General features: G+C 39.0%; 2 protein-coding genes across 3 annotated transcripts; one reads left to right on the forward strand and one right to left on the reverse strand.

Moving 5' to 3' along the window:
* Positions 1 to 4877: 4877 nt before the first annotated feature.
* LOC113062762 (transmembrane protein 244) lies at positions 4878 to 10396 on the reverse strand. The gene is made up of 6 exons (XM_026232722.1): positions 10208 to 10396; positions 9939 to 10024; positions 8791 to 8867; positions 8444 to 8569; positions 5397 to 5441; positions 4878 to 5279 (listed from the first exon to the last, which is right to left on the reverse strand). The coding sequence occupies exons 1-6, from the start codon at positions 10301 to 10303 to the stop codon at positions 5182 to 5184; spliced, it is 528 nt and encodes a 175-aa protein (XP_026088507.1). The 5' UTR covers positions 10304 to 10396; the 3' UTR covers positions 4878 to 5181.
* Positions 10397 to 11852: 1456 nt separating this feature from the next.
* On the forward strand, positions 11853 to 53953 carry LOC113063452 (L3MBTL histone methyl-lysine binding protein 3). Of its 2 annotated transcripts, none has more exons than XM_026233857.1 (22): positions 11853 to 12131; positions 14191 to 14331; positions 14482 to 14593; positions 15266 to 15401; positions 18307 to 18436; positions 18905 to 18989; positions 19072 to 19166; positions 20943 to 21047; positions 21152 to 21287; positions 21441 to 21532; positions 21751 to 21902; positions 23447 to 23523; positions 25183 to 25268; positions 25347 to 25457; positions 31039 to 31153; positions 32569 to 32671; positions 34237 to 34380; positions 35981 to 36064; positions 37039 to 37130; positions 49583 to 49737; positions 49856 to 49918; positions 52728 to 53953. In XM_026233857.1, exons 3-22 carry the CDS (start codon positions 14527 to 14529, stop codon positions 52869 to 52871), a joined length of 2172 nt encoding a protein of 723 aa, XP_026089642.1. In that variant the 5' UTR covers positions 11853 to 12131; positions 14191 to 14331; positions 14482 to 14526; the 3' UTR covers positions 52872 to 53953. The 2 variants fall into 2 exon arrangements, with proteins under 2 accessions (XP_026089642.1, XP_026089643.1); XM_026233858.1 differs by having other exon boundaries at positions 14234 to 14331.
* Positions 53954 to 72089: the final 18136 nt, after the last annotated feature.

Below are 72089 nucleotides of genomic sequence, written 5' to 3' on the forward strand. Positions count from 1 at the left end.
CAACATTGCACAATAAATCAACAACACAAACTGATAAAAGAGAACCAAAGTTCAATATCACAAATAAAACCAACTATTAAAAGCCTCTACAGCATGATCTGCTGCATTGCATTCTGGGTGCTTTCAGAGTTCATCTGCAGTGTAGAAACACAGTATGATGTCTATCAGATGCACACTTCAGACTCTCAGCAGAAGCAGTGGCTCATGTGGGTTTATGTCACATACACTGCATATCTGGACATAATACTTTCCACAGAACAGCTCTCCTCAACAATAGAGAAATCCTTCATGTCCGAAGCATGGTGGCTCAAGGGTTTGACATCATGAACTCAAACACAGAGCAATGTTTGATAAAGACACCGTGTCAATCTATCAGTCACAATCAACTGAGGAAGGAAAAGAGTTTTCAGACAGAACTGAAGACAGATGTGAGCTGTGATACTGCCATCTAGTGCTCAGACTCACTTGTGCATGTGCTCTTCCTCTGTGTTTGACCATCTGACTTCACACAGAGAACAAACACATCATGAGTTTCAGCCAGCTTCACCTTCTCCTGTGCTTTATTCAGCAACACTTCCAGCAGTCATGAGACACAACAGCATCAGGTTTACAGAGTAACATGTCCGTTTTATAATAATAGTGCATCTCTGAAGGCTTGAGTCTTTATCGTTCTTAATATGCTGAAGTATTCTTGTGTCAGCACACATCTTGAGAAGTCCCAGCCTCGTTTACATTCCTGTCAAAAACGAAATATGATAAAACCCTGACTGATGTCTGTAGGGACTCTACAAAAATAGATCAAGGATTATGATTTATTGAACATTTGCTTTAACAGAGGTTTGCAATTTTTGTGACGTTAACAAACATTTTGACATGTTTAAATACATAAATACATGTGCAAATAACTCTAATCCTGATTCGTTTGATTTTATTATTTTCAAGTAATAACCCTTTTTTATATGGGTTGGATTAGGGGAACTTTTTTACAATTTTGGCTTGTTTATCATATTTCTATATGAAGCCAATTTAATATTACAAATATTATATCATTATGACATTTCTAAGATGTTCTCTTATTAAATCAAGAGAAATGTTTCAGATATTGTACTTGAAGTGGAAATGTCAGGAATATTAGTGCTCCTTGTGGAAGATGGTTTAATAATGTGTGGTTTTCTAATTGAGCTCGTGCTCAAATCTGGGACATTAAGTTTTGGGTTAATGTTTTAATTTAATACATTCTTTTACTTGGATGTTATAAGTTGAGCAAATACAGCTATATCTTCATTTCTGGCTGCAAAGAAACAAAATGTGATTATTTTAAAGGGGGCTGATTTAAACCCACTGTAAATATTTTGCACACACACACAAAAACATGTATGGCATTTAACTTTCTTAATACACATTTGATCAGTTGAATGACAGTATATTTGACTGTCCCACTTCTGAAACATCCTTACAGTGTTTTAATCATTTTAGAAAATATCCCGAGTCTGAGATATAATGCAGCTCTATCAGAGAGATTCAGCTTGAAGTGTCGAAGTGAAGGTGAGCGCTCTCTTGAGGAAGGGGAAAAGGTGAAAAGATAAAAAATGGCCCTAAAGGTGTCTCTAAGGAGGGTAAAGGGTTCTTCCAAAGATGAAATTATTTATCCATCCACTTGTTGTAAACCTGTATGAATTGATTTTTTCTGCTCAATGCAAAAGAAGATGTTGGTAACCAACACAACTGATGGTAGCCATTGACTTCCATTGTATTTTTTTCTACATTCTTCAAAATATCTTTCTTTTGTGTTCAGCTGAAGAAAGAAACTCATACAGGTTTGGATCAAGAGGATCATTTTTTTGGGTGAACTGTCTGTCTCTTTAATGAATGCAGTCAACAGTACTACTTAATGAAAAATGGTGAAAATGTAAGCTGATGATTTCCTGGTCTTCCTGTCATGTTGGTGAAACGCTCATAATGATATCATTTCCTGTGTGTCACAGTTCTGTGGAACACTCCATTTCTCTTAAAAGAGGGAACACTGTGTTGTGACTCTAGCACAGTCAGTCTGTCACACAGCTAGACAACACTTCTGGAAACTACACTAAGATAGTCCATTTATTTATTTTATGTCAATCAGATGATTTTATAATTATTGCCTTTCTTGTGAAAACCCCCAGTGTTTCCCTGACGCAGACACTAACAGCTCCACAGCATCACACGAGTGAAGGCTCATCTGCCAGAAACAACACGTCTCATACAAGTCTCCGTTTAAACGCACAAGGTAGGCGGATGAGAATGAAAAACAGGACAGCGCTTCTCATTTCTCAGGGTGAAATGGATACAGCCATCTGAAGAATAGACTGAAATGTTATCTGTTCATAGCAGAGGTGTCACTGGCTGCTTCTGCTCAACACATGCTACGCTCATGCTGAATAAGGCATTAATATGCGCTTTCTAAGTACTAATAAGCAGCCAACATACTAGCAACATGCATGTTAATAAGCAACTAATTAATAGTGAGAACAGTTTTTTTCACAAAGTTTCCTTTATCTACAAAAAACACCATGTTGTAATGATCACACATCACATTTCCATTAGCATCATCCAATAAATGAAGGTCTGAGTTGTAGTTGCAGCTTCAGGGAGATAAGAAGTTATTTTTTAAAACTGTACGACCACTACTGTGAAGAAAAATAAGGATTTAGTCACATTTAATAGATCATTTAAGTGTCTGGACTTGGGATGCACGATACTATCGGCACAACATCGGTATCTGCCGATAAAAGCTTAACATGACCATCATCGGTATCGGCCGATATGAATATTTCTGCCGATGAGCCAAACCAATATTCTCCAAGTGAAATAACTGACCTGTTTTTCAGATGTGAATGTCTGTCTACATTTGTAAAATAATACATTTATGGTAGAATCAGTACAGAAGAGATACATGGATTTCTCTTCAGTAAAAGTAAAGTTTAAATATATCAGTATATATTTGTATATATATCGATATCGGTATCGGCATCGGCCAAAATTATTTTGAAAATATCGGCATATCGAATATCGGCCAAAATCCAATATCGTGCATCCCTAGTCTGGACACTTGAGTCACATTTAATTTAGTCTGAACGCCTTTGCAGCATCTAACAGAAGTCTGAAACAAGTGTCATTGAGAGGAAAGAAAGATGCACAAACACCCTTCACACGCTTGCCAAAGACAACAGATGAAGACAGTCGGTCAGGTTTGGTCAGTTACTGGATGATGTTGCTAGTTAATGCGGTTCTCTACACCGGTGTTTTCTACACATGATGCATCACCAGCTCATTCACACACAGAGAGACGTCAGACAGAATGAAGAAAGTGAACAGCATCTGACACACTTCGTCTAATACAGTAAGGTTTTTAAGCATGACTCGAATCTGTAGGAACAGGACCATGATCTCATGGAGAAGAGAAGAGCCGAACACTTACCAGAGCTGCAGGTAACACACCAGTTTGGTGACCATGACCCGGGTCAGAGGGGCGTCTGAGCCCCTCACTGCAGAACACGCTCCTCTCCTCCCCTGCATCATCTCCATTAATCATTCAGGACATTTTGACACCAGGAGAGAATCCCCAGACACAGGACACCTGGCGCAGGACTGCAGGGCTTATGCACTTATTGACATGTTGGTGTCCAATCTGTCATTTCAATGTATTAAGCATATCAGAAACCCTGTGTCTGAAAGAGCTGACCATGTGTTGAATCCGTTTATACATGCACACACACATCAGATCACAGAATAAAGCAGAACATGGACTGATCTATCGTGATACAACTGAGGAACTGATAAAAGCTGATGCACTTAATCCAAAGCGATTATAGGACAGCAGCTGTTCAGGATTAGAGCAAACTCCAACTGCACCACATCTATAGTTCCTCCTCTAAAACATGTCCAGCTAACATCACACCACACACTCTAGAGAGAGTTTCATTGCCTGTCCATCTTTCGTATCGTGACAGGTTCAGCTTCTCTCTGTTAATTATCCTCAGCAGTGAGTCTCTTTACTCAGTTCAAACCAGTGTTATACTGCACAATTATAATATATCATTATTCTCTCATATTCTTGTCTCATGAAAATCATTCTGAAATATGTCTCAGGCATTGTTTCTGAGATTTCCTCATACAGACTCACCTAAAGAAAACAGGTCCAATGAAATATCAAAAACATCTGATAATGCTTGTAACGAATGTCTGCAGACTTAATTTAATTAAGCTATCGCACGAATGTTCGTTTGTAGGTTTGGATAAACTTGTATTTGCTATAAATTATGGCAAATTATTCGTTTGATTGATGCTTGAGACTGAGGAACACAGTCAACACAATGATTCGGCAAAATAGTAGAAGAAGAATTTTTGGTAAGACATTAGAATAGTGTTCGGTCGTTAATGGTTCATAATTAATCTGAATAATGCATCATCTTTAATTAATTCCAGAGTGAAGGTCATGGTAAAGCACTAGTAGTGACTCAAGTATTACCAAATTCTTCAAAATGATGTCACTTCCTGTTTTCCAGTTTCATGGGACATAAGACATTTTAATATTCTCTCACTGTACAGATTATATTAGGCCTTTATGATTGCTAGTCAGCTGATCTTGGTAAATTACTAACCAATTGTAGTCCATTCCAGATCACGTGATTTAAGTCATGTATTCTGAGTACTTTTTAGATTATAAATTTAGCTTACTTTTTACCCGACTTCTTAACTCAACATACCATTCATAACCAATAATGCAATTCATAATTATTTGTTTCATACATAGTGTTTTTCACTATTCAGAAGCATGCATCGGCAAACATGTCAAACCAGAAATCAAACACTACTGATTTTGACCTATGATAGGAGGATCTTTTAATATTCGGCCAAATCATGGCCAAAATCATGAAGTGGAGCAGTGAAGCAAATGTAAACTTGCATGTAATCACAGACAATCATTATTGCATTCGAGTGAAAATCCACTGGACTATTGTGAGATTTCACCATATGATGTCACAAAAGGCCACCAAAATAAACTGATTTACTGGAATTACTTCATCAGCACGAGCAGACAAAATACTGTTTAGGAATAACAAAACCTTTACACACTACTTATGGTGTAAAAAAGAAATAAAAAACAGAGAACATTCATCCATGTAGATGTTCCACAGCGTGTCAGAAGTTCTGCAGATCTTCAGGATGCACAAAATTACTTCTGAAGAGTGTGTAAGCCAGGAGCTGTCCGCCAAAGATCATCATCACCAACCCTGAGCCTGCAGGAGAGCAGAGAGACAGACCCCAGCGCTTCAGCACACACACGAATGACAGAAGCTAAAATCACATCTGTTTCGCCGCCAAAACTGAAAGCTTTTCCAAAAGAGAGAACTTACCGAGAGCAATCCACCAATGCTCTGTCGAGGGAATATCAGCCATAACTGAAACCAAAATCACAGCGGAGACAGGTTCAAGAGCAGCTTTCACATAGACACTTTTACAAAGCCTTTCCCACAAACACATGCATATCCTCAGAGCAAAGTACATGCAATGAAAATATCAAGGACTGTCAATAGATAGAGTTTAGTAGTTAAATTAATTAAATATAATAAATATTCAAATTAAATGCAACGAATCACATCTATCAATCATCTATCGATCATTCAAAGACATTTGCCTTCATTATTATGCCATGCAAATAAAGCTTTGAATAGACAAAAAATCTCTGTAGAAGCCAATGTACTTTTTGTCATGACCATCACACGTCACGTCATGTGATAATTGTTAGTTTATGCACACGTCCTTCAGCTGATATCACTGTTCTTTAAACATTATTACTTAGTAAGCTTTATGTCATTTTCCAGAACTGCAACACAAGTTTACTGTACATAATTCTGTGCATTCACTAATCTACAAGTGCTGGCCTTATAATTAGAAAATCATCAAAAAGTTGATTTATTTCACTAATTCTATTCAAAAAGTGAAACCTGTATATTATATTCATTCATTACACACAGACTGATATATTTCAAATGTTTATTTCTTTTAATTTTGATGATTATAACTGACAACTAAGGAAAATCCCAAATTCTGTATCTCAGAAAATTTGAATATTGTGAAAAGGTTGAATATTGAAGACACCTGGTGCCACACTCTAATCAGCTAATTAACCTGCAAAGCCTTTAAATGGTCTCTCAGTCTAGTTCTGTAGGCTACACAATCATGGGGAAGACTGCTGACCTGACAGTTGTCCGAAAGACGACCTTTGACACCTTGCACAAGGAGGGCAAGACACAAAAGGTCATTGCAAAAGAGGCTGGCTGTTCACAGAGCTCTGTGTCCAAGCACATTAACAGAGAGGAGAAGGGAAGGAAACGATGTGGTCGAAGAAAGTGTACAAGCAATAGGTATATCCGCCCCCTGGAGAGGATTGTGAAACAAAACCATTCAAAAATGTGGGGGAGATTCACAAAGAGTGGACTGCAGCTGGAGTCAGTGCTTCAAGAATCACTACACACAGACGTATGCAAGACATGGGTTTCAGCTTCACATTCCTTGTGTCAAGCCACTCTTGAACAACAGACAGCGTCAGAAGCGTCTCGCTTCAAAAAGGACTGGACTGATGCTGAGTGCTCCACAGTTATATTCTGTGATGAAAGTAAATTTAACATTTCCTTCAGAAATCAGGGTCCCAGAGTCTGGAGGAAGAGAGGAGAGGCACACAATCCACGTTGCTTGAGGTCCAGTGTAAGGTTTCAGTCAGTGATGGTTTGGGCTGCCATGTCATCTGCTGGTGTTGGTCCACTGTGTTTTCTGAGGTCAAAGGTCACAGTCGTATACCAGGAAGTTTTAGAGCGCTTCATGCTTCCTGCTGCTGACCAACTTTATGGAGATGCAGATTTAATTCTCCAACAGGACTCTGCACCTGCACACAGTGCCAAAGCTTCCAGTACCTGGTTTAAGGACCATGGTGTCCCTGTTCTTAATTGGCCAGCAAACTCACCTGACCTTAACCCCATAGAAAATCTATGGGGTATTGTGAAGAGGAAGATGTGATATATCAGACCCAAGAATGCAGAAGAGCTGAAGGCCACTATCAGATACACCTGGTCTCTCATAACACCTGAGCAGTGCCACAGACTGATCCACTCCATGCCACGCCGCATTGATGCAGTCATTCAGACAAAAGAGACACAACTAAGTATTGAGTGCTATACATGCTCAAACTTTTAATTTGGCCAAGATTTCTAAAAATCCTTTCTTCGTATTGGTCTGTTATAAACATCAAAATGAAAAGAAATAAACATTTGAAATATATCAGTCTCTGTGTAATAAATGAATATAATATACAAGTTTCACTTTTTGAAAGGAATTAATGAAATAAACACAGAAGTATACTGGTCAACTCGATTCGCAACAGGAGCAGAAAGTGAAACAACCCAGCTGAGATTGTGCAGTAGTCTGAGGCTGTCAGTGTTGAGTGGGTGAAGATGTTTTTCTGCTAATGGATGTTATTCAATAGAATCTGTGGCTCTCAAACCTCTGATGTATTTATAAGACTGCAGCATGACAGTACTGCGCTGACAGAGACACATCACGTTTATCTAGAATACTCCTCTCATATGATCAGGAAATGTTCACATTGTTAAGGTCAAACGAAACAAAATAGAAAATGGTGACTTTTTCTTATTTTTGAGTTGAATTAGTTCTTGGAGAGGAACACACCTGAGTCTTCGATCTCTGTTTGGTGCAAGCACATCAGCTTCTGTTCAATGAGTATCGTGACCAAGTAAAGCCAGTAAACTGGATAACTTGGATGATACACACATAAAGGACACCAGAAAGCAGTGTGAAGGCCATTCCATGTGAATTACCAGAAGTCCATCCATTCAGAAGAGGATAAACACTTCACGGCTCATAATAACTCACATCATTATAATCAACTGTATTATGAGTAAGGCTTCCATTGCAAGGACATTTCTGTACACTAGTAAACAAATAAATAAAGCATATGCCAAGATTTATTTAATAAATATTCATTTCATACTAACTATACTTCAAATTTTTGACATATCACTGAAGAATCACTAATATAAAGTATAAATATAACGTATTTCTTTATTGCACAATGCACATTTTTTATATTATGTCTAAAATGTGTTTTGTCACTCTTAATATTGATTGTATGATTTCTGTATTAAAGTGTACCTGAAGCGTACTTGCACTGGTTCCACTTTAAACAAATCAAACAAACTTCAGTATATATTTAGTTGGACTTTATCACTACTTTTCTTTTCACTAATTATTTTTGTGTGTCTTTTAAAAACTCCGGGATGAGAGATGGAAATTTGATTTGCCCCCACAATGTTCCTATCAGGCATCAAACTGATTTGACCAAATATGTCGGATGTCAGGTGTGTAGCGTGTGTGTAGATGTTCTCACCTGCTACGGTCAGAGCGACGTGCAGCAGTGTGACAGTGATGGCGTAGTCCCACACACACTCCTCCACGATCCACGCGAATATCAGACCGCCCAGAACATAGGTCACCTCTGTGGAGATCACACTCACTGCAAAACACACGTATGACAGCCAACACACAACACAACACAACATGATCAATACTGCACAGGATTAGTAGCAGCAAAATGTCTCCGATCATTGCACAGTGATCATAATGATACATAATCCAGAGGTTGTATGACTATAAGTGAAACTCTTGAGCTAGTATTGAGTTGAATGCAGCTTTACACAACACAGAGTATCTACTTTACATTTGAAGCTAGCCTACCTAAATATTTGGGGCTTTGCCATGATGGTTGAGTGGTGTAGTCAAAGGGTGCTAACAAGCTGTCCACCTCCTCCACCCTGAAAACAGCAAACAAACAACAACAAAACAAACACCTAAACAGCCTGGGATTATGAAATCAAGAATGGGATGATGCTATCATGTTAATAAAAGGTTTTATGACTGCAATAAAGTTTACTGAAAAAAAAATAACACAATCTCACTGCAATTCCTAACTATTTTGTCTTGCTGAATTTGCGGCTAATTTGTGATTTTTTAAAAATATTTTTTTTATAAGATCAGGCTGAAAAAACACATGGCAAATGAGAGTTAAATGCAATGCGCAACACAAACTGATCCTGCTTTACTACAGTCAATATTGTGCTTATTTGTAGATCGCTAAATTTAGGATCCAGATTTTTCATTACAGTAACCCAACCAGGATTATTCTAGATAAATAAAACTAAAAATTAAAACCACTAAAACAACATTTTCATTATTTTAAATAAAATAAACACTACTTTCCAAAGCAACATTTCAATTTCAATACAATTTAATTTAATTTAATTTAATTTAATGTACTACAATTACCAAAACTGAAATAAAAATGAATAAAAAACTAAAGAAATAAATACTAAACATGACAAAAGTACAAAAAATAACTAAATCTTGAACTAAAATTAAAGCTGTTTAACAAACAAAGTTTTGATTCAGTATATATAAATACACACACACACACACACACACACACAATTAAGTATAAATGAGAAAGAGTTATATATATATATATATATATTTAACAGCCTCTCAGTTATGCTAACTAACACTGAATCCAACAAAGTACCAAAATTGTTACTCAAAATGTCTAACCCTTAAAAACCTGCATAGGCCCAACAATATTCTAATTAAAAACATGATGAACTGTTCTTGACTTGAACAGGAGAACTGACCATTTTTGTGAATGCACATCAAGAACAGCAGCAGTGATTTGAATGTAACAGTCCACGAGACTAATATTGTTGAGAAATACTGACATAGACTGTTTTTCTGTATTACAGGAAGTCATTAGACACATCACCACATAAGAGGCAGACACACACACAGAGAGAAAGACCGACAGAAGTTGTGCCGCTCAACGTGGACAATCTGACCTGAGGATGCCGATGCAGAGACTGACCACGATATAGTAGAGCGAGTAGAAGCACAGCATACACATCAACAGGTTCTGAAGAACAGCCTGACGACGAACACACCACACACACACACACACACACATCAGTCTTCACATTCTCAATCAAACATGATCAATCAGGCCTGAGTTATTCCTGCACATGGTCTCTGTTATTCAGTCACTCCTTTCCATTAGAAGCCTGCACTGCTGTAAATGAAGTATGCTTCAGACTAGACTATCAGACTTTACCCAGGTGTCGTGGAGCTTGCTGTGGATGGGCAGGGGTTGTCCATGGCGTCTGATCAGCGTGGTCCCACAGCACCGGCAGCAGTAGTCCAACAACATGAATGGCCAGCGCTCTCGCAGCTAGCATAAGACTGAATCAGTGCATCTGTCATGGCCGCTCTTAATAAGATTAGCAATGCTTCTGTAAAGCTGGGCAGGATAAAGCCCACCTCCAGGCCCGGGCTACACTAACTAATTACCCACACACACTAAAAATACTCCTGGTTAAGTAAGGCTGTGCTAGATTGGTTTCTGTTTTCAGCAATGCTAAAATTTTAGTAGATTTCAGATTAACACTGTGCACTCGGTTCCAGCTTCTCTCTGATTTAACACTGATTCAGATCATCATTTCATTAGATGAGAGTTGTGTTCCCATTGACATGATCCCTACACAGTGTTCACTGCTGAGCACAGGATATCTGTTCTACTTCACAACATACGTTCACCGAGTGTGCTACGCCACGGCCTGCAGAGACTTCACACAGATGAAACTTAATAGACAAGTGTGAAGTGTGACATAATATACGATGAAATTCACGTCTCACACACTTTAATGCCCTTCACATCATCATGGTGGAATCTCCTGTGATGTTCACTTCACAGGACACTTACGGTTCAATAGAGTAAGCATCTGAAGTGAGAAGAGACGCACACAAATGTGCAGAGGGGACTGGAACCACAGATCTAGAGATAATTAAAGATTAGCTGACCAGCTCCGAATCTCAGAGATAACAGTGATGTATGATCAATACACCCTACAAGCACATTTAATAGAAGAATTTCATATGTAAAGGTATACACCTGAATCAAGAACTTGAATTTGCAGAAACGTATATTGTGTGTGACAAAATCTCTTTATGTTAGCATGACGCTGAGTCCTTGCAAGTGGCCAGATTTAAACTAAAACCAAAACCACTTTCTGAGGCGTGCAGCTCTACACTGCACTGATTACACGACCAGTGATGACGGTCAATTCAGTTTCAGTTCATCTCTGGTCTAAACAGACTACCTGATAAACAACTATCTGTCAGTGTGGTTACATAAAGTGCAAATTACTACATAGTTAAGGCCTGAATAACACTTCTAGTAAGAGTGCAGTAATAAATAACACTTGTGTCACAAATTGCACAATAAATAAATCCAGGCTCTGCTTGGTTGGCCAACCAAAAAACAAAAACAAAAAACCTAATTTAGAGTTTTATCCAGAGATCTGAGATGAATTCTACTCTGTGCTCAGGGACAGAAAATAAGTGTTATGTGCATTCATTTACACAAGCCAAGTGCACTGAACAGTTAAACAGACTTTCAGGAGATGAAACCTTAACTCCGTGTAGTAGGCTAGAGTTCAGTATGTTTCAGTGGAATAATATCTAGTGCTGTTCTAAACAGCTTAGTTAAGTGTGCTATTTTGTAGCCTACATCTGTAAAGCGGTGTATGATGGTGTTGCGTCGAGCTGAATCTGTGTGTAGTTCAGGGTTATTGTGTGTGTGGCTCTGTACAGAACAGTTCAGACCGGAGCAGTGCTGATCAATAGCCTCACAGCGTTTGTTCGCGTCACATTTCTCCAATAACACTCGAGAGTTTGCTCGTTTGTATTTACTGAGACGTTTCTGTACATTGTGAAAGCATGGGCTCCACGCATTAATTTATTTTTAGCAGCAAAACAGCAATGGCGATGTTTCGCGGCGTCCGAGCACGTCCCCGCGCGTTAAAAGCGCCGCGCGCGCGTGTCGCGGGGGGTCGGCGGCGCGGTGAGCGCGCGCGACGTCGTCGAGAGATCCGTCGGAATTGTTTCAGCGCAAAACTTTCGATATTGTGATGATGGGCTGCGCGCATGCGCACTGGAGTCATCCTGGCCAATTTCTCAGCACTCGTGGGAGAATTTGGGTAAGAAACAGACAAATTAAAACACTCGCACGCTACAATAAACTGCTTGTGCAGCATTTTATACTCTTTAATAATCCTTTACGCGCCGTCTTAGACTTTCGCGGGAGGTTTAATGCGTAGCAATAATAATGAAAGTTAGATATAAAGTAGAAAACGCCTGGACGTGTCATCAATAATATGAGCAGCAGGAAGAGAGTAAGAAATAAAGAATAACGCGAATGAATGACTCTCAGAATAGACGCAGTCGATAGGAAGGATCAAAGTGTGCATGTGCGGCTGATGGCAGGAATAAATCACGTTTATCTGTGTGTGTGTGTGTGTGTGTGTGTGTTTAGAAGAAGGCTCATGAAGGCTGGGAGCGACAGGAACTGCTCTTGCGAAACAAAACATGTCTGGATCACCTCTGCGATCGGCTCAATCAGTCACTTAATGTCATTGATCAGCAATAATGTCGCGATCCGCCAGGCCCCTGTCTTTCAATTATATAGTGAATTTAATTCCTGCTCCGCCATTTTGAGAAACTGCCTTTAAAACACATTAAAGAAAAGTGTTTTAATATCTGATCCTGTGCCGTGTGGAGCATGTCATCGCAGCTCATCTTCGTCGATGTTTAGAGGGAAATATTACTGCACTGTGTCCGTCGAGCTCAACCATTTCACCGCTTTCAGAGGAAACTAGTTAATACAATAGAGCTGCAAGCGAGAAATACACAGAAATAAACGCGTTTCACAGAAAAACACACGGTGGAAAATTAACATGCATTTTATTTTATCATCATCACCATTCGTCGTCTTCAAATTTGATTTAAATCATTACTTAAATTATTATTGCTTATATATTGTACTTTACACAGAAAAGTAAAGCATTTGCACGGAAATATTAAATATATGTTGAGAAAATTAACTTTGTTTAATTATATAACGTAACAAATATCTATAAATACCAACTGCAGCAGTGAAATATGTTTCACGTCCAGATATTCGACTCTGCATTTAATGCGAAACCGTGTTAAAATGTGTCAAAACACGCAACGCGCACACAGTATCCTGTAATATGTGACAATATTGCGAGAATTTCGGTTTGATTCATTGTTGAACAGAAGCTTGAAAGTTTCCAGCGCCGCGATGAAGGACGAGCAACAGCGCTCTCTGCTGGCGGCTCCGGGACTCACGCGTGCGCGAGGCCTCATGCCACACACACTATACACACACACTAACACAATACACACAGACACAAAACACACACACTTACACACTCACACAATACACACACACACTAACACAATACACACACACTAACACAATACACACAGACACAAAACACACACACTTACACACTCACACAATACACACACACACACACACTAGCACAATACACACACAAACACACACAAAACTAACACAATGCACACAGACACAAAACACACACACACTAACACAATCACACAACACACACACACACACACACAAACAATACACACACACTAACAAAACACACACACTAACACAATTCACACAGACACAAAACACACACTCACACAATACACACACACTAGCACAATACACACACACTAACAAAACACACACAATACACACACACACTAACACAATACACACTCACACAAAACACACACTCACACAATACACACACACTCACACAAAACACTCACACAATACACACACACTCACACAAAACACACACACACTAACACATACACAAAAAAAAACTAAAACATGCACTAACACACATATACACAAGATACACACAAACACAACACACACACATTAGCACATGCATGCATACACACACACACACACACACAAAACTCAAACAATACACATAAAAAAACAAACAAACAGATGCACATGCATGCATACACACGCTCACACACTCACACACACACACACACACACACATATACTGTATGTCTGGGCCGTATTTTCCCCAAAAACTAAAGAGAAACACATTTTATGTCAATTTAGTGATCTCAATAAGGCTTATTTTTTTCTGGATTGCACATACTGAAGTTCCCCTACCCCTAACCCCAAACGCTGTCTAGTGAGTGAAGCCTGTGTGCTTGGCTACTCCACGCTGTTCCTCAGATGTGATGGAGTCGTCGGGCCCGAGCACAGAGTTTGATGTGTACGGGGCGATGGACTGGAAGGACTGAGTGGGAACACTGCCCGGCAGCCAGCTCAAGGTCAGCACATACATCTTTATTATATAACCTCAGACTGTGTACGGTGTGCTGCGTTACATCTTTATGATCTTCAGTAATGGGCTGACGCTCGTCTTGTAGGAGTGTGTAGGTTAGTTGTGTACATTCAGTGTGTGTGTGTGTGTGTTTTAGTTCCGGGTGAATGAGTTCGGGGTCCTGGAGGTCATAACGGACGAGATGGAGGAGGAGAGGGGCAAGAGAGCTCACGCCATCACCACATGGAGCGTCCCCACCGCACACCAGGGTAACACACCACCATCACTGTCCTCCTGTGTTACACATCTGAACATCCTGCTCGTAACATGCCAAAGATGACTGCATTTAGTCTCAAGGGGGCTGGAATGAATCCTGGGATTGCTGTTTTCTCTTAATCACACAGTAACATAATTTACCAGAAGAGACTGTGCATCGAGAAGGAGTCAAATGAACAGAGAAAAGCGATTACAGCTGATCATGTTAGTGCGAGTGAACAGATAAATGTCTTAAAGTATTTTCTCAGTGTATATATTAAAATCAAATGTAGATGTAAACTACACTTAAAGTACACATATTACACTTCCATGCACTACAATAAATATTGATATCGTACGTACTACTAGTATGTTATTTTTTATATAATTATTATTACATCAAGGTAATTGGAAAATATCCTTGAAGTTTTCCTAATTTTGTTTTTTACATAATGAACTAACAGTCTTCTTTGCTGTAGAAGTAGTGTCATTGATTGAGAGTGGAGCAGATGTAGGTGAGATTATGGTCATAGTCACTGTGATAAGTGTCCTGGGAAGAAGGTTTGGTGCTGAATGGCATTTAAAACACACAGATCCTCCGCAGACTTACATTGTGATTGGTCAGTAATGTTATCAGGTCAAGGGTCAGTCAGTCAAGAGTTCTGGTCTGTGTTGATTTTCCTCAGCTCAATCTAAGGAGGAGACGTCGTGGGCCCAGCGCGGCCTGGTGTGTGTGCGCTGTAACAGGAAGGGCTCGGCGGTGGACTTCCTGTCTGACGGGCTTCACTGCAGCGAGCGCTGTCTGCAGCAGGAGCAGCAAGAGTAAGTCACTGTCACAATGTGCTGGAGCTGTTGGAAGTTTCAATCAAATATCGGTGTTATTTTCCCTGGTATTGACTGACTCCTCTCTTCTCCCGTGATGAGAGAGATCAGCCTGAGGTTCATTCAGTTCACTTTCTGTGAGAAAGGGCCTTTACAGATGCCAAAAATTTGTTATTCAAAAACAATAAAGCAAGTCCAGCCTAGGTGACAAAATGTAACTCAAAAGTAACACAATTAGTTACTTTTATGGAGTATCACAATATTGTGATGCTTTACTTTTAAAAGCATCTTTCCCAGCACTGAAGTGATCTGATTATCACCTGCTGCGCCCAAAAACAGCTCAAAGACTGTCATGCTAATTTCATGACACCTATTGTTAGCGTTCCAGCCCAGTTTCTCTGTCTGAACATTTAACTGTTCATTTCAGTTTAAAGTTAAGCATAAACTTAATGAAGTGCAATTTAAAAAACACTGAAGTCCATTATATTTCACTAATTCCACTACTCTTGCTCTAAACACTGTCAGGTTGTTTTTATTCTGCTGATATCTGACAGAACAGATGCTAGTGTTTTTAGCGTTTCATGTGCACCCTCCCTCTCACAGTGTGATGGTCTCAGTCCGGGGTTTCTGAGGGGCTTTAAAATGTTGTAAAATATCAAAATTTTTCAAACAAAGGTTTTGAAATGGTCTTAAATCAGAACAAAAAGCCTTAAATTCATAAACAATAAATGCATTGCATGCATTGCTAAAAATGTATGTGTTTTTCATATTTTTGATAGTTTTCCAATGCAGATATCTAAACATCCTTGAATCAAGACACATATTTCAGATGCTAAATAAAAGAAATTAAAAAAAGTTTTGTTTACTGAGAAGTTGAACAAAATGAAGTGAGTTTGTTTAAAACAGAAACAAATATTTGTCATCATGGAATGAAAACTTGTTTTTCCTTTGAATTAAGTTGATTTATTGAGCCCATTTTTAGATTGTATATTTCTTCATTTAAATCAGACTCGCTTCATTCTGATAAATTTGAGCAGAAGTTATTTCTATATTCTGGTGTTTAGGAGCAGAGTGATTCCAGCGATTCAAAAAGTAATGGAGATCTCTTGTAAATTGTATTTTTTTAAGTTTAAAGTGTGGCTAAAACAATGTTCTGTAGACATTTACTTGTTCATTCCACCTAATATTTATTCCTTTGTTTTAGAAATGTCTTTTAAAATGTCTTAAATGTACCTTTCTAAAATTTGCACAAAAACCCTCTTTTTGCTTGCACACACACACACACACACACACACACACACACCCAGTTTATTCTCTGCATCACTATAAGCATAACTTACTGGAATTGATGGAGTTCTGGTAATATGCATATGGCGAAACATTGGCGACTCTGAAAATCTCCCTCGCTCTCGTCTCTGACACACTGAATGCACATCTGACAGCTACAGCTCACTAAACCTGTACTGGGATCAGTGGAGTATAGTGACGTGTGTGTGTGTGTGTGTGTGAGGTTTAGATGTGAGTGTGCAGTTCTCATGTGTGTGTTTGTGACCTCTCACACTGGTTTGGAAGAGCTTTACAATGTAGTGTGTGTTTAGAATGGAATCCACACTGCATACAGAGAGATATAATAATGATATAAGAATGATTCTGCATGTTAAACAATATGATTATAGTCACATCGTTTGAGTACAGAGATTTAGTTAACATTTCAGAAATGAAACAGTTGTTTAGTGTTTAAGTCTGCTTTTGTGGTAAATCGTCCAGACTGACCGTTTTCTCTGAGAAGTGAGTCGAGAAGGGGCTTCCGGAGCATGTGTTCACAGAAAAGGAAGGTCAGCTTGAGGTCAGTGTAATGTTGTACACACAAGGTCTCCAGCGCAGTCGCTGAACGCCTAGAAATGACATTGAACTGTCTCAAAAGATCAAATAATGGCTTTCACCTCTTTTTATTTCTTTTTGTCTTTTTGTCTTGTCTACACATACAGGAGTGTAATTCCCTTAGCCATGGTAAAATCACTGTAACACACAGCCTTGTGTGGCCTGTTGCTCTTGTAAAACAGCAATGTGACATGAGACGCGTTCAGGTATTCATGCATGCATTAAATTGGTCAAATGTCTATTGTATGCATACTGCAAACTTGACATGAGTTTCTGTTGCTGCCGTCTCACTGATTGGTTAAACGCAGTAGTGTTGATATGAAGCGTTCATGTTGAGGTATTTTCCAGTACTGTGTACTGAAGCTCAGCGTGGAGCAGCTGGGAGCTTTAGGAGATATGGATGTATTTGTTGGTCTGTTCCTAAACATGGGCCAGACAATCATTCATCAGGGTGTGATTTGCACAAATGTATGTAACACATTGTTATGCCATGAATATAGACATTATAAATACTCAAATAAGATGAAGTGTGGGAGAAGAATAGTGTTGCTCACTACTGATGAGCTCTTCGTGATGAGATCCAGGATTTTGCTCTTTTGCATCAGCCATGTGTTGAATTATTGTTGTGAATCATGTCGCGCTACAGATTTATTACGAACGGGTTGAAAATGCTGCACAAATGAGTGATGTTTTCTAGCGGAAGTGTGTCATGCATTTACATTATACAGAAAACGTTTCAGGAAATGAAACATTATAATTAGATGTGTTTTTACTGACACAATAATGACTAAACCTTGCTATCAGTCACATGAGGCAGGACAGCTGCTGGCAAACAATCAGAACAGTTCTGTACTGTTAAGAAACAGGCCACAGGAAGTTGTGAAAGGGTCTTCCTGTCTCACACAGACTTGTGCCATGCTGAGAGAGAGAGAGAAAGACAACTCAACTGTGGGAGATGAACACAATAAACAAGACATATTCTTGATCTCGTGTTATATAATTCTATTGTGTTGTTGTGGTGCAGAGAGCTGAAGAGAGAAGGCTCCAGAACAAACGGAGAGACGCTGGGGAGGAAGAGATCCCGTCTGACCGAGAGACTCACTGAAGACATGGACAGCTCGATGGAGATCGCCGAGGAGGACGATGAAGACTACGTCAGTACCTGTACTCTTCATCTCTGTGTTCAGACTCCTGCGGATGGTTGTATGTGGCAGTGACGTGTGGGTAGGAAAGAAACAGGTCTCTGTGGCCAGATATATTTAACAGTCCCTGAAACCAAACGGCATTAGTTTCTGGTCGAAGCCTCGAAAGAGTGAGAACATCTTAACCTGTGCACATTTAAACCGTGTTACCTGTGGCACCTGTGCACAATGCTGGGCAGTGCTCATAGAGTAAACAGGGCTTTTTTAAAAGTTTCAGAAGAATTTAAAAAAGCTTTCTTCAGCATGTTTAATATTAGCCGTGTTAAAAACAATATCGAGACAGCATGAAACAACACATGAAAGAGATTTCAGGATGATACAGTGATCTCAATGTTTCTGTTCTGGAAGCTACTGCAGATTTCACATTAGATTCCTGTTTTGATGTGTGTGTGTGTGTGTGTGTGTGTGTGTGTGTGACAGGAAGAGAAAGAAAGCAGGCGACCGGCACGTGGGGCGACGAGAGGCCGCAGGAAACGCAAGGGAGACGCAGCGCTGCTCAGATACAGTGAGACACGCGCACACACACACACACACACACACACACACACACATGGCTGTGACACCTGTGACTGTTTCCCATGATGCAGCGGTTCCGTACGGAGGCAAGAAGAAGGCGTGGTGTTGGGCCTCGTACCTGGAGCAGGAGAGAGCCGTCGCTGCACCCAGTAAACTCTTCAAAGAGGTGAGACCACACACACACACACATGCACACACACGTTTGTTTTTGTGTAAAGTGTGTTCATCCCATAGGTGTAATGGTTTTTATTCTGTAGAAACTGTATATTCTATCTCCCTTCACCAACCCTACACCTAACCCTAACCCTCACAGGAAACTTTGTGCATTTTTACTTTCTCAAAAAAACTCATTCTGTATGATTTATAAGTGTTTTGAAAAATGGGGACATGGGTTATGTGCTCATAAGTCACCCTCTCCTTGTAATACCTGTGTCATACCCATGTCATTATACAGAGTTGTGTCCTGATATGACACACACACACACACACACACACGGTTATGAAAGAAAAACACCTGTGTTTCCACTTGGATGCATGCATCATTATCTAGTGATGCACCAGTACAGTATTTTGCTGATATGGATTATATTTTTTAGGGCTGTCAAGTGATTTAATTGAATTAATTACACAATGCAACAATGAATTAATCACATAAATATTTAGCTGAGAAACTTTGCCCAGAAGATCATTTAAAATCCCGTTGTGTAACACAAGAAGTAGACAATACAAAATACAGTCCTAGTTTTTGAAATACATATTTTATTTCATTTAACACAATTTTTACCTATAAAGTTTTAGGCTAAAATGGCAATGATTATATATATATTTTTTCATAAGCTGGGTATTTGGAAATATTTACAGTCCTTTTTTTGCAGCTCCAGCACAGTTTGGTTACCAACAGTTTAAGAAATATAGTCTTTAATGTTTTATAAAAGAAAGAAAGTCAGATAAGTTTGAAATGACATAGGCATGTGTGAATTATGCTAGAATAAATTTTTTTTGAGTGAACTTATCCCATAAATCAGTATCAGATTTGAACAGGTGATATTTCTCTCGTTGCATCCATGATATTACTGAACTATATCATACAGTATTAATGCATTTTGTTCCCTTCAATGCATTCCTTACATTTTCTGTATTTGATCTTTAATAGTTTAAAATTTACTTTCATAAAACTGCAGAAACTCTGTAATAAATGTGCAAAATAATCAGTTTTTTTGTCATTGTGGGGTATGAATATGAAGTGTATCATTTTAGCATAAGCTTGTGACATAAAATGTAAAAAAATGGAGGAGTCTGAATATTTTCTGAATGCACTGAAAGAATTAACAGCCACCTGTATTACTGTGTATAACTGTGTGTGTGTGTGCGTGTGTGTGCGCTTGTGTGTGTGTGTGTGTGTGTGTGTCTGTGTCTGTGTTTCTCTGTGTGTGTGTGTGTGTCTGTGTCTCTGTGTGTGTGTGTGTGTGTGTGTGTGTGTGTCTCTGTGTGTGTGTGTGTGTGTCTCTGTGTGTGTGTGTGTCTCTGTGTGTGTGTGTCTGTGTCTCTCTCTGTGTGTGTGTGTGTGTGTGTGTGTCTGTGTCTCTCTGTGTGCGTGTGTGTGCGTGTGTTTCTGTGTGTGTGTGTGTCTGTCTGTGTCTCCTGTGTGTGTGTGTCTGTGTCTCTCTCTCTGTGTGTGTGTGTGTGTTTCTGTGTCTCCTGTGTGTGTGTGTGTCTGTGTCTCTCTCTCTGTGTGTGTGTGTCTGTGTCTCTCTCTCTGTGTGTGTGTGTGTGTGTCTCTCTCTGTGTGTGTGTGTGTGTGTGTGTGTCTGTGTCTCTCTGTGTGTGTGTGTGTCTGTGTCTCTCTGTGTGTGTGTGTGTGTGTGTGTGTGTGTGTCTGTGTCTCTCTGTATGTGTGTGTGTGTGTGTCTCTCTCTGTGTGTGTGTGTGTGTGTGTGTGCAGTATCAGTCACTTCCGCAGTGTAAGAATGGTTTTAGGGTTGGGATGAGACTGGAGGGTATCGACCCCGATCACCCGTCCATGTACTGTGTCCTCGCCGTCGCTGAGGTAACAACCAGAGCTGAACTACTTTCTAAATACTCTGTGTGTGGTCTGTAGTAAATGTTGTCACCTCACTTTCCACCTCGTGGATGTACTGTGCGTATCTGCAGGTGCTAGGACATCGAATCAGACTGCATTTTGATAAGTATTCGGACTGCTATGACTTCTGGGTAAATTCCAGCTCTCCTGACATTCACCCAGTGGGATGGTGTGAGAAAACCGGACACAAGTTGCATCCACCGAAAGGCAAGAGACACCCACAATTCAGTTCCAAACGTTCAATGGCCATCGTGTAGTTGAGATGAAACTGTTCTGTTCGGTTTTATATGACTACAGCGCAGCAGTGTGTACTCGTGTTCCTCACATGGCTTGTGTGTGTTTTTGTGTGTGTTTCTGTAGGGATGAAAGATGAAGAGTTTAGCTGGTCCTCTTACATCAAACTAAATAAAATCCAGACGGCACCCAAAGCCCTGTTTCAGAACCAGAACATGGTGAGAGCGTCTCCCCCAGATGGCACTGTTTCTCTTCACCTGATGAAGCATCCACAGCACATCTAACCTACATTAAACAGGACACAGATACTAGTGAAACGGAGCATTTATTAAAGCCTGACTTGATTTTAGCGTCAGGATTTCACTGCATCTTGAAATGCTAGGAAATCATTGGTTAATACATATTAATTTAGGTTATTAAACCGAATGTTTTTCAGACGGTGACGCCGTCGGGGTTCAGGGTGGGTATGAAGCTGGAGGCCATCGATAAGAAGAATCCCTCGTTCATCTGTGTGGCCACGATCACAGACATGGTGGACAGCAGATTCCTGGTGCACTTTGACAGCTGGGACGAGACTTATGACTACTGGTACATTCACATCTTTCAGTTCATGTCTTTATGCTTCCTTCCTGCTGGGCCTTTCCCCGAAAGAGAGACAATAGTTATCATAACAAAGACTTTATGTAGATTTTTATCAGTATAAAAACTTGAGATGGTAATTGCTTATGCATTTACATGAGCACATAGATGTTGTTGAAGTATTTCCTCTAAACCGGTGTGTGTTGTTACAGCAAAGAAATTCTGCTAGTTTCACTCAGTTTTAGCAATTCTCCTAATTTCTCCACGATCACTCGTAGTTTAAAGATATTAATAACGCAAGACATTGTTCATGTTTTGTGCCAAACCTAACGCTTTCCAAAATATTAAAAACCCAAATTATGAATCAAATCTATTTGTTTTAAATTATTTTTTTTGTATTTATTTGATTTATTAATTACTTTTTTGACTAAATAAAATCATATATTTTTTGTATTTGAATCAAACTCAAACTCAAAGCATCATCATTTGGGTAGAGTGAATTATTTTAACTCTGTGTATCTCCTGCTCATGAAACATTGGCTGAAATGCTGATCAGATGAAACTGAACATCTTAAATCTATAGAATGACTAAAATGAGTTCCTTCTTAATTATAACAGTCATAATAAGTCATGAAGACACGAATGGGGCACGTTCTCATTCTTATGAGTGACCCAGTTATCATTCTGTGTGTGTGTGTGTGTGTGTGTGTGTGTGTGTGTCGAGCAGGCAGAATGCTTTTAACTGCTCATCAATTACTCAGGAGGAGGAGGATAGTACCACAGTGAACAGCACACACACACACACTCTCACACACACACACACACACTCCGATCACATGAACTCATCTGACAGCTCTGTGCATTGAGCCACAGCAGCTCCTGAACATCTCTCTCACACAAACATGTGTTTCACTTGATTCAAACAAATCATTTCAGTAGTTCAGGATCATTGGTTGCTGTGTGAGTTCATAATTCAGCAGACACTGCATCAGATCTGGGGCTGGTCAGCTTTACTCCAGCTCTGCTCAAATGACCGGTACATCACTCATTCTCAACTAGTTCTGCTTCAGGACTGAGTAGAGACCCAGCACAGCTCCACAAATGTTTATCCTACGTAAACTATCAAAACCTCCTTAAAATCCGGTATTGAAATATATTAACATTACCTGCCAAACATTTTTGAGCATCTGGTTGAATTTTGATGCTTTCATGCTCTTGTGAGACAATAAACCACAGGAAAAGAAGTAATTATGATGCGTACAGTTAATGTAGACAGTCAAACAACAAAAGATACATTCCACGTCCCTTTTGAAGGTGGATGAGTTTTTTAGACTTCTCTTCTCTCTGTGACTGTCAGATGTGTGCACCATTTTTTGGGTTGTCACCAACCAGCGCAGATGGATTGAAAAACTGTGTTAATTTGTGCATTTTATTGCATTTTAATGCATGCATTGTCTGTCCCAAACAAGATAAGACATAATTATGTATAAAAAAAATATATATATATTTTTTTCAAAATGTGTTTGCATTTGTATATTTCTTCTTTTCCACAGGTGTGATGCAACGAGTCCTTACATCCATCCTGTCGGCTGGTGTCAGGAGAACGGCAGGACCCTCACCACCCCTCCAGGTGATGCAACACGCCAACACAAATATCACTAATCAGTTAAAAAAAAAAAAAAAAAACTGCTTTTTAAAACACTATTACAAAATAGCCTGCTTTAGAAGAAGCCTATTCCTCTTCTGGAAAGAGCTTATGGAAGGCAGAAGGAAACGTCAGGTCTGTATTTTTGTAGCTCATTAATTGCGGATCTCTGATTATATGCAGTAAGATGTTAGGTCTTTGAGCTGCTTTAGATCGTAGCATGTGAAAACCATTCCCAGGGTCCCTACGCTTCTTGAAAGTACTTGAATTTCAGACATATGGATTCAAGCCCTGGAAAGTACTTGAAGACAAACATAGTTCCTTGAAAGTGCTTGAATTAAATTTGAAAGAAATTTTGGATATGGCGCTTTTTCAAAAGATTGTTCTATATGTGCTATCAAAGACAGAACGAAACGGCACTAATGATTGGGGTGGAGATGGGGAAGCACAAAAAAAAAAGAAACCTTGGCGTGTGTGTTGATGTGAAGCGTAGAGGCCTTGAGCGGGACAGTTTCCTTATGCCCCTTACTCTGTGTAAAGGAACACATCTTACAGTGCATGCATAATAATTAGCCACATTGATATTCTAATATTTTTTTTTTTTTTGCAAGCACATTTTACCAATTCCAAACCATATCAATCTTAATAACTACTATTAATTTTTGTATTTAATCATTTATGGGTGATATATAATTGTCCATGAAGGCTGGAAGTGAAAAGCTCCTTATATACAGATGTGCAGAATTATCAGGCAGGTTTTCATTTACAGATGAAATTATTAAATCCCTGTGAGAGATATTCAAAACTAATGCAGTACAGAAATCACAAAGTTAAGGCATGACCGTTGGTCAACGAAATCCTCATTAGCTCTGCAGGATCAGAAAAAACAAGCAGAGAAGAAAATATACACGTTCACTGCAAAAGAATTAAGAATTAAGTGCAGAACCATCGGGAATCATTTAGTCTCCAGCGCCAGTATTTTCCAGAATAACAGGGCGTCAGGTTCTCAGAGACTTTGCTTGGGTAAAAAACAGTGTTGTGCAATACTGGACATTACGACTAATTTTTTATAGACAGATAAAGTTGAGAGTGACTCTTGAAGGAGCAGCACCACATCCTTCAGGACAGGAGATGCACTAAACCTGAACTCCCAAAAACTACTGTGACATGGAGCAAAAACTGGAAAAAAACTACAACAGCTTAGTGAAAAGCGTTTACAGTTTAAAAGCAAATAGAACGTTTTTTTCCCTCTTTATTATATATATATATAGTGGCATGCAAAAGTTTGACAACCCCTTGCAGAATCTGTGAAAATGTGATAATTTTGACAAAATAAGAGAGATTGTACAAAATGCATGTTATTTTTTATTTAGTACAGTCTTGAGTAATATATTTTACATAAAATATGTTTACATTTATTCCACAGGACAAAACAATAGCTGAAATTATTAAAATAACCCCACTCAAAAAGACAGTCGTGGATCATTTCATGTTTCATTCTCTCAGAAAAGGTCCATTGGTTTTTATTTCTTTATGTTTAGCAGTGTTTAATGGTGTCTCTATCATCTTAGTTCAGCAGCATTTTCCAAACGATCTCATAATACAGCATAAAACCCCTCAAACCTCACTGTCTGTGTGCTGTAGGATACTCTGATGTGAAGAACTTCTCCTGGGAGAAATACTTGGCAGAGACCAGCTCATTACCAGCTCCTGCTCGAGCCTTCAAAGTGGTGAGTGCATGTGCCTCTGGCCGAACATCTCCAGGTCCACGAGACCCCCCAGGTGCCTGAACAAGCCTCTCTCTGCAGAAACCTCCTCACAGTTTCCAGCTCAGTATGAAGTTGGAGGTGGTCGACAAGAGGAATCCTGCTCTGATCCGAGTGGCCACAGTGGTGGATACAGATGACCATCGACTGCGGGTGAGAAACTTTATTTTGCACACATAATCCTGCCTCAGCATGAACTCCCATGCTAGTCCAGACCAGGACTTTAATAGAACAGTTTATTGAACCTGAAGATAGAATATTAAGAAAAAAAAACAGTTTTCTGTTGTTTTAGGCCTACAGTAACTAGTGGTTATTTCTCTGTGGCATTCAGTTTGATTAATACAACCTTGATTTATTGCAGTTTTGAGGTTCTGATGATACTTTTTGCACCTCTGGTAACAGGCTAGTTAGTAAAAATCCAATTTTATGCTAATATACATTTCCTTAAGTAGTGACTAGTTTATGTTCCTTTATTAGACTATGCAAACATTAAAGGGTTACTCCACCCCGATGTCGTTCCAAACCCGGGAGTCTGGGAGTCTTTTTACTGTCCCATAGACTGCCAAGTTACACTGTCAGTGCAAGTCCAGAAAAGTATGAAAGACGTCATCAGAGTAATCCATCTGCCATCAGTGGTTCAACAGTAACGTTATGAGGCCACAACAATCATTTAAACGAAGAAAACAAAAATAACAACTTTATTCAACAATTGGTCTCTGTTTCTCTTCACATGATCGTAGCAGTGTTTGGAGATTATGAGCTAATAGCAGGCAGCGTACGCTCTTGGTGAGCGCTGGATTAGCACTACTGGATTTAACACATCTTGAACTTGTTTTGTTTCACTGGATCTGAATGTGTTGGTTCCACACTCTTGCTACAACATGTTGGCTGTGCAAATGGATTTTTAAATGACAATCACATTTTTTTATTATTATATTTTTTATTGTAGATTGTAAATTAAAGGAAGAAAGAAACGAATACAGACATAATTGAAATGCAGGACATTGCTTACGTTTTGCAGGACGCAGAACAAAGCTCCAGATTTTGGGACCGTCCCACATTTGCACATCAGGCTTTTATGGCTCATATTTTATATGATATGGTGAAAATATGGAGCTAATTTTAAAAGATATTTTGATTTTATTCATCATTGCTTCACATGCATTAAACATTTTTACAGAATATGTCCTACATAAGGCCAGAATATGATCTGCTTCTTGCTCAAGTATCCATGAAACACACTTTGGCAGCATTTCATTACTGATTTCTTATGCTGTGACACAGCATTATCATTCTTAAATGTCAGTGGATATCCAGTGAAGCAGTGCTGATTCAACTGATGGTGATCCCATGACAGAATCAGATTGACTCATCTTCGTGTGGGCTGAAGGAAAGCTCTGCTCCATGATCTGTCAGTGCTCCAGCTGATAAAGGTCTACTCTCCATGCACATGGATGCGTGTAATGTGTGGAGCTTGTACCAAAGCCATTCTAATGCAGATTCTTGTGGTTGTAAGGTTTCTGTCAACAGTCAGAAAACTGCTGAAAGTTTCAGTTCAGTATATGCACTTAGCTCACGTATCACATGTTTGATGTTGATTGTATTATATAAGCCTTATTGAATTATATATTTGAAACTGCAGTGTTTTCCAAAATGGAAAGAAAGAGCAAGACTCAGTTTATATTCGAGATTGACAAGGCCAAGCATTTACAGCTGTGCACACTAAATGAGCAGACATTCATTTTTAATGAGAGTTGGTGGTTTTAGGCACCATCAACGATTGTTGGCAATGCAACAGAGTTTTGTCATGACCAATGTGCCAACACCAGAGGATATGTAGACAATAATCATCAGTTAGAACGACCTACTATCAACCAACAGGCCTCATTCCCAAATGTAGCTTGAAGTAAAGTGAAATGGCGATTTTAATCAGGGTATCCTTGAGTGCAATGTGCAGATGTATTCTCATTCATGCCGTCTGGGGTCTCAAATGTATCGTAATCATTTGGATGTAATTACTCATGTTGGATCCAAGAGGGCAGCAGTATGCACACACATCATTAACACGGAGCGAGAGAAATAACAGATGTCACTGTCTGTCTCACACTCACGTGGAGAGCTGTCAGATCTCCCTCTTCTCACGCTCACGCTGTCTGTCTGCTCGGCCGTCACTCCTTCAGTCTCTCTCTTAAACACCCAATCAATGCTCTGTTTACACGTGTCCGTCTTGTTCATGTGTTAGAGCCGTATAGTGCATGACCTCCACCTCCAGTGCTGCTCTCTCTCATCACCTCTGTTCGCTGACATTCACCTGAGCTCAATGCCATGCACTAGATGGATTTGTTGGATTCCCACAGCGTTTTCAAATCCCCCATCAATATTTCCTGAAGTAGCTGTAATTGACTTGGAGGAAGAAGACCTTTGCTTCCAGGTCTTTGATGGTTCTCTGCAACACACTCGACTATCCCACAGAACAGAGACAAAAGGGTTTGATTTATTTTTGTATTCTTCTGCCTGTTCGACTATGCCTGTGGAGTAGTTTATTTGATAGTATTTAAAAAAAAAACAAAGAACTTAAATCCATGGCTTTATAAAAAGTTGCAAAAAAAACAAAAAAACACTTAAATTGCATAGAACGAAGCCCCACAACAAGTGTTCCCTATCTATTGGTCAGTACGAGTTAGGATGACATTAGAGGTTTTCATTGGGAGCATTAATCAGTAGACTCGGCGGACGAGTCTGATGTCAGGCTCAGTACTTGTGCTAGCATCCCCGAATCTCCGGTCTGCCCCTGTACTGGTCTTGGTGTCCCATTCCCTGCGGGTAATCCCATATCTGTAGGGTAGAGTTTCCCTCATGGTAAACCTATGTCTTCCCCTGGGCAGATTCCACTCGGTCCATCTCTGTTGATAGTAGCTTCATCCCTACTCCCAGGTAGGACCTACCTCAGAGAACTACTCCATATGTAGACCCTTCTGGGGTCAGTCCATATCAGCATCTCCATGTCACCTCATTTCCAGAAGGATGTGGTCTTTATAGCGGCCTTCTCCTTGGGACCTAGGCTCCCTTCCCCAATATTTCCATCTAGCCTAGCTGAAAAAAAAAACCTTTCGGACTACATTTATATGCCCTTTTAACTGTTTTGAAACTGTGCCTAAATGTGGAAGTCCTTCAAACATTTATTATCCTGTTGCGCCCTCTATAGGACAGGTGACTAGTCGACGTCAAGCTCAAAGTGAGCATCATGGCGAAGCATTGAAGTCGACTAGTCGATTAGTCTGTGCAACCCCTACTTGACAAAAAGTAAACTTTTAAACTACAAGTTATAGATTCACATGCCAAATCCTTTGTGCAATACCGTTGTGGAAATAGTGAAGAACAGAAAAAGGATCAGTATCATTACATGAATTAAGCTAAAATTACACTGATTGTGAACGAAGCTAAAGGAAAACGAGATGATAGAGATGAGAGAGATGAGAGAGATGATAAATGGATTTAGTCATGGATGGACGCATGCAAACTGGAAAGAGATTAAAAGAGAGAGAGACTGATGATAAGACTGCAAATGAAACATTTCTTTATCTCAAACCATCATGCAGTGAATCACAAAAGCCAGTCTGGTCTGGATGGGCAGCACAAAGCCAGTCCACTCAGCCTCCACAGAATGACTGTCAGCTGTGCTGTGAACTACACTAAAACACGGCTCGCCTTTTTAGTCTGTCCCTGTTTCTGCCGTCCAGCTGATTTCCCAGGAACCCGTTTTATCTCAGTCCTGGAGACAGGCTGTCATTTGAGGGCCGTTGCTCTTTTCTTCTCATTGTGGTGACTTTTCAAAGAGTTCAGGAAGTCTAAAACACAATATGACTGAAACACCATGCCAGCCGTCAGATCGCTGCCAACGCTTCTTTTAAGATTCCAGTTTGAACGTTAACGTCTCTAGAGATGTGCGTTGCAATATGAAGATAATCTTCTCAAGGGACTTTTGAAATGCTAGTAACCATGCTGTTCCTATTAATTAATACATTATTTAGAGAATTAAATAAAGTACATTTGCTACAAAATATTATTTTTAGCTAAAATTGCTTTTTGTGTGTGTGTGTGTGTGTGTGTGTGTTATTATGCCTCGGGACACTTAACAGACACACACATTATAAATTGGACTTGGAAGGACCAATATTTCAGGAGAAATGCAAAGAAAGGTATTCTGTAAGGTCATCTTACAAAAACTGATCATTTAATCACAACCCATGGCTGTGGTAAAAGTGGAATATTAAACGACACTATGATTGTGTGTTTACACTGCTGCCGTCGAGAGAGTCAAAGTGGCCAGAAGTCATTCATTTTAAATGTGAGCTGGCGTCGAGAAGCGTTGAGCATGACTTGGGTGTTGAGAGAATCAAGGAGAGTTGAAATCAGGTTAACTTTATGGTAATGAGCTATGATGCGGTTCGGCAGCAACGAATCAGAACGTAGAAGTCCAAAGTCCAAAACGCAGATTTGTAAACTTTGGTTCCGACCACATTAGTTCCCAAGCAAAATAGAAGAGAGTTTGATTATTGCTGTGGCGGGTTTCCCATTACGATGTGTCCCTGTTTGCATACAGGGACATAAATAAGTCATCAAGTCACCTTTATTTATATAGCGCTTTAAACAAAATACATTGCGTCAAAGCACTGAACAACATTCATTAGAAAAACAGTGTGTCAATAATGCAGAATGATAGTTAAAGGCAGTTCATCATTGAATTCAGTGATGTCATCTCTGTTCAGTTAAATAGTGTCTGTGCATTTATTTGCAATCAAGTCAATGATATCGCTGTAGATGAAGTGACCCCAACTAAGCAAGCCAGAGGTGACAGCGGCAAGGAACCGAAACTCCATCGGTGACAGAATGGAGAAAAAAACCTTGGGAGAAACCAGGCTCAGTTGGGGGCCAGTTCTCCTCTGACCAGACGAAACCAGTAGTTCAATTCCAGACTGCAGCAAAGTCAGATTGTGCAGAAGAATCATCTGTTTCTTGTGGTCTTGTCCTGGTGGTTGTCTGAGACAAGGTCTTTACAGGAGATCTGTATCTGGGGCTCTAGTTGTCCTGGTCTCCGCTGTCTTTCAGGGCAGTAGAGGTCCTTTCTAGGTGCTGATCCACCATCTGGTCTGAATACGTACTGGATCCGGGTGACTGCAGTGACCCTCTGATCTGGATACAGACTGGATCTGGTGGCCACGGTGACCTCGGAACAAGAGAGAAACAGACAAATATTAGCGTAGATGCCATTCTTCTAATGATGTAGCAAGTACATCGGGTGTTATGGGAAGTGTTTCCGGTTCCGGTTTACCTAATTAATGCAGCCTAAAAATCCTTTAAAGGATTTGGTAATAGACGCATATTAGTGTAAGTATTAGTGTAAGCATATTAGTGTAAACTTGTAGGAAATTCCTACAAATACAGATACAGTAAGATAAGCCACTTAAATGACTGTGTTCATGCCTTTTCATCAATAATGTTACACTGTGGGACTGTGTTTAGTAAATCCTGCCAGTAGGTTTATTATAACTCCAAAAGAGGGTTTGAGCTGGTGCAAATCTGGAGATTTGCTAAATTCAGTGAGGTTTATGTTTAAAACAAGAATGAATATAGATATATTTGCATAGTCCGTAAGTATATAATGTATAAGTAAACAGTACGCAGGGACGCAGTTTCATAGTTTTTTGCATTCATTTGCATTGCTCTCTTTTAGATCCATTTTGATGGCTGGACAGATGAATATGATTACTGGATCGACGCAGACAGCCCAGATATTCATCCTGCCGGGTGGTGCGCCAAAACCGGACACCCCCTGCAGCCGCCCATCAGTGAGTACAGACAGAGATCACACTAGCAGTTTCCTTCCCACAGCAGCCGTCAGCTGATAGACCCGCTCCTGATGGAACAGCTGATACAGATGTGAAGCAGCAATGCTTGAGGCCTTCCAAGACTTTGGCCAGATCTAATGTGTAAAGCAGGCAATGCACAAAGAAATAATATTTTAATACTGCAAATCTCAATGAAATATTTGTTTATACTTTAAATGGACGATTTGTTTTATATACCTTTTTAATATTGTGCAATATGCTAACAATTTTGAATTAGTTTAATATGTTCCAAATATTCTTCTATACAACCAAACAATAAACTGACAAAGATTAGATTCTCTAGGCATGTATAATGCAGAGTAAATATGTTTTACACCGATGTTTTTACACTGTTTTTTTTGTTTGTTTTGAGAGAGAGAGAGAGAGAGAGAGAAAGAGAGAGAGAAAGCACGCACTGCATTTTTAATGATTCAGACCAAACGTTATGTTATCAGAATACTAGATGTTGAGTTAATGGCCACTCTAACAGCGTTTCGTTTCGTATCATCTGTAAATAGACTACCACAGACCCTCTAAATCAGCCATTTTTTCGTCATTTAATAGAAAATCGTAGTCGGTAGAGAGAGAAGGAATGATGTGGGTATAAAAGAGGGATGGAGTGTCTAACAGTCCTCTCTCTTCCTCTCATGTCAATATCTTCTATTAGTCTCAGAGGATGCTGTTGAACAATGAGCTCTTCTCCAGTCAGTCTTACTGATCATCTTCTTCTCCTTCTCGCTCTCTTCCTCTGTGTCCATGGAAACGGATCGGAGCAATGTTTAGAAATCAGCAGCTGGCATCAGGGTGTGTGTGTGTGTGTGTGTGTGTGTGTGTGTGTGTGTGTGTGAGAGAGAGAGAGAGAGAGAGAAACAAAACGAGTGTGAGAAAAGAGAGAGAGACCAGGGAAAGAGAATATATCCATTTCAGTCTGTATATCTTTATATATGAATTGCATATTTGCATGAGTCTATATACACGCTCTATATAAATCTGTATGTACTCTATTAATAACTCTTCACTGACACAGTTGTAGAAATGACACCACAACTGAGGGACATCCATAATTATATAGAAATATAAAAATGTATGCAAATCACAAGTTTTTGTAAAGGTTTATATTTTATACTTTTTTTTTAATAATGGACTGATAGGTTAATTGAAGATTAGAAGTGTCAACCCTTTAAAGGGTATAAGATTACATCTAAAACAAGGGAAAGAACACATTTTAAATCTGTAATTGAATCTGAAGAAACAGCCTTCTTTAGTCTTGGTGAAGCTGGTGTTTCAGTGAAAACTCTGTGTGCAAGCTGAGATGCTGGTTTCCAGAGTTAGGATGACGTGTAATGTGTGATGTGTTTCTGTGTGTGTGCTCGAAGCTGCTCAGGACATGTGTGAGACGTCTGAGCAGAGCGGCTGTCCTACAGCAGGCTGTAAAGGAGTGGGTCACATTAAAGGAGCGCGCTACTCTGGACACCACAGGTCAGTGTGAATCTGTGTGGGAACAAAACAACTCATTAATCACACGTCAATCATCATTTCATATTCAATCTCCAAAAGAATGTAGAAACAACATAAAGATGATATATTTGAAATGGGTTTAATGGGATCTGTTTACCTACCTAGCTTAATTTTTATTCAAGCTACAAAAGTGAATCAGCGAGCAGAGCAGTGAGTGATTTCTCTTTTTCTTTTTTTGTTCTGTCATTTACATCAATGACAGACTGCAGCAGGTTTCACTTTAAAAGCAGCACTGTCTCTTTAAAACCTGACGCACATGAGCAGATCTGACACGCATTCAAATTTCTACCAGTTGTGTTGGTGCTTTGGAAACAAAAACACTAAAACAAGTGAGGCTAGAAAGCTCTGGTATATGTGTATTTATGACTCTAAGTGATTTGGAACCAAAAATCCAAGAGTGAACACAATCCAGCGGATTGTGCTGTAATGTAATGTATGTACTCTTTGGTAGAGCTGGGCAATATAGCTAAAAAAATATATCAAAATATAATGTTTCATATCATTTGATATCAGTAATTATAGAATTTATGTTTCGATAATTACCTTTTTTAAACGACAGTAGAAAAAATATTTAAATTTGAGCACTGTATTTTATATTTACCCAATTAATTAAAGAAGCAGTTCGCTGTGTCCATTTCTTTTAGTCTATGGTAAGCATACACACAGGTTTAAAGACTCGTTCTCGCCCCCTACAGTGCAATTCGGTTAGGTATACATCTGCGCTAAAATATAGACCCAGCTATCAACCCAACTTTGAGAATAGATTAACGTCAATATTTTTTTTATCGTCCGATAAGAGTCTCCCGTTAACGCCGATAACGGCCCACCACTAATATATATATATATACATTGTCTTACATTCTTTCTAAACATTCAGTCAAGCTTTTATTTTGCCAGAATTCTTATGAAATGCTGTAACCATTTAGAAGTTTATGCAATGTTAAGTAAGCATTAGTGCAAATGTTAAAGTCGCAACACATGCAAAAATATTTTCTATGTATATTGATATATAGACCATGTATAGAAATATTTTTTATTTGATGTAAACCAAGCTGATAAAAGCATCAGATCATCGCAGTGCTGCGCTTCACTCTGAGATGCAGTGCACCAGACTGTACAGTTGTTGTTTTTTATTGTCTTTTTATTCATTTTGATATTTATAAAATAAAAAAATATATATAAATCACACAAAAAAAATCTACAGTTATTTGATGAAATCACAGTCTTTGATTTGATAATCCCACTGAGCGATTATCACACAGCCGCATTTATTTTTATTTGACACTTGATATAATTAATAACTACATTTTCTTCAGGTCACACTGCCCTGAACAAAACAGAATAAACAATATCTAGTTCATGCATTATCGAAATGCACTGACTTTATGAATCTAAGACTTCTGCTCCGATTTAAGAAGTATGCATTGAGACTTTAAGACCTGTGACTTGATAAGATACAAAGCAGCTCCTGAGCTACAGTGATAGGTGCTATGTCTGTGAAACGACCGTGTTTCCTGGTGTTTCAGTGCTGTGGGTTGCCCGTATTCTGACATCAACCTGAACAAGGACTCGGTTCTGCCGGATCGCTTGAGCGGAGAGATGCCGGGAAGCGGCGTGGGTCGGCCACGCAGAGCAGAACCCAACACAGAGATCTCAGCTGAAGCTAATGAGTGAGTGTCCGTTTCTCTGATGGGGTCTGAACTGACTGTGTGTATTTAATGATTCTCACAGCACAACCATGACTGTGTGATGCTGAGACCCATCTAAAGTGACTCATACACAGTTGTTACGAAAGCTGCAAACATTCATCGATGTTCAAGAAGATAATGTAATGTAGACTTTCATCTGTTGTGTGTGTGTCTATTCAGCAAGAGGTTTATAAACTGGGAATACTATGCACATTGATGGTAGACTATGCAAATGTATGCATATGATTGGCCACATTAACACACCTATACCTGTCCAGTCTTCAGTCACTTGGTGGGGACTTGATTAAAGAGCAGAGTTTATCCAGTAACTACAAAGTTGATTTACAGTAGCAAAAACAGCCATTTGGTTCTATTCCACAGCAGATGTGAGTGGCATTTTGTGGTGCATTAAAACTAAATGACTTGCGTTATAATTAATGAAGCTGTCTACACTCATGAGCTGCACCTTCAGTTGACAATTTCAATAAATGTCTTATTCATTAGCTCGAAGTAGGCTCATGATGTTTCTGGCCTACTAATCTGAATGGTTCTTTTGCTAACCGTGTCAGAGATGGAAACCCGAGTCTGAGCTTGAGTGTCACTCAATCTGAACAGATTTTAAAACACTAGCCGTCATAGACTTTCTGACTTTGTAAATTGTTAAAGAGAAGAAGAGAATAAATTGGGCATCTTGCACTAAAGATCTGAAGACAACACACTAGCTAGTGTCATGTTGGCAGATTTTAGACTGATGGCGTATGGTTTGGTCCAGTTATATGAGAAGAGGTCTCTTTAGTGACATGAAAACAATCAATAACAGTTTGTTTTGCTCATTGACATGTTAATACAATAACAAACCGCTGCCAACCATACTGTACATCATTCATTCAAGGTCAAATTATGATGCAACAGTCTGCATTACCAACACATAAGAAAAAAGTTAGTGACCTTAATTAATCTAAAACAAATAAGCATGGATTATTTCAATGTTCTGCTCTGTGTCAACAGCTATTCCAATCAGTTATGTCACATCTCTCCATGTCTTTAGTGCCCAAAAGCAATTCAGGTGATCTACATTATTAATTCAGCACCTGTAGATTCATATTTCTGTTATATTTCCATTTCCCATATCTCATATCAAATACGCAAAAACATTCAGCTCAGTCCCTCAAACAAAACTCTTGAGTATATTTTTAAAGTATCTTTAAATGTTTCTAAACCTCTTAACCCTCTACATTTTACAGTATTTTAGTTTTTTAGTTTTTTTTTTTTTTAACTTTAAAAAATTATAAAAACTTTGGTGCAAGAAACTTGAATAGCAAATAGTGGGTAAAAATTTGACAGAAGTGTACAGTATGGTCACTTTTATAATTGTAATCTGGAATTTAAATTGGTATATTAATTTATTACTTTATTTTAAGGTGAGCTGAGTAAAGAGTACCGCTTGCTCTTGTAAATAAAGGAGCATATTATCATATCCCGTCAGGCCTTGAACAGCACTGGGAGGACTTTGTCACGTCTGGCCTCTGTCACACCTTCAGTGAAGTGTTCATTTCTCACCGTCTCGCCTCTGTTTCTCCAGCAAACCCATCACCTGTGCCCCATCACAGCCGGATAAACCCAGCACGCCGCTGAAGAAGCCCATCGCCACAGAGACCAAGCGAAGGTTAGGCTCAGACACTCTCTTGGTGACTGATTTCATTAGGCCGTTTTGATTTAAATGCTGTTTAATTACTGACGATTGTGTTATTTTACATATGCAACTTCTGACATACACACTCCCTTTTTCTGCTTCTTCTTCTTCTTCTACGCCTTGTTTGATCCAGAGATACAGTACTCTTTCAGAAGATGTGTAATAGGGACTCACTATGGATATTCTTCTCCATATTATATCCATAATGGTGAAAACGCAGAAATTAAAAAAAAATATGACAATGGCAGGGAAAGAGCTAAGTACATGAGTACAAAAACATGATTTTACAATTTAAATAATATAAGAACAAGTAATTATACATCATAGTAAGGAGAAAGAAATAGTTTTGCATTGCAGGTGAGAAGGTATTGACTGGACAGACACTGCTGACACAAACAGCGGTCCTTGACACGGTCTAACAGACGAGTAAAATGATCCTGCTCAGTTGTGCTGTTGACATAATGACCTGTTCGTCAGCAAGCTTTCATTTTCACCCAAACATGTTGCTGGAAACTGTTGCGATGATGGTCCGAGCCATCGCTCAGTGTGTCATGACAGAGATGCTTTACACAACTTCTCTGAACATACAGCTTTATTCATTCTGTTCAGCGTTTCACTTTACAGAAATGATTTGTATAATGAGCTTTATATTACACAAGAAATATATACCACCCCATACCTCTGCTAGAATAGGATGCTCCTTGTTAAATGAACTAAATTCAAAGCCATGGCTGTGTTTGAAATGGAATACTAGCTTGCTACCGTCGACACAGTCTGATGTCACATGACCTCTCCATGTTGCATGATTAATTCATTGAGTGGTGTACACCGTGTTCATCTCTGAAATAAAAACAGCTGTTCTCACGTGCAGTACTGGGGTGTTGTAGTACATTTGTCCTGTGCAAACTCTGATGATGTCACGATCACCTGATGATATTCTCTGTCAGGGTTGGTCGGCCCTGTAAAGTCCGGAAGGTGGAGGAGCTGCCTCAGGAAGAGGAAGTGGAGAGCGAGGTGTCGTCAGTCACTGAAACCAAAGGTAGATCTACACCACCCTCTCTGTGCTGAAGGTCCATTTGGTGGACAGTATTGAGCCTTGAAATGACCCAATCAGAATCAGATTTATTGCCAAGAATGTATGCACACACAAAAAATCCTTGCGATAGAAGGAGCTTCAGCAACTGCGGTAAACAACAAAAACACTCAGATAGTAAAAAAATTTAAAATAGAGACATTTAGAGAGTGAGAAAAGAGAGGGAAAAAAACAGAGTAAATAAATGAGCAGTGTCATTTAAAGTGGTTTTAATACATGTGGTGAAAGTTACTCTAATGACACGTGTAATAGAAGTATTGTAATGAAATGAAGAGAAAAAATAGGTTGTAAGTAAAATAGGTTGATGTTTAATTTTAAAATGTGGAAATACCACTTGCCCATGAGAAAAGAGAACGCCTTCAGAATCAGTGTCTGAAGCATGTGATTCACAGATGAGCTGACAATATTTCAGTTAATCACAGCTGCTCTATTTCTTTCCTTGATGACTCACTCCTTCTTTCCTTCTGCCTTCCTGTTTCTTGCTGGAATTGAGTCTCTTTCCAGAAAAACTGTTCTTCCCTTCCTCCTCTGTGGCTGGTTATCTAAAGGTTTAGTGGCAGTCACTAATGAGGAAGAGGATTGGTTTGTTGCTCATCTTTAAAAGCTTTTTAACTTGCTCCGGTCACTTGCGTCTGAGAATAGAAGATGTGTGAACCTCAGCTTCTGTACTCTGGTATATTGTGGGTGTCGCGAGTGGTAATCTACAAGGGCTCCAGCCATGGGTAATTGTTACTTAAGAAAAAAAAATAATGAGGATGTTGAAGATCTCATTGGGAAAAAAAGATGTTTATTGCAGCATAGCAGTGACAAAGTAGAAAGCAGACAAGTGGAATCACATTTTATCTAGCTATGTTTTTTTTTCATTTATTAATATATCAGGTGCTTTCATTTTCAATGACTTGCAAATAAAGAATACAATATAAGCATTTAATCCTGAGTAGGTAGTAATAGAGGAATGCTGCAATAGAAAGTTTTTTTTTTATATATATAAGAGAAGAAAGGGGAAGTGTGCGTTGAGATCATTTAAAAACCAAAAGCACTGCTGCATTTTGGATCATTTGCCGAGGTTTGGTTGAAGATTGTTGTATTAGTGAAGTCTAGAGATAACAAGAGCCTGGATGAGGAGTTGTGTAAAAAGACCTGATCTTCTTGATGTTAAATAATGCAAGTCAGCACGACGGGGCTGGAGGATCTACGGCTGTAGCTGTTGATGTGACTTTGACACGGTTCAAGACAACGTACCGTGAAGGATCTACCTGTGAAGCGGGACTCAGAGCAGTCTGGTGATGTTTGATTAATGGTGTGGTGAGCTGCTGACAGATCCGCAGAATGAGGGCAGATGGTTTGGAGGCTGCTCCTGCAAGCCTCGGGGATTGTGTGTAGGTTTAGAGTGGGTTTGAAGCAGTGGAGTTACCCGAGCCTGATGGAGTGTTTTGGGGGGAAATGCCAGCGAGGACAGATGTGTCGATGATGTGTGTGAGTGTCAAAAATATTTGAACTGAACTGGCCAGGAGCAGGAGATTGTGTACATGTGTGAGAATATTGATATGTGTGCACATGGGTGTATGCAGGAAAGTCCATATACAGTTAATCCAGCCCTATAAATGAGCCTTAGGGTGAATTTAAAAGTAGCTCAAAAAATATAAATAACTTCTTACTGATAATATTCAATGATATTATCAATTTAACTGCACTAAAATGATCAGATGGGAACTAAATTTGAACTGAATTGGGCTGGATAATGACTCTAACTTTGCAGCATCAACGCTGTTAGTGAACTGAATTGAATTAATATTGAACTAAAGTGGGCTGCACAATGACACTATTGTCTTCTGTAGAGCTACTTCGCAGCTAAATAGTAATAATAAATTAATATCTTCATTAATAAATTTTACATTAACACTAATTCTACCAATGTGAAGATGTTTTGAAAATCTGTATTATATGAAGCTCTATACAAATAAATGTGATCTGACTTTTGCACTGGCATCCCATAATGCACTCAGTGCTGTGAATGAAAAAGCATAGCACAGATACTGTTCCCTTAATAACAAAATTATACAAAACAAACACACTGAAGAGACAGTACCTGACATCTGCACTCCCACTGTAGCTTCATTTGTCTTTTTGAGTTTCACTTGTGAGTTTATGCAATTTTTCATTGGAATACATTGGAACACATTAGAGAGTGATTTAGAGAATTTTATCCAGGTCTTAAAAGACTGCAAGAGCAAACACGGTATTGCCACTTAGATATCTAGTTGTATCCAACAGCATGTTTTTATGAATTCCCTTGAGGATGTGCTTTTATGGCAGCTAATGACATGGATAGAGCCAATATCAGAGATGATTACAGTGTTTATATAACAGGCATCAGATGGTGCCCACTGGCGATGTGCTCCACTAATTGATGTCAGAAAGTGAGCAGTCATAGTCTCTTAACTCTTCAGTGAATATTCCGCATTGACTTCTCTGGCTGATCACACCGTCATTTAGAGAACCCCACTCAAACTAAAGTACAGGCATGTTTTCTTAAAGTCATTTAGGACTGAATATAAGGGTGCTGTCACACTTGGTCCAAACCTGAGTAAGATTGCTCCCCCTCCCCTTAGGGTTTTTATTAAATAACAAAACAAAAACTACTCTAACAGAGGAATACTCCGTAAAGGGAAGACAAGGCAGGAGAAGACATAAATAGAAACATCCACATGACCTCAGGAACATTAATCTGAACCCGACACTAAACTGAAACTAAACTATACAGGAGTGCTGAGATCAGAAAACCACATTGTGCACACGCAAACATGCATCTGGAGTCCTAGTGGACAGCCAAGGCAGAGCCGGAGGGTCAGGGACCCCAGTGTAGAGCAAAGGGTGAAGCTGGAGCAAGGCAGGACCTGGACCATGGAGGCTCCGAGGCTGAAACAGATTCTGTGACTGCCTCTATGAGCAAGACGGAAAGCAGGCTACAAAATAAATGGGAAAAACTCAGGCAAGACACAACACAGTTGGGAGCAAACAAGACCTTGGGAACAGTAATCCGAACCCCGGAATTAAACCAAAACTAAACTAGGCAGGAGTGCTGGGGTCCAAAAACTACCCTCCAGACACACAGCATATTACACGGACCGTAGAGCACACGGCCCAAGCACACTGGAGCCCTGGCAGATGGCTAAGGTGGTATCGTGGGAGGGAACAGGGAGAATCCGACTGGCTGGGAGTATTGCTGGATGGCTAGACCAGTAAGGCTGCAAGGGGTCTGGAACACCAGTAGAATGCTATAGTGGTACTGCTGGGACAGACCAGGATGGCTCCAGCATTTCAGGAACGCCTACTGATAGCCAGGGCAAAGCCAAAGGAAGCCAGAACATGGGAGAACCTGGACTCTAAGGCTAGAATGGATTCTGGGACTGCCTTGGTGGCCGAGACAGGCAGAGTTGGCTGCAAAATAAAACACAAACTACTCCATAAGGGGAAATACTCTGGCAAGACAAGACAAGACACAACACAACTGGGAGCTAACAAGACCTCGGGAACAGTAATCAGAACCTTAAAACTAAACCAAAACTAAACTAGACAGGAGTTGTAGAGTCCAAACACCACACTCCACACACACAACATATCACATGGACCTAGACCACACAGTCCAAGCACACTGGAGCCCTGGCCGATAGCTGAGGTGGTATCGTTGGAGGACGAGGAAGAATCCAGTGGGTTGGGAGCCCTGCCGGACAACCAGATCGGAGCCAGAGTGACTGACCAGGGAGGCTGCAATGGGTCTGAAACCCCAGTGGAGTGCTAGGGTGGTGTCGGCGGGACCGAACAGGATGGCTCTAGCAGATCAGGAGCATTCTGAAGAACCTGGCAGAACCTGAACTCCAGGGCTGGAACGGATTCTGGGACTGCCTTGGTTGCCGAGATGGGCACAGCGGGCTGCAAAATAAACAAAATCTACTCTGTAAGGAGAAATACTCTGTCAAGGCCCGGCAGGATATGGCAGGGCATGACACGATACAACTGGTTACCAACAGGAACTCGGGAATATTATTCAAAACCTGGGGACTAAACTGAAACTAAAAAATGCAGGAGTTCTGTGGTCCAAACACCATGCTCTGCTCACACAACATATCACATGGCCCAGAGTTCACACATCCCAAACACGCTGATGAATGGCTAAGTTGGTGTTGGTGGGAGGGACCAAGGAGGATCCAGTGGGTCAGGAAATCTACTGGATGCCCAGACAGACCAGGGATGCTCCAGTTGGTCGGGAACCCCAGCAGAGTGACAGGATGACCAGAATGGCGCCAGCAGATCAGAAATCTCAGCTAATAGCCAGGTCAGCGAAGGAGGAGTAAAGAACCTGAACTCCAGTGCTAAAATGGATTCTGGGACTGCCTCCGCAGCCAAGACAGAGAGAGTTTCCTGAAAAATGAAACAAAAACGACCCCATAGGGCACTACCCCCACGTAACTCTGCACATGGTCATGTCTCCATGCTCTGTCACCCCAGACTTTTTGCAGGCCAGTGTGCCTACTGGCACTCTGAATTTGAGAATGACATTGGCCATTTGCCACAGCTGTTAACATTAAGTCCCAACAATTTCAGAGCTGTCTCAGTTGTCATATAAAGAAAGGTGTTCTTTAAAGAAGGTAAAAATAAAAACATTCAAAGTTCCTGCAGACTAGAAACAGCATCCGGAGGGGATGTGTTTAGAGTCTCTTGTCCTGTCATGGCATTTTATAAAACCAGTAAGCTACTCAAGCTGAGTGATACTGTAGTTCATATTGTTAAAGGGTTCATATTGTGCTTAACTTCAGTACATGTATTAACTTCACTGTTATACTGCAAAACCACACCTTGGATAGTTTGTAGAACCTAACAATCGACTTCATATTTGATATATGTGCAAACTGACCTTGTATGTAGATCTAATTTTCCTTTATTGGCATTATATTGACATATATCCAGTATGTGTTCTTAAAATGTTCTGTTTCTTTTCGCACTTCAAAAAAAGGTTCTGTCAGAGTGATTAACTATAAAAGGCAGACAGTGGGGAAGGGTCTTATCTCAATGTCTGGCCTCCAGAGCGGAGCACAACAGCTCGTCAACACTGTGCATGCCACTCTAAGTGCACTATGAACCAGTTTTACCAATATGTGTTGAGAAAGTGATGCTGTCTGGGTGAATTTAAATGGCTTTTTGCACTCTTGAAGGGTGCTGCTGGAATGCTCTCTATTCATAGGGAACTTCTGAACAAAAGTGAAAAGAGCAACTTCAACCGGGTGAAAAGAAAAGAAAAGAGGTGATTTTGTCATTTATGGTCAAGGTAGTGAATTCAAAGGGGCATTTACTCTTGCTTGGGATTACAAACCCTCAAATTGCTTGTGTACACTTTATTTAACAAATATCAGTCACTTAAATGATAGATACTGCAGCCGATTAGATCTTCCGCTGTCTGTGATGTCAGCAATAATTATCAAACAGCAATAATACTGTGAAAAAGTTAGAGAAATATCTTAATGCTCTTTTCTGGAAAAAAAAAATTGTTTATGACTCACAATGTTTTTCTTTATTCTTTATTGCTGACTGTACTTGTTTGGAAGCTAAAGATGTATAGTTGGTTGAAAACTACATCACTGCATGGTTTTCTAATGGTTTCAAACATTACCTTTATCATTACAATAATTATAATAATATTGAAAGTAATTAATCATTTAAAATAAGTTGAAGCAATATTTTGTACATTTTGTATCAAACTTGATCCATTATTTTCATTGGTACTGGTGTTCTGAATACGGAGAATGGTATTGTGTCAGCACTACTAGCCATGATTCTTTGTGTCAGCAAATTGGTATGATTAAACATAATTAACTTTAAATTACATTCTTTTTGAGTCAATGGAGACTGCATCCATTAGTCCTGACGAGCATAACCTTACAAATTTACATTAAGAGTGTGTAGGAGTAAACCTACGTACATTTCTACATTACATTATTAAAGTAACACAGATACTTTTATTCAAAGTGACATACAATAGAGCTGTCAGAGTTGGTCTGCAACACACATAAGACACAAATAATTGTGTTTGCGTCTCTTAGTTTGTCTATGTCTGTGTGTTGTTGGTTTCTTTTATGGCAAGTCGTATTTCTTTTTTTAGTCTACAACTGGCAAATGCTTTTAAATCGTAGAATTTCCTCTGAAGTGTTACTAAATCAAATTCAGAAAGGACGATGGCACTTGCCTCCTCCCTGCCAAGGATCCTTGCCGGCTTGTTTGAACCAGTCACCATATAATCCTGTGAAAAAGCGCCTGAAAAGACGGGGATAAGCAGGGCAGTGTGACCATTAAAGGGGGGGGGGGTGTTGAAATGCTATTTCATGCATACTGAGTTTTTTACACTGTTAAAGAGTTGAATTCCCATGCTAAACATGGACAAAGTTTCAAAAATTAAGTTGTATGTTTGAAGGAGTATTTTTTGGTTGCCAGGGCAAGACAACCCTGCACAGATTACCAAAAGAGAAACAGCATTAAGGGACCAGTGGATGAAGTTTATTTTTACAGAGCATCAACGGAGTTGTGCAAGTGTTTTTGTGTTTGTTCCCTGCATCATCTTCGCTTGCTGCATAGAGCAACGCAGCTGTTTTAAGACTGTGCAGATAAAAATGGCATTGGTCAACGCGAGATCTGTGGTAAAGGCTTGAAGACTTGACTTCCCAAGCCCTGGATTTTCTATATATCATGGAAATGTGGCTTCCCAATGGAGATTCAACTAATTTCTCTGAGCTTTACATTTTTTTTTATTCCCCCCACTCTGGGAGAAGGGGTGGCAGTTTGGTCTCCATTTTTAAAGACCGTTTTCAATGTCAGGCCATACAAAGAACTACATATAACTGCTTTGATTTGCAGGTACTGGTGTTGGACTCCAACACTCTGTAAGTTATTGATGTATTCTACAGGCCTCCTAAGCCACACAAATACTTTTTAACAGATTTGTAAGACTTCTTAGGGGGTGTGATGAGTGGGGAGGGATTGGAAATGAGCATTGGATATTCAGCATTGTCTTCTCTTCCGTGTCTGTTGTGAGAGAGTTTAAATCAAAGCAGTTTGTGATATCCGGTTCACGAACGAATCATTCGATGTAACCAGACCTTCTTGAACCAGTTCACCAAATCGAACTGAATCATTTGAAACGTTTGGTGTCTCCAATAAGCTTTAATCCACAAATGACTTAAGCTGTTAACTTTTTTTTTAGGTCAATCTTGCGTTCGTTATCTGGCTCGGCTTATTGTTCATCTTCAGTTCTCTCTTCACAGCAGGTCAGTCAGTGTATCTGTTTGAGTACATTACTCCGGAATATTGGTTTGTTTGAACTCAGAGGGAGAGTCAGCCACATTAAAAAAAGTTAACAGCTGAAGTCATTTGTTGAAACATTGAAACAAGAATGGATTAGACCCGGTGGCTGCCTCCCTCTTGGATGTTAAAGCATGGATGTCTCGAATTTTTTTTAAGTCTGACTGAGAGGAAAACAGCGATTGTTGTGTTCACCCCTTCAGAAACACACTGTATAGCAAATCTAAATCTTGGTGCTCTGGCACCTTATGTAAAGCCATACATAAAAAATCTGGATGTGGTGTTGGACAGTTTCCTAAAGCTTGATAGACAAGTCAATCAAGTTGTGAAGTCAAGTGCTTCAAGAAGTCAAGTGCTTCGAGGCTTGTATAATAGTCTTCCTACAAAAGATCAGATCTGCCCCTACACTATCCATTTTAAAATCCAGGTTAAAAACCTTTTTATTCAATCTGGCTTATTATTCGTGATTTGCATTTGTTCTGCCTTGCAGTTTTATTTGTGACCTTGTGTTTTTAATTCTGTTTGTGGTTGGTTACTTTGTATGGCACACTGGTCAACGGTAGTTGTGTTTAGTTGTGCTTTATAAACAAATTGAAATTGAACATTGAAAATGCAAAAACACATGCAAAACATCACAAATATCTTGCAAAAGCAAATACTTCTTTCAAAACTATTTTAACTAAAAATTTTATTTTGCATAGTAAGTTTTTGCACAGTGCAACCGCAAAGAGCTTTCTTACATTTTAGAAAAGTCAAGTTGTGATACCGAACAGGACCACATGGAAATGGAAAAAAAAAGCCTAAACCAACCACCTTCTGACTTCATATATCTACTACAGTACACGGATCCATTCAGAACTACTCAACACAGCAAAATACACATGACAAATCAAAACATTATCTTGAATATGTGTGTAAACATAGAGAATGTACGGAAATGTTTGTGCCTGTGCATAAATACAATGTGCGATCAGTGTGTCAAGAGCACTCGGACATGCATTATTATAACAGTGCATAAAGTACGACTCCTGTATGCCACAGCAGTTGTCTTTACCTTGATTGCAGCCTTCATCCATCAGAACTTTACTAGTGAGAGTGGTTATCCAGTCAAGAAAAACGTAGTTTGTGTCTCATCTGGCCATACAAAGGTGGGATGTGTCGATAATCCGTTCAGTCTGTACTTCACACAGCACGACGTGTGAGGGCCTGTGCTCTTCAGAGGCAATCACAGAATATGACAGAGCTCATGTTTAAAAGCAAAACACACTGGAATTGATAATTCACTGAAAACGCCTTTATATTAGCACTGATTGTTTGAATGCATCTGCTTACTGTATCATTGGACCGAAAACTTGCCTGGAGTTTAGCAGCTTAAAATGATTTGATCGCTAGCAGAGAAGCAAAATTGGGTAGAAGAATAGAAATCATGCTTCAGTAATTTTGCTTTAATTGGGTAAATTATTTGAATGCATTAAGGATTTTAAAATTAATCACATGCATTACAGTGTTAATTTTTACACAAAATTTTAATTTAGTTTTAGTCTTAGTCTTTTGACTATAATTCTTTTTAGTTTTAGTCAAGTTTTAGTCATCTGATTTGTTTTAATTTTAGTCTTATTTTAGTCGACTAAAATTGCTTGGTATTTTAGTCGGCTAAAATAAGACTAAAATCAATAACAGATTTACTAGACCATTTTTTACAGCTGGTATAGGAAACAAACTTAACCAAAATATATAAAACACAAATTCAACTTTATTTCAACACAACTGTGTCTTTATTTCGATTCAAAAGCTTTTATGCAGAAACAAACACTGTCATGATAATGTAAACAATAACTAGCTGCCAATTGACCATCAATAAAAGAAAAATAACGTTAGGTCCAGGACCTTAAAGCTTACAGCTGAGCTGAACAATAAGTGCATACATTTAAAGTAAATTGGGTGGATAAAAAAAGTAACAAGATTTTATAAGGTATTCATTTGTCTAGCAATATTGTATGTTTTAAATACTACAATATTGCTAGATTAGTATGTATAATGATAGGATGTGAACATTCACGTTTCACATGACTAATATAGAAATATTTGTGATATTGTCAACAAGTAGAACATTATAAAATATACTAAACATTGGTATTAATCAAATGTATGTATCATAATATTACGTATTAGTATTGTGCTCGCATCTAACTTGAAGAAGGGGCTATTTTACATTACTTTTCAGTTCGTAATATTTAATGCTACAACATCTACGCACTGCAGTCTTCCAATTTTGCTTAGCTCAATAAACAAAAGAACATCGTTGTGAAATTACATTTGAGAAAATGTCCAGGTGGCTCGTCTGTAAATGTCTTTTCAAATTGGTTGTGTTCTTGCCACGAATGAGCGCTCTGCGTGCTTTACACTTTGTTTTGTTTTGTTCGTCGTCAAACGTGAAGTGAGCTGTGGACATTTTGTCGCTCTTTTAGACATCACCTCTTCGAATGCCGTCTTCCCGGGAGCTCATTTAAAAACTGAAAACCTTCGCTTCACGTCTCAATAAGTCAGGCTCAGATTGGTTCTCTTCTATCATGCAGTCTGTTCCGTTTTGCCGGTTCTTTTGCTCATTCTTCGCATCTCTCCCGTCTGCTGATTTGATTTTCGTCACAGTCTATTTTCGTCTCGTCCTTTATTCGTTGACGATAATGTCAATCAATTTAGTCATAGTTTTAGTCTCCATCAGTGCCTTCTATTTTAGTTTTCGTTTCGTTTTCGTCTGCAAAAATATATTCGTGACGAAAATAATGACGAAAATATTTAGTCAACGAAATTAACACTGATGCATTAACGTGTTAACGTTCACAGCCCAAACGTGTGTGTATGTATGTATGTATGTGTATATATATTAGAGGTGGGCATAGATAATTTTTTTTAATCTAGATTAATCTCACTGTGATCTTGAAATGAATCTAGATTAATCTAGATTAAAATGGCTCATTCGAATTCTGCCGAAGGCATTCAGAATATGTGTGTTACCCAAATAAAATTGACAAACAGTAAGTCTTTGAGAAGGGGTTTATCAAGCTAGGTGGGGCATTAGAAAAGGGGCTCATCTCCTGTTTCCAAAATGTATCACAAAGTGCTTGGAAAAGCTGTAAACTAATTCCACATTGCACAAGGTGCAAACAACATTACTCCTGTTTCACACCAATGTTTAAGTTTTTTTCAAGTTTGTAGGTGTCAAGGTACAGAAACCAAATAATTAAATGTAAAATAGCGCTGGATAGTCTTCAATGTAAGAATTAAATATACAATCAAACCTACATTTATAACCTACAAATTATACCTGGTTTCTGAATAATTTTTGGTTTGACTGTTAAAACTACAAAGTAATTCATTCAAGAGCAGTGAGTGATTTTCTTTCATTTTCTTGGATTAACATTACAGCAGCCAGTCGCTAAATTAGGCGCGGTCACTTTAAGAGAAGATGAACGCAACCAATATAATACACATCACATTTTTTCCTCAACTGTTTACTTTCACTTAAGAAATAACTGACAGTTTTTTCGAGCATAATTTCCAAGGTGGATATTTTGACATTTTGTATGTATTTGTCGGCACAAGAGCAAAAATAAGCAGATTCGATGTTCAAGTGTTTTGAGACATCTTTCTCTTCGCAGAAGAGAGCTCTGTTCAGTGTCACGGCCTGTGACTCTCTCTCTCTCTCTCTCTCTCTCTCTCTCTCTCTCTCTCTCTCTCTCTCTCTCGTGTGATTAACGGCAATATTTTTTTTATCCCCCGATAAGAGTCTGGCGTTAACGCAGCACATTAACGGCGATAACAGCCCACCACGTATATATATATATATATATATATATATATATATATATATATATATATATATATATATATACACACACACACACACACTGTAAACAGAAATGCAAGGAGGTAAAAATAATTTATTTCTTTAAATCCTGATTTTTTTATTTCAAAATAAACAAATAATGGTATAAGTGTTTTAATGGCATTTACATGCCTGTTTCCCAAATTAAACAAAAGAGCTGTTGGTTGTGAGTGATGTGAGTAATGTAGAGAACTGCTTAGTTTTACAATAGCAAACTGAGTTCAAAGCACAAAATTATACTTGTATTTTTGCAGATTCGGTCTAAAGATAAGGTATATGAGTGAATGGTTTCACTGAGTGGGCCTCAAGAACCATTTTTTGTGTCTAAGCAACTTAAAAACAATTGTTTTTATTTTTAACTCTGGAGTCTCATTTCTGTCTAATCTGGAGATTAGTAATAATGATAGCATTTTTTTCCTACAATAGCAGAATAGTGCAAAAACGGTGCAGTATGCTAAGGAATTAAGTTCATTTGTTGGGGGAAACAACCTTTATTAATGTTATTTGGAAATTTTTCTTTTTTTCTTTTATCCATCTTGTAAGCCAAAGTGCAAATACTCACGTAGTGTCTGAAATCAAGCCCAGTATTCATTGTTGTTTTTTTTTTCATTTCTGTGGGCTCCAGATGTAATGTGCATGCCAGTTTTCGGTGTTACTTTATACTGCATATTTACCTATATTTGTTTTAGCCTATACCCCACACAGGCTGTGTGACACAGCTGTCTGATACTGAACTATTTACTCAAATCAGTTGATGACTGTATATCCCTGTGTTATCTATATTCCAACCAGAGTTTTAATATCTTACCAGTATCTCAGTGGTTCCTCCTCATAAAGACATATTTGTGTCTTAATATAAATTGTACATTTACCTGTTCCTATTGTCTGTTTCTTATTCTAAAATGTACTTTTAGCATATACAACAGTTGTTTTTAGTTGTAGTGTTGTAATTCTTTTAGACACAATAATGGTTCATATCTGGCTTATGGATATTAGCCATAAATATTGGCGTATCCCTAATTTTTGTAATCATTTAATTTCACTATATGTTCGAAAGCATTGTCTGCAGTAACCCGTGTCCTCCTCTAGGGTGATGCCTTGATTAGGGCGTAACGATGCTCATTTTACTATGGGATTGACCCCTTCTCTCTGTTTCTCTCAGAGCTGACTCTACAGCAGGCTTTGCACCAGTCTGTGTTCATGCCGTGTTCCAGCCCATCTCCCAGCATGCCTCACTGCTGGGATCAGCACAGCAAGCTGCTTCCAACAGTGGCAGGCATCACGGCCAGTAAAGTGGCAGTGTGGAGCGTGGATGAGGTACACAGTGAATCTGCATATTAAATTCAAGACAGTTTTTATTAGATCAGTTGATCAGTTTTGGATTCAGTTAAGTTCAGCTGTTGTCCCTCCTCTAATCCTCATTGTTATTCTGCAGGTGATCGAGTTTATCCAAGGACTTCCAGGCTGCAAGGAGCAAGTGCGCACCTTCAGAGAGGAGGTAAAGTATTCCTTTTAATCATGAGTGAAATCAGAACGACTGAATCCTCTGGGAAATATTTAACTAGTCCTCTATCATGAGGTTTGGCAGCCGGAGTAACTGAAGCATTTTAGGAACAGAATATAATTCATAAGGAAGAGAGCATGGGGCATGTTGGGACATGTGAGAAGAACTCAATGAAACCATTTATAGGCATGTCAAGTCATCCCACGATACAGCATTATGCATGTTTACTACTAACAAGAAAGTAAAAGAGGCCGGAGGGATGCTGCTTTAAATAATTCTGCTCTCGGAGCTGCTGTCTGTCTGCTCTTCTGCTCTTATCTTCCATCTCTCTCTCCTCATGTTTACTTTGTCTTGTCCTGTGTTTTTTAATTTTATGTGCAAATGGGAACTGGGTTAATGAGTGCTGTCATACGATGGGGTGTAAAAGTCTAACAGTTAGCATGTTTTACTCAAACTTCACCATGGCGTTAGAGCTGCTACACTGTTGTCGCTTGCAAAATCAAAATGTCGGCACCATGGGTATAAACTTACAGATTAGGGGGTGGTAATATTATAATAAGATCCCTTTGCAGCATCACTGGGGAGCACACGCTTTCTCAAACGCTTGCAGAAAAAAGGCTTACCTAAGCAAAGTGACTGGGTTAATCTTTTTCACATTTCCTTGGTTGGTAGATGCACCAGGGACCTGATTATAGCTCTTAAAACCTGGAAAAGTCAGATTTCCATGATGTCACCTTTAAATTATACAAGATACTAATATCAAATGTAAGGCCATAAAAAGTCTTAAATGGTACAAGAAAGTCTTAATTATAATTAATTAAGAGGTTTTATATTGGGGGATAGATTAAACTTCAAACGGCAATGATTTCATCAAAAAAACTGCCGCTCCAAAAGCTCCTCCTGCTGGCAGAGAATGAATGTGCATTTTCAATCAGCCCTTCTGTTTTTGTTCTGACCAAAGTGAAAATGTACCCATATTTTTACGCTCAGAATGGTACATTTTAACAAGTGCATCGACAAAAGGCTAATGCTAATACACTTTAAAACTCTAAACTATTAACACATTAAGAAATGGGTAGTTCATCATTTTACAAGACTTTTTTCTTGTGTGAAAACCTGTAACTGAACTGTAAACCACGCTTTTTAGACATTACCCTACCCCACTTATATGTTATTTATTTTATTTGTTTAGGTCTTAAATTTGAGTTTTGAGAATTTTGAGTTGATTACCTGCAGCCAATCCATTTCTCTCACACACACACACACACACACACACACACACAGCTGATTGTGATAATGTTTTCAATGCATACAACCTTTTAAAAATATATATATATAAAATTAACATAACATAGTTTGAGTTTAAAATTGAATTAAAAAAAAATTAAAATCTTAGTATTTGTTATGTGCCCTTTTTTAATCAGCAAAAAAGCAGCAGCACTCAAAACAGCATAGACCTTTGATTTGCAGAATCTTTCGTTTTCTCTTAATTTTATGGTATAACCATTATTTGTTTTCAGACTGTAAAGTTTCTAAAATGTTGTTTATCTCCAGGCCTCATAATTGCGCTCTTACACTTTTGAACCCCATGAACATTTATCTGAAAAGATCTTATAAGATGACAGCAGCTTTGGATTTACTGAGATTGCACTTGTCTCACATAATCACCCATTCCATTCAGTCACTGTGCTGTGATCTCGTTAGATTTATTGCAGTGGTCTATCTAGTAATATGTTTGTTCCTCTCAACTGAACCTTTAAGTTGAAACAACTGCTTAAATCTTCATTTGAAACACTGCGTCTGTGTTGAAAGTGACCAACATAACATTGTGATGCAGCAGCTGGATGTTGTCTACACTGGATGTGTCAAAGTCAGAATATGTACACTTAAAACTATCCTGCCTTATAACACGGTGATGTGGAATACTTGATTCTGATTGGTCAGTCGCAACATTCCAAGGTCTGTTATCCCTCGATAACAACCAGTAAAAACCGATAACACACCTCACCTGGGTAACTGATGCTATACTCTTGATAGTTTTTGGTAGAAGCTTTATGTTTGGTTAGCTAATGAAATATTAAAACTTCATTCTGGTATCTGACTCGCTCTCTCGTTTCATACAAACATAGCTGCTGCCATTTTGCAATGATTGTTTTGTACACTGTAATGGATAACTTAATAAATTGTCTAATTATTTACTAATGTAGCAAGTAGATGTTTAATAAGCGGGATAAAGTACAGTACGTCCAGCTGGTTGTTATCGCAGAATAACCCCCTTCAGTGTGATTCAAGTGCTGATCACCCTGTCGGGGGATACCCCTCATATATTATTATATCATCCCTTGCTGAAGTCATAGTTAATTTTTAGTTGAAATCCAGGGGTGTAAAAATGGTGCAACGAGACACTTCCGGAGGAAACAGATCTGCTTATTATAATGAGAGGATGTGGATTTTCATTGTAAGAAACAGATGCAATGTGTCACTAATTATAGGCTAATACAAGGGTTCCACTGTTTGCATAGTTTCAACGTCATTGGCACCTGGAGTACATTACCACATCATCTCACACACTTCACTTTCACACAGTACAGTACATCCCATGCAGTGCAGATATGTCTGTTTGCTAACAGAAATTTGATGTTTTTTCTATTGCATGAATTTCAGGAAGCATTTTTTTAGGACATTTAGTTGTAGAGCAAAACACCTTGAAATTACACTGAATCAAAGAATTCCACAAGCAATGCATCTTCTGCACTGACAGCTGTGTATGATTATCAGCTAATTTATTGTTGTTTGGTTTCAGCAAATTGATGGCGAGGCCTTCCTGTTGTTGACTCAGGTGGACCTGGTGAAGATCCTCAGCATTAAACTAGGGCCGGCTCTAAAAATATATAACTCTATTCTAATGTTTAAAACAACAGAGAACTCTGCCTGCAACGAACTCTGACCAGACGGCCAAGAGAGTTCAGAACTGCTTCAGTCAAAGGGCTCGTCATGGAGATTCATACAGTACACACCACACTATTATATCATCAACACAATCTAGTTTAGTTCCCAAATCTAATGATCTTTCATTGTAATGTTGTCTGTTAGAATGTATATTTACTGAGGGGTTAGCGGAGAACTAGCTAAATTCAGGTGCTAATTGAATTCAGCTACATGCACTGAAGAGCCGCACAATGTCTACTTATGACTCATTGTTTCTTTTAAAACTCATATTGATATTACTCCTTTACTTCATAGCTGTAGATAATTTTAGTGTTTGGAAAGAGTTCAGGATGGAGGACTTGTAGAAGGGGGTTGAATATCAGAGCATTAGATGAACACATGGATCCTCTTTGATTATTCTTGTTTCCAGTGTGCTGTGATGTCATATTAATGCATCATGCCACATTTCTTCATTACGGTTAGGGTCATTGAATGTCCTTATTTTCTTTCTTTCTTTGTTTTGATACAATGGATGTAGGAATGGAGAATTGAGGGTAAAGCTACACTCAAGGCACAATAATAATAGTGAGAGCCATATTTGGTTATTTTGTACTAGAATGTAATAATACTCAGAATGCCTTCATGTGCACAGTGTACGAAGAAAAAAAAGTGCAATACGTATTGAAACATATTAATTTTATTTCAATTGGTGATGTATGCAGCATTAAAATACATGAAATTTCACATCTATTTATTGAAGTTTAATACTTTGATTATATAAATAAAAATGTGCTTATATGTCATTGTGGATATGTATGTTAACAAAGCGAAACAGTTTGTGTTGCTGTTTTTACTCGCTTTTTAAAATGAGTAAACATGGTGCTCAGCTGTATAATTTCCCATATTCAGAACTCATTTATCATGTAAGTTTTCTTTTCATGCCATGAAAGTGTATAATGAACAGGTAGATTGGGGCTTTCACATTTAAATATAAAATGTGTAAATAAGCAGTGGTTTAGTGTCAAAGTGCAGCACTGTTGAATGGACTACTAAAAGTCAATGTTATTCATTTGAAAATAAACTTGGGTCTTTTCAACACGATGGTCTTTTTAATGATTGCATGATTAGTATTGTAATGTGCCATTTATTTTACTGGTGGTTTATTTATTTGATAACATTTGCATATGATACTGCATTATACCTTTTTTAAATTATTTCTTAAAATGACACCTGTTACAAATTAGTAGATAATGATTTAAACATTGGCTGTGTTCAGAATAGCATTCTTCTCATATTTACAGTGCAGTTTGTACTTATACTGTTTGTACTGTACTACATTTGCAGTGTGCACCATTTAACACGGTATCCCACAATGCAATGCACCTGATTTAGTATTTCCAGTGTGATAAACAAACATGAAGGTCATATCAGCAGTAGTGTTCTCCTGAACCCATGATTTAATTGGACTGCATAGACTATACAAAACTGGCTAAAAACAGGTACTGGTAGAATAGATATCATAGGTAAAATATTGAGAAGAAATACCAATACTGCCACAAATGTTTACTATATATATGAGAACATGTGACCCACTGATCTGATTATAGACCAGATTGGATTGTTTGGTTTTGTCAACACTAAACCTACCCTAAAATAGCTGCATACTAAAGAAAGGAAGATCTAATTTTTTGATGCAAAGTTGCATAATGGCATTGTGTAACATTGCAAGAACCTACTGCTTGCACCATACTCTTATTATACTTATGTAGCCTACACAATATCATTATTTTACACTGTATTTTACACCTTTTATTGTTAATATTTGGCATGTTTGAGTGCTGCTGCGTGTTCCTGTGTGTAATAAGCAAAGTAATGCATTGTGGACCCAGCCAGAGGCGCATTTTCTACAAACGCACTCTTTAAATAACAAAAATATTGCGCCATTGACGTTAGACTTTAGACCAGGTTTGAGTAGGTCTATGGCGCAGTTTATTTTCTGTTCCTCAAAACAGTAATGTGCCTGAACACACCTCTTTTTTTATACAAGCACAGCCATGGGCGCACAAATGCATTTGCTATTTAAACAACGTGGTTTATGACGGGAAAATGAGAACTACATATTGGGTTGAAACTAGCAAAAACAGTTGTGCTGCGCCTTGCGCTGCATTGTGCCGGGTGTATGATTGGGCCCTAAGTATGGATGCCGGCTCAGACGAAGACTTTGTTGCCATGGCTTTTTTGCTTCGTTCAATAAAGTCTAATTGAAGTCATTTACTACATTGAGAAAACCATTGTTTGCTCCACGGGGGAATTTTCCACTGGGTACAGTACCTGGTACCTGGTTCTTTTTTTTGTACCACCTCGGTTGAGGTTCCAACTTGGAACTTCCACCTGGAACTTCCAAGTGAACTGTACCATTACCAAAACCTGACGCGTAAACTCTGCTCAAAAAGGATTGGCCAAAGAGAATCGTCACTACCTGCGTCACTGAACACAAAACACAACAGAACCGCTAGATTTAAATCAGCACAGCCAGCGAAGGATCAAACCGAGTGTTTTGAACAAATGCACTTTTTTTTTAACTAACACAAAGTGGTTGTTTCGTTGTCTGTTGAGGAAGTACAGATGTTCCTCTCATGGATAGCAGAGGAGCGGATCCAGCGAGAGCTTGATGGAGTGACATGGAATGAAAATGTTTTTCAGGAGTTGCGGCAGTAGAGGCGGCACAATTATAACGAATGTGAATAATCCTGCCTACTCTTAAGTGATTCTAAACTGCAGTGGAAACGCAAACTAAGCTGTGCCGTGCTGAACTGTACCGAGCCGAGTCGAAAGTCATTTTATTAAAGTAATGCTTTTTTGCTTGATTTGTTTTTCTAAAAGCTTGACATTTATTTTAATTCCTCATTACTTTTGACATTGTAAAGGGATTGGCACTTATAATTCCATAAGTGAGCCAGAGTTGCCATGCCATAATTTTCCTGCTACTCCAGTAATGAGTCACATGGCATTTAGAGCTCAGGAACCCATGAAGAAAAGATGAAAGATTCCAAATATCAATCTTCCATTGGGTTCCATTCCATTCCTGTGCTACTGCAGCAATTGCCTTTGAGATGGATGTGAATCCTAACAGACAGCTTTCTCTCAGTGGCATAACCAGGGGCTTTTTGTTAAGCCAAAAATCTAAGCATCAATTCAGATTGTAATAGACAGCTCAAAACAACATAATGTCCTTTAGTTTGAATATATTTGCTCCATTTAGGGGTTTATTGACAATCAGCATTGTACTATTAAGTGACATAAGAATTTAAGCTATGTGGCCCATTTATGAGCTGGACACTGCACAATCCCAAACACAACATTATTTAAAAATACTGATTTCATTTAAACTAGCTAGGGCTAATTCATCATTCTTATGATTACAATCATGACCGAAAGCAAGTAGACAGCACATAGTAGCTGCAGAAAAAGACTGTACGAGTTCAAATCATGTTTCCTCTGTCTGAACTTGTTTTCCTTCTTCAGCGTCACGGCAACATGCATCAGCGTCACCATGGAAACCTCACATTCTAAATCTTAGTGTTCTGAAACTGCTGGTGACATTCTGTGTGCTCAAGCATATTCAGATATTAACTGCAGGTCTTTTTTATTGCTGTATAATTTGTTATTTTCTACATAGTAAACTTTAGACAAGTTTTGTTACTGACCAAGTTACTGGCTTTATGCGATGGCAACTGTATTTTGTCATTTAAATATTTAAATATACCATTTTGTCAACACTATTAGTTTTTTTTTTCAATTTTCAAAACTTGCCTCTTTTTAGAAAAAAAAAAAACGAATCCAAGAATTACACGCACAAAATGCCTCACATCTCTTGCAAAATAAAGTACTGTATTCAAAATATCACAAACACATCTCAAAAGCAAACATTTGTCTTGCGTTGCAAACACCTTTGCCATAATATTTCATTTACACACAGTTATTCAAAACCTAGTTCTTCTAGGTTTCTTCTAAGTTCTTCTTTCATGTGCTCCTATGTACATTTCTTTTCAAGATTGAAAGTAATTGGCAGTGGGATGCTGAAAATTCATGGTAAACACAAAAGCATGTTTGAAACCAAACTTTTTACTGTAAGCATTTGTGGTTGGGAATACAGTTACACAGTACAAAAGAAAAGAAATAGATCAACCATGTGTATTTATAGGCCCATTCTAATGCCATGATTGCTTGGTTTTTACAGTAAATCGATGAGTGTTTGAACATGTGAGGAGTTTGTGTTAGGCACTGATGAATTTGTGTGACATTTTGACTGGTTGTATTTGAAAAAGGAAATCTCAATACTTCCTAATAGATTTTTGTGTGTTATAGAGAATTGTGTGTTGTTGTATTTTATGAAATTTAAAACTGAGTCAAAGGCTGCAAATTAGTGTATGGGTTTGCAGATTTGTTGTGTGTTTCTTGTGTTACAAGTAAAGATTTTGTAAGTATTTGAAAAAAACTGTAAGTGCAAAGTAAAGGTTAAACCTAACTGTAACCCATGACACAAAGCAAAGGGAACAATGGAAGGCTACACAATGACTTAACAAGTTTCAGCAAATGTTGCCAATAATAAGAGGCTAATACCAGGGTAGTGTCGTAGACTACACGTCAGAAGGTATTACGCCTGTTGTCTAAAGAGTCTGGAAATTTATTTAAAATAATGGTGCACCATGTTTGCAACCTTACATTGTCAGAGATCATTTCTTCTTTCAAAAACCACTTTATGATCTCAGTACCTTGTAAACAGGACTTCCAGGTGGAGGTTTCCAGATGGACTGATTAAAAACATGTGGGTGCCAGTTATTTAAAACAATCCAATCAGATTAAGCAGGGCCACTGTCCAGCAGTCTTTAGGATTACTTTTTGAAATTATAGACAGAAGATATAAATTAAATAAATTAAATAGTAAATGTAATGCCTTATAGGACAAAATAATAATAACAATAATGATAATAGTAATTTATCATTAATTTTAAACAACTGAAAAATATGACACATTTTTATCATAAAACATATGTTAGAAACAGATTTTTACAATATTGTACAGAAAGAAATTTACATATTATTGTCTTTCAAAATATGAATGTTGTTCTAAATTAGGAGTTAGATGCTGGTTTGGGGTGAGCTAAGCACTACAGTGTTCCTATTAAAGAAGCCAGGGTCATGTAGACATGATATGTAGCTTTAATGAGTGCTCTGATGGACAGTTTTTTTGTCCGTCACTTATACAATTGTAACTCCCACATCACTTCCTCATTCATCTTCTGCCTATCAGCAATTCCCATCACTTAGGGATTTAACGATGTACTCAACTCACGATTTGCTTCAATTCACAATTATTATTTTTTTACAAAATGAATTTTAAGATAAATTAAAAATTAAACGTGTCCTTTTATTATTGCTTGAACAAAATACTGCACGTTTCTTTGTGAAAATGAAATATAACACTATAACACTTATAGTATAGCACAACAAAATAAGGCTCAGTCTGTGTTCTTTGCATTTAACGGTAGAGGCAACCACTTCTTTTTAATCATGATCCAAACAAAGATGCTGCATACAAGCAACATGAGCCATTTTTAATCTAAATTAGATTGTGAAATTATACAACTTCAATTATACAACTGGTTTGACTTCAGTTTTGTAAAACTAAACATAAAATATATCTGCACGAGATGCATATTCACTCTCTTCCAGCAGGTGGCGCTTAAAGCGTTTCCTTGGTTACTGCTGTAAACAAAGCAGCGCTACACTTATGAACTTTAATATGCATTCACGAGTTCACCCTTACATCTAATCTGAAGGCAAATAGTAGGCATATTTTGGCGTGCTGTCCTGGGGGAGGGGTCCGGGCCCGGAGCATAGCCCGAACCTAAATAACTCCCCCTATCCCTAATTTGGGATAAATAGATTAGAAGTGAGGAGTTGGGGTGGAGGAGGGTTGCCGAAAAACTGTCGTGGGACAGTAGGTAGGAAGACTGGATATATATATATATATATATATATATATATATATATATATATATATATATATATATACGCTTGCGTGCTATTTAAGATGATTAGCTAAACGAGATGCACCTGTGCCAAATTGGATGATTATCTGATCGTGCTTCTCCCGAACTTTGTTAATAAAACCACATTTCACGAGTTCACCCTTACATCTAATCTGAAGGCAAATAGTAGGCATATTTTGGCGTGCTGTCCTGGGGGAGGGGTCCGGGCCCGGAGCATAGCCCGAACCTAAATAACTCCCCAAAAGAAGCTTAAAGCCATAGGACAGCAGCCAGAGAGATAAAATTTAGTTGCCCCCCAAAATATGCGTGTTGGGAAGAAAATGCAGAGCGACCGGGAGAGCCCGCCCAGTGTTCGACGAGAGCTGCGGCTCGCAACGTCTTACCAGCGAGCCCTCCGTGCCGCTTATGGGAGGAGCACGATGCCGGATATCAAGAAATGAGGGACTCTTGCTGCCTCCGAAGGGAGCTGCGGCTCTGCTGCACCGGAAGGGAGAGTCCCTCTTGCGGCTGAGTACGAGGCGCGGTTTGTTGCATCTGATGGAGGGCTCTCACTGCGACTGAAGGGAGCCAGCGACTGTATCCCATCGGGAGGGAGATCCCTGACCGCCATAGAGTATGCAACATAACTCGGACGGGGGGTTCACACTGCGACCGAAGGGAGCTGTGGGTCTGCTGCACCAGAAGGGAGAGCCCCGTCAGATGCTGAATAGGCAATGAGATTCGAGCCGCGGTTTGGCGCGTCGGATGAAGGGCTCCTAATGCGACCGAAGGGAGCCAGCGGCTGTACCCCATCGGGAGGGAGATCCCTAGCCATCGTTGAGCATGCAACATAACTCAGATGGGGGGTTCACACTGCGACCGAAGGGAGCTGTGGGTCTGCTGCACCGGAAGAGGAGCCCTAGTCCGATGCTGAGAAGGCAAAGAGACGCGACTGTTGGAGGGACTCCCGCTGCATCCAAAGGGAGCTGCGGCTCTGCTGCACCGGAAGGGGGAGTCCCCCATTGCGGGTTTATGGAGGCACGTTTTTTTTTTTTTTTTTGCCTCTGAGGGTTCTCCCAGCCTCCGTAGGGGGTTCGCAACTCTGCAGCAGGAGTGCTGCCCCGGAGGGGAGAGCCCTGATTGACGCTAACTGGAATACGACTGTTGGAGGGACTTTTGCTGCGTCCGAAGGGAGCTGCGGCTCTGCTGCACCGGAAAGGCGAGTCCCCCTTGCGATGCGAGGCATGGCTTGATGCGTCTGATGGAGGGCTCTCACTGCGACCGAAGGGAGCCAGCAGCTCTATTCCCCCGGGAGGGAGAACCCTGTCCGCCCTTGAGCATGCAACATAACTCAGACGGGGGGGTTCACCCTGCGACCGAAGGGAGCCGTGGGTCTGCTGCACCGGTAGGGGAGCCCCGTCCGATACGGAGTAGGCAAGAAAACGCGACTGATGGAGGGACTCTCGCTGCGTCCGAAGGGAGCTGCGGCTCTGCTGCACCGGAAGGGAGAGTCCCCCTTGCGACTGTATAAGCGGCTTAATTTGATGCATCGGATGGAGGGCTGTCACAACGACCGAAGGGGGCCTGTGGCTCTGCTGCACCGGGAGGGATACCCCCATCTGCCGCTGAGCGCGCAGCGCAACTCAATGACAGATGAAAGGCTCACACTGCGACCGAAGGGAGCCACTGCCCAGCTGCACCGGAAGGGAGAGCCCTGTCCGATGATGAAATAGGCAAGGAGATTGTAACGATGGCTGGAGGGCCCTTACTTTGGCCGAAGAAACGATAACTGAGAGGCTTCTATTATTCAAGTACACAACATGATTTAAGGAGGAATATTTTTTTTTTTTTTTTTTTTTTTTTTTTAAATGTCTGATGAACAACAACCGAGGGCATCTATCGGATTATGTGAGAGGCCCCTTTTGAGCTGCTTAAGTTTAGGGCTGAAACGATTCCTCGAGTAACGCGATTACAAAAATGATGTAGGCAAATTCCTCTGCTTCGAAGCCTCTTTTAATTTATTCCAAATCTCACGTCAGGTTCTTTCGCAATGATTTATTTTATTTTTTTAAAATGTGACAACGCATTTTTTTTTTTTGGGTTGTTGTTGGCGGAAGGAGACAAGCGCTGCATCCGAAAATCACGTACTGCAAGGAGTCAGCAGTGTTTTGATTTGAGGACGTAAAGAGAACGTTGTGGCATGTATCCATTGCAAGATAGAGCTGGCATACCACAACTAGGGCCCTACAATTTCCGTGATGCAGAAAACGTGGAGGGGATTGCGGAATCCAGTCACAAAAACGGAATTTACAGTTGAACGCGGAATGGCAAAGAACTTGCCAATTATTATTATTATTATTTATTTTATTAATAATTTTTTTTTTTTTTTTTTTTTTTTGAATGAATGAATGAATTAATCAAAATAGGTAATTGCACTTACATCCAATTCACGAATTAATATCTCTAAATATTAAGCCGGAACAGTATTTAAATGTAAATCCTGCATGTTCTGTGTGTCTCTGTTAATGAATGGAGCAGGAGCGCGACTTCCTTTATCACACACACACTGAAGCGCGCGTTACGCTCACGGTAATTTCTGCGTCTGCGGTCTCACTAAATAAGGACTTGAACAACATCTCCAGAACTGCTCTGACAGTCAGTTCATGAGCATTTGACCATTTGATTTAAGTAAAACTAGCGTCACATCACATACACAGAACTGAAAAGGTACGTCAACCCGACTAAATAAAAGTCCGGGGTCCTGACATTTTATCCTACCCATCAGATTTACTGTGCATGCGCACATCAGTATAATTAAGCAAAAACGCATTTTATTACTCGATTAATCGATGGATTTTTTTTTTTTTTTTTTTTTTTTTTTTGTCGTCGTTGATGAAAGGAGGGTCCATCGTGAATTTAGATTGGGCGTTCCGGAGTTAGACAAAAGCGAGCCTGATGAGGTTGAATTGGAGAATGGACATAAAATATATATTATTTATTTATTTATTTTTTTATTTTTTTTTTGAGGCTCTTGCGGCAGCGAGAATTGCGGCAGTAGGGAAGGATGGAAAGGGCTCCTGCGGGAGCAGACACTGCTGCGGCAGTGATGAAATATAGGTAGAGGCTCCTGCGGGAGCAGACACTGCTGCGGCAGTGAGGAAAAAACAGAAAAGGCTCCTGCAGGAGCGGACAATACTGCGGCGGTGGGGAGATATAGAGAAGGCTCCTGCGGGAGCGGACAATGCTGCAGCGGTGGGGAGATACAGAGAAAGCTCCTGCGGAAGGATGGCTGAAGTGAGGATTGACCGTTACAGATAGATAGGGCATGTTAGGAGAGTTAGCTATGGTAGATTAGGAGTTTTAGTGTTGGAGGGGTTGGCTGAAGAGGGTTCAAGATAGATATATAAATAAATAAAATAATCGGCCTGACCAATAATAGGTCTTGGTACCCTCTGCCTTCTGGCAAATCTGGAGCTGGAGGCCACTGAACAGAAAAATGGTTAGTAGCATGAGGGAGCGGAAGAGTTGAGGGCGCGTTTACGAATGGAGGCGGCCTCACGTTTGCTTCAGCTGCTGTAGCTGTGGGTCGTGGGAAGGGGCTGGGGTGTATGATGTCTTGACGAACCTGTGTAGCCTGCACTGCTAGCAGAAGTAACAGGATGGAAATACTGAGATGTGCAGGCCCGTGTAGCAAGTAAAAGTAGCTTCATGCTTGCTTTGGCTGCTGTAGTTGTTGGCTGATTTGACAATTGGTCAAACCTTGTCTGAATTAATACAGTCCTGTTGGAAAAGCATCTTTTCCTCTTGTTTTGGCCTTCGGGCCCTTTTAAACAGCCTCCAGAGCAGATAAATTTTGGGATGCCGTTTTCCTGTTGTAGTATGGACTGTGAAAATAGAGGCTTTGAAAGGATGTAGCATGTTTAGTTTTATAAACCATTGTACCAATAGACATGTCTATAGCAGTAACGTTAATTGCAGTAATGTGATATTCAAATTCAAGCCGTTTCTAAAGACATTTACTTTGCATGCTTTTCATATAACAGTTCTAAAAAGACGATAGAAAATTTACTCACACTTGTTGTTCTGCAGCCAAACACGAGGCAGTAGCGTTTTTTGAAAAATTCTGAATAATCATGCCAGTAAATGGTGAAATATGTCCCTAAATAATCGATCCTGCCGGAATAATTGCATGAAACTTATGTCTGTATCATCTCAGTGAGGTTTAAACATGCACAGTAAAGCAAATGTAATGTCTTTAGACATTTCGGTGTGGATGACAACTCTGCAAAAAGCCTTTGCTTCGTGGTTAAAAAGTGGCATCGTCATCGGACAGAGTTAAGTCATAACGCCGTTTAACAAATTTTTGCGTCTTCATAAGCGCATTCTATATATAACGTCTATTTAAATTGTTCAGATGAGCAAATCACGAGGTTTTCTTGCATGATTAGCATTTTAATTGTTTGGTCAGACGGTTCATATATTGATCTATATATTCACGTTCATAAATCGGGGATTAAACGTGGAATTTATCTTTTGTATGCTAAATTTGTAAACAATATGTGCACAGTACCTATAACTGCGCTTTACATTTTGCAAGATTGACATGCTAAATGACCCGGTTTACTCTCATCAATTTTGTTAAGAGAAGATATGTACCAGTTCATTGCGTTTACGAACGACATGTATCGGTTTAATCAACTCGACATGTATACCGATTTAGTCCTTTCGTTCACGAATGAGAGCTCTCGATCTCTGAGACTCATATGAAACTCGCTCATTGTGGATGACAACTCTGAAAAATTCTTCATGAATTAGTGTAAACTGAGAACGATTCGTTCGCCTAGAAGATTCATTCAAAAAACGATTCTTTCACGAACGACATGTCACTACAACAACGCACGGTCTTCGCCGCTAGTGGAGGCAGCATCGAACTGCGACACGGCTGAAAAAGCGAGAGAGGTTTACTGCGGGGAGAACTGGAGCACGGCTGCGATCCAGCATTATAATAGAGCCCGGTCCTGGCGAGAAAATCGTGTTGCCCAGTGAGGCGAGCTCAAGGATTTGCACGAGCTTTTGGCCACAACGTGTGGCTTGGCGAGAAGAGCAGCTGACCGATGACGCTTGTTGGTGTTCGGCGGATAGATATCTTCGTCGGAAGGAAGATTGGGCCTGTGATAAGATGACGGACAGCGCGAACCGAATGCTGACAGACGGTCTATGCCGAAAAACTGTCGTGGGACAGTAGGTAGGAAGACTGGATATATATATATATATATATATATATATATATATATATATATACGCTTGCGTGCTATTTAAGATGATTAGCTAAACGAGATGCACCTGTGCCAAATTGGATGATTATCTGATCGTGCTTCTCCCGAACTTTGTTAATAAAACCACATTTATACAGATGAAAGGAAAAAAACTCCTACCCCTAATTGGATTACAACCAATTTGAATTGTCACAGTTTGAATCCATTTTCAACCAGCTCACAGCTAATCGTTACATCCCTAAAATCACTTAGTTTTCTACCTTGTGGCGAAGTCCCTGTGAAATCTAGCACTTGTTATGGATCAGGAAAATATATTGCACCCCTATACAGTGGGAAAAGAGAAGAATCAGCCCCTATATTCCTATTTTAAAATTCCTATTTTAGTCGTATTATTGAAGTGCAGAATAGACATGTACACAACTTTTCACAACTTTTAGGACTTTTCACCTCATTTGACAACAAACAAACGAATGACGGCAAACAAAAGAATGGCTTCAACAATGCATTGTCTGTTTGCATGTATACCATGCACTGGAACCTTTCAGTAAATTAAAACAGAAACACCCGAAGCTGTATATAGCATCATAATGAAGATTAACTATATGTTTATATGTGAAATTCTGGAGGGGACGTCAGATAGTGTCATGTAGTGACGTAATGACATGTGCCATTAATCGATCTACAAACTATAACATGTAAAACGGAACCATGAAAGTTTTTTTTCTTAAAGCAACTCATGCAAACACCTTAAATGTATTATTTTCTTATTCAGAATAAGGTAAATAATTTGATTAATGATGTCCATGTAAACATAGTCAATGACACACAAAGCCATTTGAGTGGATCAGCTGTGCTCATTTTGATGAGCTCAGCATGAAATGAACTTACCTGGAGCATTTCAGTCTCTAGTAGAGCAACTCAAGCAATCAACTATGAGTGGCAAGGCACTGTCAAAAGATCTCCAGGATAAAGTTGTGGACACACTCAAGTCAGGAGATGGATACAAAAACATTTCAAAGGCTTTATCAATGCCTAGAAGCACAGTGGAGTTTATTATTAAGAAGTGGAAGGTACTTGATAAAACACAGATCCTCCCTGGATCAGGACGTCACTCCAAACTGATGAAAGAGCTGGAGAAATCTGGTCAGAGAGGCGACCGAGACCTACAGCAACTCTGAAGCAGCTGCAGGTATTTATGTAAAGAGTCATTGTGTGCATGTGACAACAATATGACAAATTCTCCACAAATGTGGCTTGTTTCGGAGGGCTGCAAGATAAAACCACTCCTCAAGACAGGCAACATTCAGTCAGACTGAGCCTTGCCAAAATACACGAGAAGATTCTGAGGCAGATGAGACTAAAATTTAATTATCTGGCCTCAGCATCAAACAATATGTCTGGCAGAAATTAAATACATCTCAATATCCAAATAACAGCATTCTTCCAGTAAATGATGGAGGTGGTGATATACTGTTCTGATGTTTCTCTGCAGCAGGGACTGGAGCATTTCTCAGGATAGAAGGAAAATTAATGGGGCAAAATACCATCAAATTCTTGAGGAAAATCTGCTTCCCGCAGAAAGTTGTCAATGGGAAGAAGGTTTCCATTCCAACATGACAATGACCCAGAGCACACAGCAGAACTACATACAGTGGTGAAAGGAGAAAAAGGTGAATGTCCTTGAATGGCCTCATCAGAGACAAACAATCACCATCAAATTTAACTGAACTTGAGCAGTTCTGCAGAGAAGTCTGGATGTACAACATCAGCAACAGAATAAAGGCTGTAATTAAAGAAAAATGAAGCTGCACTGAGTAAATACAACTGGATAAAACAAAAACTGTCTGTCTTCATTTCAGGCTGCAAAGCAACATAATGTGATTATTCTAAAGGAGTTGATTCTTATGAAGAGTAAATCTCCTCAGTTTCATTCAGGCCTTTGGGTAACACTGAATGCATGCACACAGCTCATGGGCTTTCTTGTTGTTTGCCGTTTCTTCCATTGGTTTACCTTGTGTAACTTTCACCAACCTGCAAAATAAAACTTGCAGTTGCTCCTGTATTCTAGAGTATAGAAGATTCATTACAATAATCTCTCACCAAATACAGTAAATTAACTTGAAATTAACAAATGAACAGGATTATGTCCCATTTTATCCTTTTTTTTTCTTTACTTCTTTAAACTAATATTTTAACAGTTCCGTTGTAGCATCCAATCAGACAAATATGCAAATATATTTAACAAATAATATCTAACGCCCCCTCATCTAACCAAAGGGTCTATTCCCCTGAAATGCAACTATTGCCTCAAAAAAGGCAGAACAGGCCTCTGGTTCCATAGCAACACATAATGCACATTAAAAGGGACTTTTCTCTATTAAGTTCAGAAGAAGACCTCTCTTTGAATGATCACACATATCCTTTAGGTCAATGTGTATATTACTGCTGCTCTGGTATATTGTCTGTTGAATTTGACTGTTTTATGCATGCTTATGATAGAACCACTCATTTATGTAATCGTACCATGTTTAGTATCTATGAATTTTATGAAATTTACTACACCTTGTTAGTATTTTTTTCTATTAGGTTAACATTTGTAAATGACTGCAGTTGTCAGTGTCTCCAACTGTTTGTTAAATGCATATGGAAGAAATGACTTGCCTTTTGGATTGGAAACAGATGCTATTCCATGTTTGGTGTTCTGCTGGAGCAAAATATGTTTTGAGGAGAAATATCCCAATGCCTTAACATTAGCCACAGATGCACATGTGCTGTGATGAGATGGACACACTGCCTGAGACCAGCTTCATCCATTCACACTGCAGTCCAAATATCTCAGCCAACAAAGAAAAGAATGAAAAGAATACATTAGAAAGGAGATATTTCACCCTATCACATCTACAGTAAATTATATGTAGATGTCATTATGTAGATCAGTTTTACATGTTGACTTCATTCATTTTTTTTCATCGTTAGCACTTCACGAGCCTCTCATCTGAACCATAATCGCCACACTCGAAAAACTATTGCATTGTATAACTTTATTGTCCACCAGAGTAGAAAGAAACAATTCAATCTGCCGGTTATTAAGCCTCTCTTTAAGAAACCACAACTAGATCCTAGTGAACCGGTGAATTACAGACCCATTTCAAATCTTCCATTTATGTCTTAAATTTTAGAAATAGTTGTGTCTGCTCAACTGTTCTCCTTCAGGCAAAAAAACAAAAACAAAAAAAAAATGGATCTCTATGAAGAATTAGTTAGTTAAGATTAGTTTCCACTGTTATGCTGATGATATTCAGTTATATATCTCAATGAGACCAGATGAAACTTCTCAATTATCTAAGCTAACAGAGTGTGTTAAAAATGTAAAAGATTGTCTCCAGTTAAATTCGGATAAGACAGAGATACTAATTATTGGACCAAAAAACACTACACAGAATCTTGTAGATCACAATCTGCAACTAGACGGATGTACTGTTACTTCCTCTACAGTCAGAAATCTGGGTGTTATATTAGACAGCAATTTGTCTTTTGAAAATCATATTTCCAATGTTACAAAAACTGCATTCTTCCATCTTAGAAACATTGCCAAGCTACGAAACATGTTATCTGTTTCTGATGCAGAAAAGCTAGTTCATGCATTCATGACCTCTAGACTGGACTATTGTAATGCACTTCTAGGTGGTTGTCCTGCTTCTTCAATAAACAAGCTACAGGTAGTCCAAAATACAGCAGCTAGAGTCCTTACCAGGTCAAGAAAATATGATCATATTACCCCAATTTTACAGTCTCTGCACTGGCTACCTATTAAGTTCTGTATCAGTTACAAATTATTATTACTTACCTATAAGGCCCTAAATGGTTTAGCTCCAGCGTACCTAACTAGCCTTCTACCCCGTTACAACCCATCACGCACCCTAAGGTCACGAAACGCTGGACTTTTGGTCGTTCCTAGTATAGCAAAGTCCACTAAAGGAGGTAGAGCTTTCTCACATTTGGCTCCCAAACTCTGGAATAGCCTTCCTGATAATGTTCGGGGTTCAGACACGCTCTCTCTGTTTAAATCTAGATTAAATCTAAAAACACATCTCTTTCACCAAACATACGAATAATGCATCTCATAATCTTGTACTGCAGTTATATCTGATCAAATGCACATAATTATTCTTTAGCTTGGGTTAAACTTATTAATTTTGCTTGGTTGGAACAGAAGCTATGCTAATTATGTCTCTATTTGTTTCAGTGTTTTGCTAATCTAGGATTTAAACAAGCTTCAGTCTAGATCCAGAACACCTGAGAAGAAATAATGCTGACCCTTTAACTGAATTATTTTAATAGTCCAACAACAGACATTCAACTGACTTCTGGATTGGAAGCACATATTTATACCAAAAATATCCCTCATCACCTGTAGAAAACATAAAACTAAGCAAAATACTTTTAATGATAATAAAAAATAAGTTTAGAAATACTCCTACAATGAGAAAGCACTAATTATATATTTTCCTTAACCATAACTGTTATAGTTATTAGGTTTTTGGCCAAACATGGCCATCTGTTATTACCACTGTTTAATTCAGAAAGAGTTTTAGGTATAGGCGGTTCAAACTACCTAAAAAACTGTAACAAACACTATATTCCAATGATTAAGGATCGGTGTGATAACCCTGTAGGTGTTTGTTTAGCCAGTGTCTTCTGCTTGTGTTTATGCAGTGACTATTCACCAATAAGCTCCCAACAAACACCTTTCTGAGGGTTTTATATGTGTCTGTCAACTTCCCTGTGTTGGCACATAACATAAGATACTGCGTATGTACATGCTGGTGTGATAGATGAAGGGTAATCCATCTGTGGTCTGAGTTACCCTGATCTGTACTCATACATTATGTAACAGAAAATTATGGGAACAGTATTCAACACTGTCAACATGTTATAATGCTTCCACCTTACATAATCATGCTCAAAATTAGTTAAAAACTGAATGACTGTATGTGTGGTTCTCTATGACAAGCTAATGTAAGAAGCATGCATGTATTCCTCCACAGTGAACACATATCTAGGATTCATGACAGCATCAGGCTTTCCTCAGCTGTCTCTTAAGATGATTGTCTTTTCATGAATAATGAGAGCAACCAACAAAATCCTGCGTTAATGCAATGGTGGGATTATTAATTTTTTCCCCCAGTATGTGCAGAAATGCACTTATTAATTGAAAAACGTGTCTATTCTTAGACTCTCTTTGACTATATTGTTCACACCTACGCTGTCTGCCGTGCTAGATTCATCCTCCATTGCTCTTAAGACTCACATCTCTATCCACCTCCTCTGTGATGCTGGCTCAATTACACGCTTGTGGAGGAGATGAAGATGTTGTAAGATGCTCATGATGAGCACTCTGCCAGCTTAAGACTTTGTACACATTTTACTAATAATTCAATCTATCATCTGGTCTTAACACATTTACAAAGAATTTTTCTGGAGCCATTCAGTTAAGAAATTTAAATAATCCACGTTACTTCAAATTTATCAATCAACTTTATTTCTTTCCACGGAGCACAAAAGGAGATGTTAGGCAGAATGTCTAAGCTGCTATTTTCCATGCAACAAAAGTGGATGATTTATACCTCCAAGCTACAAAACTGATTAAAATAAAAGCACAATAGAAGTATCATAAATATCAAAATTATCACAGTTGTGTAGCTTTTTGCTACTGACTGATACTGTATTTCTCCACTATAGCTCTCAAATGTTATGCTCACATCCAATTTTGCATATTCAAACTTGGCAAGTCATGTTTGTTTGTGAGCTGGGTGGGAAAATTATCACCGTCGCCAGCCAAATGTGGATCATTTTTCACAGGGGCGGGTAATTTTGTCTTAATTACCAGCCGGATGTGTCAGAAGACTTGTGTTTGATTGGCCTTTGACAATAAAATGTATTCTTGTTGAAGTAATGTGTTTTAGCCTGTCACTAGCAAAAGCAGAAACGGGTTCTTGTTCACTTCACTTAATGGTCTTTAAGTGGAGTTTAAAGTTAAAGTTTTTAAAGTAAAAAAAAAAAATAATAATAATAAATCCACAAGATTTAATGCTCTGTACAGTTATTCATATATTTGGTAAATTGTGTTATTTAAATTCTAAATTCTAGAATAAAAATGTTTGGCAAATGTTTGGTAACTGGCATGATGTAAATAAGTTTATGTGTGAGTGAGATTTTAGAGGAAGATTATCAGTGAGCAACAAATTCAAGTTATTCTACCAAACGCCATTGTATTAGAAAGGCTTTTTATAGTGCGGTTTGAAACATCGCCATTTACATTCTGCATATTTTTTGTTTCATGGAAGAAAATAACATGGGAACCGAAAAACAAAAATTTCATTTTAGATTAACTATTCTCTTTAAATAATGTGATTTTAGGCTAGCCATTCTCCAGCTTTGAGTGTAACGTCGAGAGTAGTCAACGCTATCTCACGAACAGTTCGTACGTATTTTACAAGGTGGCTTATTCGTATGATTTTATACGATTTGTCTAAACCCCAGTGACGGTTAGGTTTAGGGGCGGGGAATTGTGCAACTCGTAAAATACTGTACGTACGATTTGGCAAAAATCGTATGAATTTGTACGAGTATGGTCGTACGAATTTGTTTGAATAAGCCACCTCGTGAAAAATTTACGAATTGCTGTGAGATCGGGTTAGAGTATTACCAAGGTGAGAAGAGGCGCATAATAACCATATGAAAGTGGCAAACTGGCAGCTCTAGTAGTAAGATTAAAGGATTTATCTTGGACTCTGTCATGAAAATTATGTATAAACCCTTATTTAATTGAAACCCTTGTTTGATTAATTACAATTAATTTATAACTGTATCATATTATGCTGTACGCCGTGGACAAGCGCTTTGTAAAATGAATGGATAGATGATTCAGCTGTGGGCACTATCTTCTGGTGAACGATGGGAAATCATTTGGCACGCAAATCTCACAGTGCATTATGGGTATTCTCTTGTCGTTGAGCATGCTAAAAACACGTTATGAAACTTTACACAGAGAGCTGCTGTCTGCTGGTTAAAATGCTCAAGCTCAATAAAGCAGAGTGGATTCTGACTGACTTTGAGTGGTTGTATGATTCATCAGCTTACAATCGTTTCTGTGTCGTTATTGTTATTGTTGTGTTGTGAACTTCCCCAGTCCCAAAGAATTAGAATGACAATTAAAACGTGATAGTTATCATCCTTGTTGTGAACAGCCCATGAGACTGTGAGAATATGTGTGTATGTCGTGTACTCGCCTGAAACATCTGTCGTGATGACAACACTGAAATACACATTAATACAGCAGGAATATGTTGTAGTGCACTACACAAGCTCGCGGCTGCCATGCTCCGCTTGAATGAAATATTCATTAGACAGACTACACAGGCTATGCAATCTTGCTCATGACTTCAATTTTGAGTAGATTCCAGCTATGCTTTCAGGAATACCAAAATTACTTATAAAAAAATCTAGAGAGGAAACCAAAGAAAACTCATTCCTGTTAGGTGAGATGTATGCATGCATGTACAGATGCTAGAAGAGAGGACAAAACATCATTTTAACACGATTAAACTGCCAGATCTGTTCCAGCCATTAGGTTTATTAGACATGCCTCCCTCTTGCTGTATAACAATGCTTTATTTCCTAAAAGCTCATTGCATTCCTGTTAAACACAGTGTCAGCTAAATAAACAAGGATCTCAGAGAGCTGTGTGTGGGGAGGGTGAATAGCAGCAAAGAGTGTCACCTCTCCACAGCAGGAAGACACACGCAGACAATAACTCTTTATGTATAATTAAAATTAAAATAGTTAAGGGTGGGAGTTTACAGCTTCATGGGCAGATCTCTTGTTTCACTTTGCTTGCTGTCAATTATCTGTATGTTTTCTCCC

The sequence above is a fragment of the Carassius auratus genome, chromosome 45 (assembly GCF_003368295.1).
Source record: "Carassius auratus strain Wakin chromosome 45, ASM336829v1, whole genome shotgun sequence".
Classification (NCBI taxonomy): domain Eukaryota; kingdom Metazoa; phylum Chordata; class Actinopteri; order Cypriniformes; family Cyprinidae; genus Carassius; species Carassius auratus.

Excerpts from the sequence above, each read along its gene's own strand:
- LOC113063452 (XM_026233857.1), top strand. The coding sequence starts at position 14,527 with ATGGAGGAGGAGAGGGGCAAGAGAGCTCACGCCATCACCACATGGAGC. Across the intron at positions 23,524-25,182 it reads GACCCTCACCACCCCTCCAG|GATACTCTGATGTGAAGAAC; the intron begins GTGATGCAACAC and ends TGTGTGCTGTAG. Across the intron at positions 49,738-49,855 it reads CAGTGTGGAGCGTGGATGAG|GTGATCGAGTTTATCCAAGG; the intron begins GTACACAGTGAA and ends GTTATTCTGCAG.
- LOC113062762 (XM_026232722.1), bottom strand. The coding sequence starts at position 10,303 with ATGTTGTTGGACTACTGCTGCCGGTGCTGTGGGACCACGCTGATCAGA. Across the intron at positions 8,868-9,938 it reads CTCTGCATCGGCATCCTCAG|GGTGGAGGAGGTGGACAGCT; the intron begins GTCAGATTGTCC and ends TGCTGTTTTCAG. Across the intron at positions 5,442-8,443 it reads CGTCGCTCTGACCGTAGCAG|TTATGGCTGATATTCCCTCG; the intron begins GTGAGAACATCT and ends TTTTGGTTTCAG.